This window comes from Dunckerocampus dactyliophorus, chromosome 1 (assembly GCF_027744805.1).
Source record: "Dunckerocampus dactyliophorus isolate RoL2022-P2 chromosome 1, RoL_Ddac_1.1, whole genome shotgun sequence".
Lineage (NCBI taxonomy): Eukaryota > Metazoa > Chordata > Actinopteri > Syngnathiformes > Syngnathidae > Dunckerocampus > Dunckerocampus dactyliophorus.
In genome coordinates, this window is record NC_072819.1 from 24,891,119 (window position 1) to 24,963,207 (window position 72,089).

A 72,089-nucleotide genomic window follows, 5' to 3' on the forward strand; every position below is an offset into this window, starting at 1 on the left:
GTTCAAATATTCAAAAGTGCTAATATAACCAATTTTCTGTCTAAAAAGATGAATTGTGGGGCGGTGTAGCTGAATGACAAAATATATTTTACCTCAGAGAGGAAGTTATTCAACATACAGTAGATCCATTGTAACCTTCATGTTCAAATAAACTAAACCAAACCAAACCAAACCAAACCAAAGTGCCCTTTATAACTAAATAGGGATGAACATTTGCTTTGTAAAATTGCTACATCTCAATACGTCCATTTTCTGAGCCATTTACTTAAGGCCTGTTCTGTTTGTAAAAGAGAGGACACAACATTTAAATGCAATTATGTGAAACGTTCATGAACCGCAGTATTTGTGTCTGTTCTAAAATTAAACTGGTGAAATACACGTACATTGTACAGAAAACAAAACCATGAAAGCAGTCACAGTGTGTATTGTCAAAGCCTGAAACATTAATCTCAGTGTGTGTGTTTGCCTTTAGGGCTTTTTAGTTCCAAATACAAATGACCACACACTGAAGACAACCACATAGGAATGGTTTATATTACAACTCAACACAAGGCTTCCAGCCCTCTTACCTCAATACACACAGCAGGGCCACATTACCACTAACATTCGCTCACTCCTACCACACACACAGTTGTGCGCTCATAACTCATAAAGTAATAATCGCAATCATCTAATGGCCAAATACAAGGTCCAACTGTTTCAGGATGCTGGTGAAGAGTCATCCAGTAGGGAATAATGGAAATGGAAATAATCTGTTCCAGGGTCAAAATGTTGCCACAATAAAGCCTTTATTTATGAACTGTTTGAAGTAAGTAAGATAACCACGGTTAACAATCAACACTGATGACAAGGAAGATTGCTGCTCACTTTGGGTGTACATTCTCTTCTTTGATTCATATTGCCAGTTTCTCATAGCTTTAGCCTTATTGTACTGAGCAGCAAGGACAGAGGTGTACATACCACTTTTTCACGTCACAGTATATTCCATTTGGGATTCTTGTGTAAGTATCGCAATTTACAATTATCACAGCCTTTACCATCCCAGCCATTGGTAATTACCACTGGTAATTCCTTGGGCACAGTGCACTGTAGTTTGACAAGCTATGTTGAGGTCTCACTAGTTTACAGATGTTTCACTGGAGTGGATTTTTCCAGTGAAGACATGCAGAGTTCGACTTTGGAGGCATTTTTACTTTAAAATGTTGGTCCAACTCCTAATGGTTATTCCATTTAGTTGTTGCACTATTGTTGTTTGTCTTATTGTACGTTAAACACAAATTTTAGTTGTTGGTGTCGATCAAGACCTACTGCAACACTAGTGACTTTGTGGATTGTTCTTCTGTTTATTTCTTTTATGCAAGATGCTGGTTATCAAAAATACTTGGCAGGAGAAAAAATGTATTAATTATATGACACGTCGACATTGTGTAGTGCATGTACTCATCCATGAGTGTACAGTTCTGCATGTGTATCAGCTAGGCAAGGGCCGGTATGACATTCTGACGGGATGATAACCTTGGCCAAAAATATCACAGTTTGACAGTTTCACAGTATTATAATGTGTTCACAGCTCTAAAATGTGTTATTCTGAAATATCTTTGTTGAAAAGAAGAGGGAAAAAAACATTTCTGTTGGACAGTCATTGTATTGCACACGAATCCACACCGTTTAGTTCCAAATGTGGAAATTGTAAATAGCTCACGGTGTTATATTTGTAAATATTTTGATGTAAAACAATAATTTTTTTGTGTTGTTTAGATATTTGAGCTGTCACAAAAGCAAAAAAATGTGAAAAAAGTGAAAGTTACGCTTGAGCTGTATCTTTTTTTCTCCCTTTTCTTCTTGGGAACTGATATTTTCTTACCTATGTTCTACTGCTGATTACTAAAGAACGAAATTGCCATCTCATTGAGTGCTGTGTATATGTTCGTTCACTTCACGCCTTTGTTACATTGACACAGGCCCCCAAAATAGCCGTCCTCACCTGACTATGCCTGACTAACTAGCAGCTCGTAACCCAAATTTTAGCTCACAGTTCAAAGCAAAAAATGAGCAGAGAGACAGCTCGCATCTAAAAAAAACACTTGTTAGTTGGGACACTCACATGCCAAGGTAGCATTGTGTAAACGACAATATAAAAATAAATGCAGGGCTCCAGTACGTTCTCTCTTCTCTCTGGCATTTGAGACACGACATACTCCGTGACATTTCAACTCACAGCAACAGTAGATACAAATAACTTTAGTCTTGTTGAGAGAGCCATCTGCCAAGGCTTTGAAGCTCAACAGACGAGTCAAAATATCGTTTTCTTCGTCCATTTCTGCTCAATATTTGTTCCCGCTTGTGGCTCCACATCAACTGCCACAACTCAACTCAACTGTGTTTGGGCTGAGAGTCAAACAGGACGTGAGCATGTTGATTGCGCATTAAAGGGGATTTCCGTTAACGCGTTATTAACGCGTTAACTTTGACAGCCCTAATAATAATATAACTTACATGACATGTCTTTGTTGCATTTGCATGTGCTTGTGTGTGAGCAAGGCATACAGTACTATGTGCTATGACTTTGTGGATTATTTCAAGTGTTTTTTTCAATGATAGCAGGTGGCTAATATCATTGGTAATAGGCGGAAGGAGTGATTGCTTTGATCGTACAAAATGTCGCTCGCGTATGTGGTTGTGCGTGGGCTCAGGCCTAGGTGTGTTAAAGTGAATGGTTTGGTCTGCCTGTGTGTCTGTCCTGCTATTGACAGGAAATCAGTCAAGATTGGATCCTGCCTCTATGTCAGATGGAGTAGAGTCTAGCCTTCCTGATGTATGCATGGTTTCTGCTGACCATGAGTAATGGATTGCTAACCTGCTACTTAATGCCACATACTAATCACATGGCGGGAAATCTGACATTTTATGGCACTATATTCTAATGCCAGGTTTTCTTGCAATGGTTTTCTGGGGTGGGTGGAAGTGAAGGCTATTGCTAATCACACTAACAGATGAGCCTGTGTGCGTGTGCGTGTGTGTGTGTATGAGCATATAAACAATGGCCCTGCTGTTTGTCCAGTGCTGCTGCAGTTGCCTTACACCTGTGCTTGGCTGCCCTCCCAGCACCCGCAGACACACACACACACACGCACACACATAGCCCCCAAACTGAACCCCCCCAGCACTCTACCACGCACCCCACTTCACTGCACTTTAGTTCTCACTTTACATCCTGCATTACCGCTTAGTGGCGCACTACAAAGAACAATACATATTCAACAGGCGTACCAGGTGGGATCATGCACATGTGGACCCCCCCACCCCTCCCAGGCACGTCTTATCATTTCATTTCATTCGAATACAGAAAAGGATATCAAAGACTCATTCAAAGACTCACTCCCCCCCTTTTCCTTGTCCTCTCTCCTTATCCTGTCATTACCAAAAAGCAGAGAAAAGCACACGTAAATGCACAAAAATGGAAATGGGGACTGGTAGTTGGAGAAATGCCAGGTTGCTTTTGAGCGCCACTGTTAAGGTGCCCTTGAGCAAGACACTGGATACCCCTCGTTCTGACATCTCTCCCCTAGTCCATGTATGTAAACTGATTTTTTAAAAGGTATAACATTAAATTTCCAATTTTGACTTTGAAACTGAAATTTTAGCAAGATGAATAAAAATACTTATGTTTGAATAAAAACATATTTTTACTTCTTAGCTTTCAGTTTTTGGAATTAAGGACTCTGATTTTTGTGTGTTATAATGGGACCTCGTCTTAGTGTTTCAAATAGTCTTTTCCCATAGAAAATAATTAAATTACTTGAGAGTAACTTTCTTCTGTCACGCGCTACGGTGACACCTGTCGCCTGCTTTAGTTTTGTGCTGCTTTCCTTCAGGTGTATATTATTGCTGACCTCTCCTGTTTACTTGCTCAGACGGTGACACCTCCTGAGCTGGGCGGAGCTACCGGATCCCTGCAGCTGTGTGCAATCAGCCACCTTTTTAGTCTCCTCACCTGCAGCCTACCAGTACTGGATTATTGTCAATGGTCGTGCTTCCAGACCATGTGCTCTTCTGCTGCTACCACTTACGTTTTCCTCCTGTTGCAGTTTCATCTGGCTACTCCAACCAGCTTCGTCGTCCTGCTGCACCAGACCTCCGTCCAGCTCACGTGGTAGTTCCAGTTCCTTTTTGTTCTGTGCTGTCCTGGTTTTTGTCCACGGTGCCCTCTTAGTTTTTTGCACCGTCGCCTTGAGTTCCTGTTTGTGCCTCCTTTGTTTGCACATTAAATATATTTTGAACTGTTGGACTTGTACCTGTTTCTGCATCCCGGGACCCAAGTTACACGGCTCCCTGAGCCTGACAGAATAATCCAGCCACATTATGGATCCCGCAGAACAGGAGCGTCTCCAGTTTGCCCTGAAGACACAAGGCCAAGTGCTCAGTCGCCATGAGCAGACACTGGAGGACCTCTCAACACTCGTAAGGGACATGCACGCACGCTTGACAGAGCCGTCGTTGGCAGCAGCACCAGACGCTCCCTCCTCGCTGTCCTCAGGCTCACCGGCCCTCCCGTCCTCCAACCAGTCCCCACGGGAGCCCAGTCTGCCACACCCTGCCAGGTATGCAGGAGACTTTGGGGGGTGCAGACTTTTTCTGCATCACTGCCTTCTTGTTTTCAATCAGCAGCCTCAGACTTTTTCCTCAGACCCTGCCAAGGTGGCGTATATCGTGAGCTTGCTGTCAGGACGAGCCGCCAAGTGGGCCATGGTAGTTTGTGAGAGCAAACCAGAACTTCTCACCAGTCTGTCTAATTTTATGGAGGAGATCAGGAGTGTATTCGACCACCCGATGAGGGAGCGGGAGGCTGGCCTACGCCTCCTGTCTTTGCGCCAGGGCTCTGGTTCAGTGGCAGAACACTCCATCTCTTTCCGCATCCTGGCCGTGGAGAGCGGCTGGGATGAGAAAGCCCTGCGCTGTGTGTTCTTGGCCAGCCTCAGCTCCCGTATGCAGGACGAACTGGCCGCACGCGATGAGACCCGCACGCTCGAGGAGCTCATCTCCCTCTCCATAAGACTGGACAGCCGCATGCGAGAGCGCGCCCGACAGCGGGGGGGGCTTCCACCTCCCGTGACGGCGCCATCACCACCACACCGCCAGGAGATGCTTCCGCTTCTGCCACCTTACTCCCCGCCTTCGTCTGGACCCTCGACGGACCTCACGGAGGAGGTGGTGCCTATGCAGCTGGGAGCCAACCGACTGTCGGCCGCAGAGAGGAGGCGTCGCATGCTGTTGCGGCTGTGCCTGTACTGTGGCGCACCGGACCACTCCATCTCCCGCTGTCCCAAGCGTCCTCGTCGATCTTCTCCAGCCAGGAGCACCACTTCAGACGGTCAGACGGCACCCCCCCTCCCGGCCGTCAAGTCTACCGTGGGACGTCTACAAATTGAGGGTATGTTGTCCTGGGGGGAGGGAGGTGGTCATCACATTTGTGCCCTTATAGACTCGGGTGCGGATGAAAACTTTATTGACAGCGAGCTAGTGGAACAATGTAATATCCCTGTTGAACCTGTGGATAAGTGTAAAAATGTTCGTTCTCTTGATGGACGCCTCCTCGCTAATATTACGCATCAGACACGCACTACTTCTCTCTCTCTCTCCGGTAATCACCACGAATCTATTTCCTTTTTTGTTATGCCTTCTCGTTCGGCCCCCGTCGTGTTAGGTCTTCCCTGGCTTCAACGCCACAGCCCAGTTATTAACTGGTCCACACTTAAGATCACTAGTTGGAGCACACTTTGTCATTATCATTGCCTGCGCTCCGCCTCTCCTCCCGTCACTCTCACTAAGCCTTCCACACACGTACCTCCCGACCTCTCTCTGGTTCCCGAGGAATATCACTCCCTTAGTGAGGTGTTCTGCAAAGACCGCGCTATGACACTCCCTCCCCACCGCCCTTATGATTGCGCTATTGATCTTTTACCGGGTGCGCCGCTGCCCTCTGCACGGCTGTACAACATTTCCCAGCCCGAGCAGAGGTCCCTAGAGGAATACATTTCCTCCTCTCTGGCCGCGGGGCACATTAGACCTTCTTCCTCCCCTTTGGCGGCGGGTTTTTTCTTTGTTAAGAAAAAAGATGGCACCTTGCGGCCATGTATTGACTTTCGCGCACTCAATATGATCACCGTTCGAAATAAATATCCCCTCCCGCTCCTCGACGCGGCATTCACTTCTCTGCATGAAGCAGTTATTTTCACCAAATTAGACCTCCGCAGCGCATATCACCTTATTAGAGTGCGTGAAGGAGATGAATGGAAAACTGCTTTTAGTACACCTCTCGGCCATTTCGAGTATTGCGTCATGCCCTTTGGCCTCACCAATGCTCCAGCTATATTTCAGTGCCTCATTAATGACGTCCTGTGGGACATGTTAGGTAGGTTTGTTTTTGTTTACTTGGACGACATACTAATTTTTTCACCTTCGTTACAGCACCACCGTTTGCACGTTCAGCTCGTCCTTCAGAGGTTATTAGAGAATCGTTTATTTATTAAAGCTCAAAAATGTTCCTTCCACGTGTCTTCGGTACCCTTTTTAGGCTTTATTGTGGAGAAGGGGCAGATCAGACCAGACCCTGCTAAGGTCCAAGCAGTGGTCGAATGGCCCACTCCTATATCTAGAAAGCTTTTGCAGAGGTTCCTTGGGTTTGCTAACTTTTACCGGCGCTTTATTCGGAATTTTAGTAAAGTTGCCGAACCTCTGAACAAGCTAACATCTCCTAAAGTACCCTTTTCCTGGACACCCGAGGCCGACCTAGCCTTTCGGCGCCTTAAGAATTCTTTTTCTTCCGCCCCGGTCCTTACCCATCCTAACCCCTCTCTCCCTTTTATTGTCGAGGTTGACGCGTCCGACACAGGAGTCGGGGCCGTACTCTCCCAGTGCTCCAGTTCCGACCAGAAGCTGCACCCCTGCGCCTTTTTCTCCAGGCGTCTGTCGCCCGCTGAGCGTAACTATGATGTTGGCAACAGGGAGTTGTTGGCGGTAGTCCTGGCCCTTCAGGAGTGGAGGCACTGGTTGGAAGGAGCAGCTCATCCATTCACGATCTATACAGACCACAGGAACCTGGCATACATCCGCTCCGCCCAACGCCTCAACCCTCGTCAGGCACGGTGGTCGTTGTTCCTTACCAGGTTCAATTTCACTCTCACCTATCGTCCTGGGTCGCGCAACGGGAAGCCGGACGCGCTGTCCCGGATGTTCGCTCCTACGGTGGAGGACTCCTGCCCAGAGACCATCCTTCCCCAGGCCCAGATCCTCGGTGCTATCCAATGGCAAGTGGAGAGGCGTGTGATGGAGGCCGGAAAAGATACACCCCCACCCACTGGATGCCCCGCTGGGCGACTATTTGTTCCTCGTGCCCTCCGCTCTGAGGTATTAATGTGGGCCCACAGCTCCAAGCTCGCCTGTCACCCTGGGGCTAGGTGAACGGCCTTTCTCATTTCGCAACGTTTCTGGTGGCCTACTCTTCACGCAGATTCCAAGAGCTTTGTGGCAGCCTGTTCCATTTGTGCCAGAAGCAAGTCCTCCCACCGGGCTCCAGCTGGTTTCCTGCGGCCACTTCCCATTCCGTCCCGCCCTTGGTCACACATCTCCCTGGACTTTGTTACTGGACTCCCCGCCTCCAGAGGCTTTACAGTCGTTCTTTCCATCGTTGACAGGTTCTCCAAATTTGCTCACTTCGTTCCTCTCCGCAAACTCCCTTCTGCCCTCCAGACCGCCAAGCTGTTAGTCCAACATGTGGTCCGCCCCCATGGCATTCCCAGTGACGTGGTATCCGACAGGGGCCCGCAATTTTCCTCTGCCACCTGGAAGGCATTCTGTAAGGCTCTGGGGGCCACGGCCAGTCTCTCGTCAGGGTACCACCCCCAATCTAACGGGCAAACGGAACGAGTCAATCAAGACCTGGAGGCCTCCCTTCGTTGTGTTTGTCACCAAGACCCCACCTCGTGGTCCCTCTTCCTCCCGTGGGTGGAATATGCACATAACACGCTGGTGTGTTCCTCCACTGGAATGTCCCCTTTTCACGTGGTCTACGGTTTCCAGCCGCCAGTTTTTCCCTCCCAGGAACCAGAGTGCACGGTTCCTTCAGTCGCCGCCCATCTACGCCGCGTCCACCGCATTTGGCGCAACACTCAGGCCGCCCTGACCCGCACCGCTTGCCGCAATCAGAAGCTGGCCAATCGCCATCGGACTGCCGCCCCGGACTACAAGCCAGGGCAGAAGGTGTGGTTATCCTCCCGGGACCTGCCTCTACCAGTGGAATCAAGGAAACTCATGCCCAGATTCGTTGGCCCTTATGAGGTGGAACGGATGGTGAACCCTGTTTCGGCCCGGCTAAAGATCCCTCCCTCCTTCAAGTCCCACCCGGTTTACCATGTGTCTCGGCTTAAGCCAGTCACATCCTGTGAGCTCTGCCCGCCACCAGCGCCTCCTCCTCCTCCGCGGGTGATCGAGGGTCACCCCGCTTTTACCGCCAAGGCTATCCTGGACGTCAGGAGGCGGGGCAGGGGTGTTCAGTACCTCATTGACTGGGAGGGTTACGGTCCCGAGGACCGCTCATGGGTCTCTCGGGCTCTCATTCTCGACCCATCCCTTATCACTGAGTTTTACCGTAAGTTTCCAGATAAACCAGGTAATCCGCCAGGCGGCGTTCGTTAAATTGGGAGGGGGGAATACTGTCACGCGCTACGGTGACACCTGTCGCCTGCTTTAGTTTTGTGCTGCTTTCCTTCAGGTGTATATTATTGCTGACCTCTCCTGTTTACTTGCTCAGACGGTGACACCTCCTGAGCTGGGCGGAGCTACCGGATCCCTGCAGCTGTGTGCAATCAGCCACCTTTTTAGTCTCCTCACCTGCAGCCTACCAGTGCTGGATTATTGTCAATGGTCGTGCTTCCAGACCATGTGCTCTTCTGCTGCTACCACTTACGTTTTCCTCCTGTTGCAGTTTCATCTGGCTACTCCAACCAGCTTCGTCGTCCTGCTGCACCAGACCTCCGTCCAGCTCACGTGGTAGTTCCAGTTCCTTTTTGTTCTGTGCTGTCCTGGTTTTTGTCCACGGTGCCCTCTTAGTTTTTTGCACCGTCGCCTTGAGTTCCTGTTTGTGCCTCCTTTGTTTGCACATTAAATATATTTTGAACTGTTGGACTTGTACCTGTTTCTGCATCCCGGGACCCAAGTTACACGGCTCCCTGAGCCTGACATCTTCGCTGTAATCATTTACAGTATATAACATTCTTACATGTCATATGAGTTAACAGCTGTTATAGTTACAGTGTGTTTTGTTTATTTAATGATCAAGCTGTTTTTTTTAATTGAGTATTGACTTTCTTACTGATATTCGATATACTGATATTGTCCAGCACTTCATTACCGATACCAATATCAACCGATACCGACATTGGTAGAGGCTCCTTAAATTAATGTCAGGTCACAGCTCATGTAATAAAAACATGATGCTTCTTTTACTGTGGTGCCACTGGATGCATTTCGCAAATAAACACTGTTCGCGGAAAATAAGACAAATACTGTCATATGCAATACAAGTTATAGAAAAAGTGCCATATTTAATTTAAACAATTTGTCTCAACAAAATAGTCGCTCAAAAATCTTGAACAATAGTCACCTATTACAACATGTTTTCCTACTTTCAACAGCAATGATACAATTTGGAAAGCTGCACATTTCTATGTGGCACATCCATATAACAACAAAGTGCAGAGTATGAAACAAACAAACACACTCAGTGAAATTATAAACTGGTTACAGCTGGTTATAGTTTTTTCCAGTATGCTTGGTCACTTCTTATCATTATTTTGCTGCTTTGTGCTGCATGTGACTCTGATTCTTTCTGAGGTGTGATATTAGATTAGAAGTATTGGAGGAATAGGCATAAATACTTCTTTATAGTCAAAAGCAAAACTTGGAAATAATTCCAGACTGTGGACATACTGCGCTAGCAACCTTTGTTTCTCTGTGGAGCAGTTTGATGAGGTCTCATTTCGGTCTCAATATCGGCAGAAAAAACGATACCAATATAAACCGATACAGTGTTCCCTCTCTCTATCGCAGTTCACCTTTGGCAGATTTTTTTTCTAGTGCTTCTTTTTTATCATTTCATCTGATGAACGCTGTTAAAGGCCGAGCATGGCCCTTTAAGAAGAATGGCATTGTGGAAAGTTGAGTGTCGCTCTCTTCTCTCTCTCGTCTGTCTGCACCGCCCATTGTTTTCTCCGTCCTGATTGGCTGTATACCATTGTCAATCAATCTACTTCGTGTCGCCCTGCCGTGTCTCCTGTGTCATGGCTAGCTTATTTGCTTGCTGGTTAGTTGTAATTGAATCTTTGTTTTGAAGGAGAAGGACTGCAACAGGAGGATTACTGCAGCAATATGTTTTAATAAAGATACAAAAACGCTACAGTACAGTGTAACGGCGCGAGGATGAAAAGGCACGGTCACAGGACTGACATACTTGTGAGTGACTTAATCATTTCTTGTAGGTTGATCATTAAAATTCAAACATAGGTTTTAACTTTTTTGAGAGTGTTTAAATAATAGAGAATGTGAGAAAATGTTATTGCCTGTTTGAGAAAAGTGTATCAAGTGTGTGGTGAGGGGTTTTACAGCCTTAAAACATATATAATCATTGTAAAAAAAAAATGAAGTTGGCTATTTTGCGGATTTTACTTATTGCGGGCTTTTTTGGGAACCTATCCCTCTATAAACAAGGGAACACTGTATCTCATTTTTATAAGAATATTGGTGGACCAATATTATCTGGACATCCCTAGTTGTTTGGAAAGTAGAGTCATGTCTCAGATGTGCCTGACGCATCTTTTTTTTTATTGCAAACTTTGTCACACGAGTGTAAAAAGAATATAACCACTGTTAATAGTAAAGTAAAAATGATAAGAGAGCGTAAAACCTGTCTACAATTTTTTTGGACACTGACAATTTTTTGGCATGCAAGTGTTTGTTAAATGAACTGTCACACAAGTGTAAAAAGAAATTAATTTAATTATTGTTTATTCTACAAATAAAAACATTCTTAGATAAGAAGCGATGATGCACGTTACGACACTAGAGGAGTGTGGGTTTTTTTCTCTTTTCACATTATTCTTTTGTAACGAGTGTGTGTGGAGGCATGAGGTGTGGGTGGAAGGCTTATAAGCTCATGGAGACCCATGCATTTGTGAAACTGGGGCTTTGTGAAACTGGAGCCTTACGAGGGCGCAAGAGCAGGAAGAAGGAGGGGGCATTTTGGCGGGGTAACATGGTATATAAAATGCAGCCTCAGCCTGAGGGGGTTCACCTTCTTTCCCGCAGTGTCAGCATCACAGGTGTGTGAACTACTGTGTGTGTGTGTGTGTGTGTGTTTGTGTACGCCTGTGTGTGTGTTTGCGTACGCCTGTGTGTGTGTGTGTGTTAGAGGGGGGCCGTGTCCAATCCATGCCACACTGTATTGTAATGATGGCAGACAGGCTGTTGCTGCAAAGCAAACACAACAGTAGAAGATCAAGTGTTTGCAAGCAGGTAGAGTGTTGCATTCAAAGACTCTCTTATCATCCTCACACTTGTTGCTCAACATTCTGTCCCATAAAGTTGTGTCAGATAATAAAAACCTTTACAATGAACCCTTGCAACAGTTGCTCCCACTCATGCATTCCCTCCTGTGACTGAATGACTAGATTAAGCGTCCACTATCTGTCTACACATTTGGAATTTTTAGGATATTTACCATAAATTATGACAAGCCATTAGTGGACCAGCTGTTGAATTGAAGCCCGCTATTGAGAGCGGCCATTATACTTATATGAATACATTTCTCTGCGCCTGTCAGTCTGATTGCGCCTCTGTATGTGGAGACGGACGCGACAAAGCAAGTAAGAGCAGCTCCGGCTACTTCTTTCCTCCACTAGAGCCTTTCATGGTGGCAAATAATTGTGCATTAATAAGTTGATGCAAATGATTGTGTTGCCCTGCATGCAGGCTGCCACATAGACAGGAAGGCCAGAGTGTAACTATTGTCCATTCCAGCCCTTCTTTGAGATGTAAGAGAGGGCTTAAGGTGAATACAGTAGAAACGCACATGGCGGATAAAAGTGTTAAATCCTGTCTGCAATGTGTGAATATTAAATAATTTCCACATTTCCCGCGCCTCACGGTGTAAGCATTAGATCTGTTCACCCACAGATATTCTTAATGGCAATATTGAATAACATCAATACACACACAAGTAAGGAGTAACATATTCAATATTCCCATGCTCCATCTGTTTAGCTACTTAAAGGGTCCCTGACATCATTTATCAACTTTTCTTAAATATTTTATATCCATCCATCCATTTTTATAGATATGTTATATAATGTTTGTAATTATGTTCTACATTGTTTGATTTTTAAAAGCAAACGGTAAATTGGCAAAATATACATTTATAGTTCACAGCGCCACCCATGACGAGCAAGCTCTCGCAGTTCAGCCTAATTTCAGCCTAAAAAAGTGACATCATCGGAGCACTAGACAAACGTGGCAGTGTACGAGACAGAGGATGTTTGCAGTGATTATAGTGCAGGTTTAAGCAATGTGTCAATATTTTTCGAGGACGAAGAAATATTTGGAGATTAAATAGAGAATTTGCAGAACATGGACTTAAGCCTAAAGACATGTAAATGAAGATTTTTTACCTTCAAAACACAGAATGGTAAGTGTAAATTACTCTGGATTTGCTCATCCTTCAGTTATTATTTTAAATTGGCTTCTTAATGAGCGTAAAGGGTGTTTTATAGCCTGTTTGATTGTCAATGTGGCGGCATGTCAAGGATAAATGTTTGACGCCGGTGCCCCCTGCTCCCCACGGTTAACATGGCTGTCAAAAGATGTCTATATAACATGTATATTACTTTGCAGTCTTGTCGCTATCGTGGAATTGTGTTTAGAAGACATTGTAAAAAGAAGACATGATTTATTCTCTTGTGCACACTTTGACGTAGTGGTCATTCTTCGCTGTCTTGTTTTTTTTCGTGTGTACCAGCAGAATAGCATCCTTTTTCAAAATGCGTTTATACCGTACTTCAAGCCAAATGCTTCTTGTAAAAGTGGTCCTTTGAAGCAGTCATCAGAGAAATAATAAATGCAAAGGACAAAACTTGGGGTGGGCGTCTATCTGTTCATCTCGTTCTCTGCATTTGCTTTGTCCATTCTTGTCTTAAACCTTCCTCTGTTGTGCAAAAAAACCAAAAACTTATAGTATTACTCGGGATACTTTTAACATCCAGCAGCAACACAACATTTTGGCATGACTACTATTTTGATGAAAAATATACTGAACCAAGTTGATGATCTACACCGAGAAGCGTTTGTTTACTCTGCTTTAGCTGAGAGGTGTCACTCCGATGACCTCACTTCCGGAAATTAGGCTGAGCTGAGCTAGCTTGTCATGGGTGGCACCATTAACTATAAATGTAATTTTTGCTAATTTCCCGTTCACTTTCAAAAATCGAATGATGTAGAACATAATTCCAAACAATATATAACATATTTAAGCAAAGTTGATGAATCGTGTCAGGGACCCTTTAAGGTAAGTGAGATGAACGCACTAATCACTACATCACTAACAAATACATGTAATAATAAATATTACATGTGGACAACAAGCATCAATGCACTGCATTATCTCCCAAGAGAAGAGCAGTTTCAGTGGCAGATTACTATCACTGCTTTGCTCCACCGAAAGTGGTTAAATGATTAAGTTCATTAAGATATTTTTGCAGAGCTGCTGGAAAAGTGAATTTCTCTTGGAGATTAATAAAGTATCTATCTATTTAGCTACATATTACATTTGAAAAGCATGCATTTCAATTTAATAAAAAATGTTTGCAGTACATGAAAAATATTTGCATATATATATATATATATATATATATATATATATATATATATATATATATATATATATATATATATTTTTTTTTTTTTTTTTTTGTACAAAATATTCTTATATTAAATATTTTCTAATATTAACTAAATTCAATAACAGTGTTGTTGTTTTGACTTGTTAGTGTGGACATTTGTTTCTAAAGGTATGTGTGTGGGTGTGGATGTGTTTGGTGGATACTGCTGCTGTGTCACCTATTTTATCTGTTGGAATAAATGAAATCTTTTTATTTGCATATCTAGGCCAACAAGATCAGGCAGGTTCCTGTCTGAACTGACTGAGAGTGAACCAAATGTGCACTTTCAGTGGTCAATACATGACTCAACCCTCACATCTGATAAAGCCTCTTTTAAAAGTGGAGTGTTTTGACCCCAAACAAAGTTTTTAAACGCTTTCTTCTTTGACCAACAAAGCACGATACTATCAGCTTATAGCTATTTTCACACTCACTAATACAATTTCACCAATTATTTATGGCATTTGTATTCATGTAGACTTATTATTTTTCTACCACTTCAGCTTTGTTGGTAGGTTCACTTATGTGCTTGTGTGTATTGGCTGTGTTCCCCACTTTGTAGGAAGGGTGAGAAATGTGTCACACAGTAGGTATCTTTGGAATTTTTCATTCCAACTCTGATACTTTCAAAGGTCATTTGTCTCCTTCACTTTTATATCAGCAAGGATACCGTATAACTTATCGGTTAGGTATGCAATGGACCATTATAAGGTTGAACACATTACACACTATTTTCCCATTGGAAATAATGAAAACATAATTCACCCGGTGCAGGGTCAAGCTGTTTCCATCAGAAAAGCTTTATTAACTATACTGACAATGTTATAAGTAACATTTCAACATTTCTAACTGTCATGCAAATGAAAAATAAGTCAACCACTCTTAAGATTAAGTGGTAAAAACAATAAAACACTCATGTGAGAAATGTTGTTATCCTGATTTCTTTTTTTGCATGTTTGTCACACTTAAGTGTTTCAGATCATCAAACAAATTTAAATAACTTAAGTTATTATGAAGGGAGAAAAAAATCCAAACCTACATGGGCCTGTGTGAAAAAGTGATTGCCCCCGAAACCTAACAACTGGTCGGGCCACCCTTAGTAGCAACAACTGCAATCAAGTGTTTGCGATAACTTGCAATGAGTCTTACAGCGCTGTGGAGGAATTTTGGCCCACTCATCATTGTTGTAATTCAGCCACATTGGAGGGTCTTCAAGCATGAAGCGCTGGTGTGTTTTGGATCATTGTCCTGCTGCAGAACCCAAGTTGGTTTCAGTTTGAGGTCACGAACAGAAGGCCGGACATTCTCCTTCAGGATTTTTTGGTAGACAGCAGAATTCATGGTTCCATTTATTACAGCAAGTCATCCAGGTCCTGAAGCAGCAAAAAAAGCCCCAGACCATCACACTACCACCACCATATTTTATAGTTATATGATGTTCTTTTTCTGAAATGCAGCGTTACTTTTACACCAGATGTAATGGGACACAAACCTTCCAAAAAGTTCAACTTTTGTCTCGTCAGACCACAGTTTTTTTTCAGACCAGTATTTTCCCAAAGGTCTTGGGGATCATCAAGATGTTTTCAGACAAAATTCATTTTAAAACAGCATTTTGTGTTCAGTTGTATTGTCATTGACTAATATTTAAATTTGTTTGACGATATGAAACATTTAAGTGTGACAAACATGCAAAAAATAAAAAATCAGGAGGTATCAAACACTTTTTCACTCCACCGTATATTTAAAATATGCCTTTTTTTTTTTTTTACTTAAAACTGGCTAAATAAATGACATGAGAGCAACTTAATGGTGTTCAGGTGACAATGCCAACTGTTCCTGAATGCAGCAGCAAAGATTTCTTTCTCAGGAGGAGTCTTCCTCCTCCTCCTCCTCCCACGCACCCCCCTCCTTACACACACATTCCAGCATGCAGGCGGGTGGTGCTTTGTGAATGAGCAGCAAAGTGAGGAGTGCTCTTCCAGTCAGTCAGGAGCACGGAGAGAGGAAGGAAGCACAGAAAAAATCCCACTAAGTTGACCAAATGGATTTCTTCACAGGAGTTCGGCCTTTGTTATTTTCATATGTACTCATTAACGGCATCCTTATTACGCTGCAAACAAAGGAAGGTGAGTGTCTGTCTTTAATAACACTTTTAATAACTTTTACTGTAGCGGTAGAACGCCCTTGCCATGCGGAGAAACTTTCTACTTTAGACTTTAAAAGCAGGAAATGTCGCTTTTTAGTCTAATGACAACCATAACACACTGTTCAATTAACTACTTTGTCATTTCTTATTTTATGAAAACACTTTAACTGTCCACGATAACATTTTATTTTATTGTTGAAAGATAACTTAACACAAGCAGTTGCAACACTCAGCAGGCAGATGAAACTTTTGGAAGTTTGTTCATTGCTTAGTTTTATAATTCAATTTCCGTCCCCCCCAAAAAGTTTAAAAGAAGCAAAAAATAGAAGAGCCGAATCAATAAGCAAAGAAAGACAGACAGGCAATATATAGACACTATTCATGGGAGAATTACGTTTTTATAAAGATTTTAATCCTCAAGTAAATGACAAGCAAATTTCACCATTGTGGCCCCTTTATAAAGAAGTTACGCTTTTTACCCATAGGTCCAAAAATGGCCCCTCTCATAAAAGTGTGATAAAACTCTAACATACATTTGTTTTCCACTTTCATGCATCATAATATGCCAAACAACCTCGGCATCAACACAAATCTCATATTCTATACGCCTTGCAATAGAGACAAATTTTATTTTAAAACATTCTAAAAAACAAATTGGCCAAGTTTCATACAGTTAGCCTTAAAATTGGCCAATATATTGAACATTTAAACAATCAAATAAGCAGAATGTGCATGTAATTTATTATTATTAATTAGAGGAGGTAGTGTTCCTTGTTGACCTCTCTTGTACGAACAAATGTTCTTGTGTCTCCACACAGAGGTACTTCTGGACATGAAGGCCACAGGAGGTGAGCTGGGCTGGCTGACATGGCCTTTAGACCAGGGAGACAAGCCAGGGGTGAGTATCTCGCTCTGTGCTTTTTTGACTCCACACCAGCGCCTGTGCACGTTTACACTTGGAATTTGCCTTGGGAAAAACTGCTTAGGGGGGAATTTGCACAGGAGTTGTGTGAAATATTTGACCATTTGACTTGTGTAGTGAGCTTGTTAAAGGCCTTGGCTGTGTGCATGGACATCAGCTTTCTGTCAAATGTTGCACTTCAGAGTCAGCCTGATGATCGCTTGTGTATGGATATGAAGAGCGGAGTTGAAGTTCCCAGCGGGAGTTGCCTGCAGAGCATGTCTGGGCTACACCAAAGCGGAGGCAGACAGAATAGCTGCTTGCCCTGAACTGGGAATACTTGTGGCTTTTTGTGGTTTCAAGGCTCCGGCTCCAGAATTGTACGTTAGCAAGCAATTAACTTTTTAAGGTCTGCAGTATGTGCTGAGGGGGCTGGAGGGCATTTTAATGGTCAGAGAAACTCTTTTGAAAGTGTCTATTCTTAACCATGGATCAAAATGAAGGGAGGTGTGTTTGTACATTTCCATAATGTGGTTTCAAAGTAATTGACCAGTCAAATTGAGTGTGAATAGGCTCGTTTAAAGTGCTGATGACTCAAATGTGTGGTCGCCGGCTTCTTCTCAAAGGGAGGTTTATTTGCTTTAAATGCCGCTTTTGTTTCACTGTTCTCTTACAGGGGTGGTCACAGCATACCTATGTTACTCATGATGATTATTATTTTACAGTTTATGCACCCATTTAAAATGTTCGCCAGCTGTTTTAATCGAGGAAGCAAATGTGTACAAAAGCTACCCAGCCAGCCTTCTTAAAAAAGGCCCCGTGGGGGATGTTGCACCTTGAGAGCTATGTTCAAACATGTTGTGGATTTTTTCAGAAATATTTGTGGCAACTATTAGCATACAGTATAAGCACTGATGGCGTGTTGGAAAACTAGCTGGAAATAATGTTGGATCTTCTGATGTTTCCCCATGCTTGACATGAAAGTTAAGCAGTATTGGTTAACTCCATGACCCCACACCGGATTAGTGTTCAAGGAAATTGATTGATGGATGTGTATGCTATCTAGTTTTCGATGTTGCACACTGTCAAGGAAATTAAATACAGGTTCTGATTATATGTGTAGTGAGACATATACCAAAGTACCCTATTTTAGTCGACTTCAAATTAAATGTCCTTACGAGGGAAGGGCATATTAATCTATTAATTTATTGTTCGTAATTATGTCATTTGTTTGCTTGTTGATTGTTTTGAAGCAATTGAAGCAAAATGGAGTCCATTACTTAGCTGCAAGCTGTTGATTAAATATCAACTATTTGACTAAAGAAACCCAACATAACAGTAAAAGTCCAACATCAAAGGTACAAAGCAATATATTTCAGAGTACCACCTCAGTAACCAACTATTATAAACCTATAATGTAGTACCATGATTACCGAGGGATTCCTCAGGGCTTAGCGTTACATCCTCTAATCTTGTTGCCTTGTGTTGCTGTGTTTCAGTGGGAGGTCGTCCAAAGGACCCTGAACGGCTCTCAGTTTTACACCTATTCTGTCTGCAATGTTGGTGAGCGTGAACAAGACAACTGGCTGCGCACCACCTTCATCCAGCGGCGACCGTCAGCATCGCGGGTCTTTGTGGAGCTCCAGTTTATCGTACGCGACTGCAATTCCTTTGATGGTGCCTCAATGACCTGCAAGGAAACCTTCAACCTCTTCACCTCAGAGTCGGACGTCGATGTGGGCACCACCTTCCGCAAGGGTCAGTTCAAGAAAGTGGCCACTATTGCCCCCGATGAGATCACAAGCAAGAACGAGCTGCGCATCAACACCGAGACACGAGTGGTGGAGAACCTCTCACGGAAAGGCTTCTACTTGGCTTTTCAAGACATCGGCGCATGTGTCGCTCTCCTCTCGGTGAGGGTTTACTACAAAACCTGCCCCGCCACAGTGATGAGCCTCGCGTCCTTCCGGGAAACAGTGGCTGGCGGCGAGAACCAGGCTCTGAGGGAAGTGAGCGGGATATGCGTGGATAATGCCGTCAGCGAAGAGCTGCCTCGTATTTACTGCACCGTAGATGGAGAGTGGGTGGTGCCAGTTGGACAGTGCCAGTGCAAAGAGGGTTATGAAGAAGTCAAAGACATGTGTCAAGGTAAGAGATTGCACCTTTGGTATTTCTACCTTGAGGCATTTCACCTTTCCTGGCTTTTTACCCTCCACATAGTTCCCATGTGAGCGTCTCTATGCAGTGACCATTTGACTTCAGTCTCCATTTAGTTGCTGTTTTTCGGTTGCTATACTGCATATGTTTGTCGTGGGCGTTATTATCATTGCTCAGTGGAATTCTCCCCTTGGCTAACGTGCCTCCTCTGCAATGGAAGGAATGCTTAGGTTTAGATCGACATGTCCCAGCATCATCCCTGACCTGGAAGCATATTCTATTAAATGAGGATGCCATTTTTATCCACCTCTATAATTTCGGCTGTAGGTGTGCACTTTTCTCAATTGTGCTCATATAATTGTTACAACTGTTATGCGGGTTTTAACACGAAAACCTTCTTACAGTATATCTCAATTTTATAGTGTTTCTACTAAAAGTCTTACTCAGCTAATTTAATTGCATTGAAACCTGCACAAATGTCATGCATTATTGCAAGTTACAGCTTGTGGCATCAGTTGCTTCCTCCACTGTCAATACTTCACTTATTATGTGTAATGTAGTATCAATTTAATTCCATACAATGATGACATCATCAACAAATCCCCATCATCTATAGTGGTAACTTAACCAAGGTTTTGCTTGGATCTGATCCAGGTGGCCAGCAATTTAGACTAAACATGGGAAATCCCATTTCACACATTGAGACGTTCTCATTAGATCAGGTTGCTATTTGTTGTGCTTTTGTAGGATCCTTATACGTTTGTAGGATTAAATTCCAGTGGATCACTCATTCAAATGTTAAAAAGTTTTGGCCAAGATCTCGTCAGGACATTGTTTTACTCTGTAGTCCCGCTCGTTTGCCTTGCAGTTACATGTTAACATTTGCGAGGAGGCTCTTATTTTTATGCAAAGAAGTGGGGAATAAAAGTGTCACAAGAGAGTGTGAGACTACTTTACTGAAGTGGCATGGATTAGCATCTTTAAGGGTGGCATGAAATAAGGAAAGGGAAGGAAGCTTTTGGAAGTTCAGCTGTCTTTGTTCCCACTTTTCTGTGATTGATGCTTTTCCACTGGCAAAGCAAAACAGGGTACGATCAGATATTAGAAGGTACTACAAGCCTGTCCACACGGGAGCGTTTTCAGGTCGAAATGGTAAAGCATTTCATCGTTCCAGCCTTTCATCCACACGGCAACGGCATTCTGGATGCCCTGAAATGGTATTTTTGCAAAAGGCTTCCATCCATCCATCCATTTTCTATACCGCTTCTTCCTCATTAGGGTCGCAGGGGCATGCTGGAGCCTATCCCAGCTGACTTCGGGCGACAGGCGCGGTACACCCTGGACTGGTCGCCAGCCAATCGCAGGGCACATATAGACAAACAACCATTCACACTCACATTCATACCTATGGACAATTTAGAGTCGCCAATTAACCTCACCTGCATGTTTTTGGAATATGGGAGGAAGCCGGAGTACCCGGAGAAAACCCTCGCGCACACGGGGAGAACATGCAAACTCCACACAGAAATGCCCAGGGGAGAATCAAACCCAGGTCTTCTCGATCTCCAAGCTGTTACTGTGTTGGCCAACGTGCTAACCACTAGACCACCGTGCGGCCGCAAACGGCTTCCAGAGTGGGAAAATCTGACAATGCCGTCTTGTCGTTGTCATATAGACAAGCAAATCGCTACTTTCTAAAAACGTTGCCACCTTCACGTGACCAGAAGTGTATTTAGTGCTGCTGCCATAATATCTAAATATTTCAACTGACATGACATCCTCAGTCTCATCCTGGAAAAAAAATGTCTCCTTAAAGCAGCCAACTGAGTGACTTGTCCACACGGGAATGTGAAAGTCCACATGGCAACGGCATTCTGAAATGGTATTATTTTGAAAACGGCTTCCAGAATGGGAAAATTGTTGTCGTTGCTGTGTCGACAAGAAACCACTACTTGTTGAAAATGATGACGTCACCAGAAGTGAGCGCTGCCGACACGGCTACGTAATATCCAGTAATGTCCTTTCACTGTCAAAACAAGGTACTAGGAGGTACTAGTTTACCTGGTTTGTCGAGTACCACATGAGTGATGTGAATCATCGCTGGTCACTCATTGGTCGAGCAGATGCATCATTGTCACATTTGACGAGACAAAAAAAGACAATATTATGCAGTATTATGCTCCAGAGTCGCCACCTTGCAGCAGCGCCACATTTCTTGCTGCTGTCAGTCTCCTGTCCGATACAATTTGGCTCCATAAAGCGGCCGACGGGTAACTTTTGAAAAGTAAATACACGATACTCCACCTTCCACTCTATTGTTGTTGTTTATTGGCGTGTTAGGTTTCGACTGATGCTGTCGATGTGGCTTGGGCTTTGCAGTTTCTGCCGAGCGGGATTGGCTTTCATTAATAGAGAAGGCCTGAGCTACATGCACAAACAAGCCTGCTCAGATGGGTATCATGACAAAACACCTTATGACTTCCATCTCACACACGCACACAAACACACATGCTGGCTTTTCCACAGGCATGCATACACAGTTAAATGTCCACAGGATTAGTGTTGTAAATCCTGCATGCCTGTAACAGATTTGCACTCCCAATGGCAAGAGCTGAAGTTTACTGTCAGTGCATCATTTGTAGCTGTGGGACATTGTCAGGTGAGATGATGAGGGAGGAAGGTCAGGTAGGAAGGAATGAGAGAGAAATTTTTTTAAGAAGAGGGAAAGAGGTGTGGACTGGAATGTAAAGGTAGGAAGACACTGAAGCGCTGTCTCTCCCTGCTAAGGTCGACAGAGCCCACCTCCACCTCCATTCCCACCCCATTCCTGTGCATTCCTGATCGGTTTACTGAAGAGGAGCCACCTTCCGAGGAGTGGCAATGGTGACGGAAGTGGTTGGTGGGTGGCAGCTCACCGGGGGGGTCAAGACCTCACTTAAAAATGATTAAACAAAGCAAATCCAAGATGAAGTCAAATGAGAGGTCATAGACACATGAAGGGAGCAAATATGAATAGTTAAAAGAGATTTGAGTAGAATCTCTTACAGGCATCCAGTTCATCATCAAACAGACCCCTTTTCCATTTTTCTCCTCATTGGAGTTGCTGTTCTTGCAGAAAACATTCAACTTTGGTTGAAAATCCAACACCATGTGTTGCATTTTAAGGTACCTCACTTTTAAATTTCCAAAATCCTTCTTTTTTGGGGGGTGACAAACCCCAAAAGTGGTCCTCTTAACCCTGCAAATGTAACAGCTTTTATGAACTGGCTCTAAATCATATCTGTCATGTCTGTGTTTTCAATGAAAACACACTGTGTTTAAAGCGGCTTATTTTGGCCGTTACACTACGTGAGTGTCAAGTATACGATAAATTAGACATTCTGTAAACACGGCCAAACGGTCTCCCAGGATTTGTATGTTTATTATTATTATTAGCGCTGTCTTCACCAGATTAATGAAGTCTGGATGAAGAGTGTGTTAACTAAATAGTTTGGACCAATATTTACCCTTGGTAGTGCACACTTATTCCTAGGTGGTACTGTCCAAAAACCCAATCAATTCTGCAGTAACAAAAAGTATCAACATCGTAAAAGGAACAATAATCTAAAGTTGAACACTCCTGAGGGTGTACAATTCAAAATACAACCAAAGTTATTTGGAAAATTAAATTGCACAAAACATGGTCATATTAGACATCAGTTCAGCGAGCATCAAAGCATTAAGTGTATGTTGCTTTTTCTTGAAATTTTTGCTACTTTTTTGCCACACTTATTTTTAGCATACCTCACAAGACCTAAGTTCAGCAAGCATCTAACGATTCACTTTGCTTTTTCTTTGCTTTGTAATTGTTTTTAAAAGTACTACATTTTGTCTTTAACCCAACCAGTTGTTTATTTACTTGATATATCTTCTTTGATGGGAATGCAACGCTGAATAGTATAATATACAGTAACAAGTAATAGTAACATTACTTATAGTAAGTAAGTAGTAATAGTATAGTAGTAGTAAAAGTCATAATAATAATAGCATAAACTTGAAATGATAAATGCATAATATAAACAGGGCCAAGTATACTGCTAAAATAGAAATACAGTTGATGTCATTTATCTAAATAGGCTTGCTCAATAGGAAACTTACATTCATTGTGAACTGGTGCTAGATAAATAAAAATTATATCTTCTTGATCTTATAGTTTAGTGATTTACTTTGTCATATTGTAGTTGTGGAAACTAGTCAGTGTATTCGGTGTGGTTTTCCACATGTGGCTTAGCTCCCTTTTTCTTCATTTCCTATCACACCCTTCCTTACCCATAATCCTTCCTGCTACAATAGAAGCGCTTATCATTTATAAGTGCTGCATAATGGAGCACAGGCTGGACCTTGGCTGGACTTTAGGATAATGTTTAGCTCTCCAGGTTCTCACTTCATCAGCCTCATCAGACCTAATCCCACGTCATAGCTTTCCCACTAGGCGTTTATTTGGGCAAAGCACAATACTATTTGGACAAGATGGCGCCTCCTGTGTAACGACTGTCCACCGACTTCCAGTAAAGTGATTATTCGTCTCACCAGAGGGTTCCTGTAAACTATTTTCTGTCTCTCCTAATTTCCCCTCTGCTGCTGTCTCAACGCTCATCCTCGCATGATGTAACAGTTGGTCACTAAGTTGTAGTTGTGTGGTGTGTGATGTGAATGGGTAGTAATTGACATGGGTGTGTTTGTGCTTTTTATCTTAAGTAACTACTGGTTTTGTCTGCTTTTTCACCCCCACCCCTGGCCTCGTGTGTGCAGCCTCTCCTCACACCCTGACAGTCATTGAAAATAGTTTCATTTTCCCTATTTTACCTTAGATTTTTTTAAAGATTCCCATACTTATTTTACAGTGCAAAGACGTCGTGAGTACCGCCAAACAAACATAAGCGTGTTGTGTTGTTGTCTTCAGTGGAATTGCATCGGGATGTTATTTTTGGTCGGGTTGCAGGAGTCACAAATATGACACCAGCAGAGTTTAAACATGCCCTTTCACACGGCCCCGATGGAACCATTTAGACCAGCGGATGTCCAAAGTCCGGTCCTGAGGCAATTTGTGGACTACTTCTCATTATTTATTGGCCGGCTGCATATTCTAAAAATAAAATATTCTGACAATGTAAAGGGCCACACACACAAGAAAAAGTTGACTCTTCGAAGATATCACATTAAGATGGGGAGAGATAAACATTTTGTAAGAATGAAATACAAACATTCTCCTGAGCTTTTTTTGTTGCTCTAAATGGGTGCGGTTACAGGAATTTTATCATGGAAGGCTGCCTTACACACTTGATAAAAGTTGGTGATTCATGGCCGTTTCTTTCTATGCGTACTTTGTAATCCCTCTTAACCCTTTAAGACCCAAGTCTGACGCAATGTCAGTTTAAACATGGCAGCTCTGCCCAGCCTCTGATTTACATGACCTCTGGTGGATTTCACATCTCTCTTAATTGCTAGAGTGAGAGTTTTTGATCCATATGCTGGATATGAACTCTTTTTTTCCCCATATAGGGATTTTGAGATTCTTCTGATGTGGTGCCAAGGTAGCATCTGCCCGCTGGGCAAGGGAGTCACTTTTAGATAATGGGAGGATGATGAAGAGTGCTTTCAAGTGGTGCCTTGCACTGTCATGTTCCACCATGCGAGAGTTGGAAGACCGCTGCCAGTTATTTCGCTGAAACCAACAGGAAATGCAAGTATAAACTGATTCCTTTTATTTTGTTTGATTGCTGCAAGTCTTACTATTGTGTAATAATTTCAATCCTTGCAGGAGAGAAGGAGGTGTATTCATTTTTGTGTATTAAGTCGTTATCTGAACGACAATATTATCTAAATGATAATAATTATCTGAATGAGCAATAAGAATGTGATGCTGGTTCATTTTTATTCTGAAAGCAAAAATGTGTTTATTTTGGTGCTACGTTAACTCTAACCTGGTTGTCTTGGATTCTGAACGATTTCTCCGATAGGAAATAATGGAAGTGGACCTTTGCATTTGAAAATATGAGACTGTTAAGAATGGAATATTTTCCAGTCTGTTTTAGACAAAGAACGGCATTGTGCTTACCTACCACAGAGACATAACACTGTCAAAAAAACTTTTATTTGGAAAAGATGCACCCTGTTGTTTTTATCTCCACACACGTACATGCATGCACGCGCACACACACACACAAATTGTCTACACAAAATACCCTACTTCCCACTGCCAATGTGCTGCAATTTTTTTTATGACAGCTACAATACGGGAAACGGTTTCAATGAAGGGCAACGGGAAAGAAGTGCAAAATTCCAGGAAAAAAACGGGAGGGTTGATGGCTGTGGTCAAAATGTCACCATCCTAAATTTTTCTTACTAAAAAAAAAAAAAAAATGAAAATGCAAATAAAGGCACTCACTGGCTCAATCAGTGGCTCAAAAAAGTTACGTTATTATTTCATAGCGTGGTGAACGTGCAGATACACAAGTGTTTCGGAATTGTTGGATTGTGTATTTGTTGAGCCCAGTTCCAACTGTATACATAATAATAACACAGGACATGATATCGCGGACTATTTTAAAGGTTTTTCAAACTTTGACTTTTTCATACCATGGTATACGTTGAAACCGGTCACCGGCCCATGCCTGTACCATAGAGCTGTAAAAGGAAGTTAACCATTATCAATATTTTAGACATAATAATAAAAATAACAGTTATATAATTTTATTTATAGGCACCTTTCTGAAACCAGACGTCACGTTACTAAACAAGTAACATACTGTATGCCAGTGAGTAGAAGAATCAGTAAAGTTAAAATAAAAATAAAATGAATCACTGAATAAAGCAGTAAAAAGTACTAAAATAAAAAAAAAAGAAAATGACAAAGGCGCAATGAGTCACAACAACAATGACACCAAGTACAGGTGGTCGGTTCTCAGATTGTTTTGTTCCTAGCGTTTTGTTCCTAGACTGTGATATAAGTCGTGTTTTAGTGTAACTTATACCTAAATTATACCTAAATTAACTCTGAAGTCACTCATATTGTACACAGAACACACGAAGGACATACAAAGTACAGTAATAAAAAATATTAAATGCAGAAATTAAATGAAACTGTAATAAAAAGTGAACTTTTATACTTGTGGTTGTCTTGTAGGCCTTTATACCGTCTTAAAATATTATCCCAGTCTAGTATGGAAAGATAACCTAGCCTTCTCCTCTCAACACTCCTTGTAACAGCACACAGAATCCATGACCCCTTCATGATGGCAGAAGGGCGCCAACATTGGTCTCACTCGGACCTTTTTATCATGTTTATTTTCACTTCCATGGTGATGGCTTTCCTTTTCTTTTGTGCACTGCCAGTTGGAAGACATAATGAAGTGTAAAATTTGCTTGACTTTATTCACTTGTGAAAGTTTTGTGCAACCTGAGAGGCATATTTTACCAAATAATTGTCGTGGAATTTTGATTTGTTGGAGATTCCATTGAATTATAATATGATTATTACCCAATATCCCCTGAAAGAACATGCGGTTCTCTCTCCAGATGTTACAGTTTGAAGAAAAGAGTTGCACATAATTTAATCTTAAATTAATACCAAATGGCTGGTGTGAATTCAGATTTGTATGGTTTAAAATAACTTGTTGATGTTAGTCTGATAAGTGACCTTCATAAACTGTTATTGTTTCTGTGTGTTTTGCTGCTGGAAAGGAAGTTCAAACATATTTCCTCGACGCAACATTCCTCGGCCTGAATGTTCTGTGTATGGATGTGTGTTTATGGAGGGGGGTGTCATTGCAATGTGAAGAGCATTGTGTTGTTCTGCTGGTGTGTGAGGTGAGGTCAGCACTTTCCTCCCCGGCTTGTCATTCATCTCCTCATCCCAACACCCACCGAGCCTTCACTGCTCACAGGACCAGCGGAAACCGGAGGCCACCTAATCCCTGGATGACTCCCCGACCCGTTTGGCTCAGGGCTTTCTATTGTGACCGCACTCAGCCACTTTCCATTTGGTGTTCTGTCTGACAAGTCTTTTCGTTTGTTGGTGCATTTCGTACCAGGAAGTAGACAGCACCCGACAGAGGTTGTGCTGTGTTTGCCACCAGTCTGTGTGATTATATGATTGTTTATTTAATGTTTTTTGTTTTACAATACTTTCATCACTAAAAATAACCTCATGCCAAAACATGAATTTAGTCCACACTATGTCCACATTTCAGTTGCGAGTTGTATTGTCATTCCTTTGTGGTGCTCTTTTTGGTAAGATGCAAAACTAAGATGGCTTCCAGCAAACAACCAACCAGAAAATGGTGAAATTGTCTGCTTGTATACATACACATTTGAGATATTGTCCATGCTTGTGAGTATTGTCATTCATCCAGATCATTGTATTTTCAGGGCATTGAATCGATCGCGACTGGACTGTTCGGGTTTTCTTAGAAGATGTTTTGCCTCTCATCTGAGCAGGCTTCAGTTCATGCTGAATGACTAGGTAGGACAGCTTTAGTCTGAGAAATTGGTGCAAGATCCAATGTATTTATCCTCTGAGGAAGGAGGCATATCCAGACATGTAGAGATATGGTCCAAAAACAAGAGTAACGACACGCCTATCGTTATATCTTCCTGAGAGCCAGCAATGTATTTTTGGGCTTGTGTTTTTAAAATTCAAAATTTAGTGGGGGGGGTTTTAAAGCACAAGTGTTGAATCAATAATTTGAGGTGGTTTTGGTAAAACTGTTTTCCTGTGGTGGACATGAAGACTTACTACTTTTCATGTTAAATGATGAAGATGGCTGACCATTTGGCAGGGTTAGCGATGTTTTGTTTTAGCTACTTTAGCCATAGACATAGTGTTCATAATGTGATATTTATATTTTATACATGTAAACAACCACAATCAGAGTATAAACAAGACATATGACAACGAAAAAGGTCACTTTTGGTGACATCAAATTTTGACATGAATGATTAATTCATCGGTTACTGATATTTAGTGCTAATGCTGGCTATGCTTAGCTAGCCCAGTATACAAGCACACAACAGGAATACAATTACTGGCCAAAGTACAGTTTGTCAGCCTCCACAATCATTAATGGAAATAAGACTTTTTTTATGGGATAACCCAGTAATTCGATTTCACATTCTGTGTCACCATGTACTGATACATTCAGTGCTCCCTTTACAAGAGCTTTACTTCAGTTTGCATGCAGTGCATCCCTCCCCCTGTGGCCCGCAGTGGTCAGAGGAGCCGAGAGGAGAAAGGGGATCTGAGAATTTATTGTGTTTGTTAACAGCCCCAGATGAAAGCCCGAGTGCAATTGTAAAACAGATGTAATGCCCTTACAGCTGTTCCGTTGGTCTGCTAATCCTTTTGGCTAATGACCAACCCCCGCTCCTGCACACGCTTCCATCATCCTCCTTTACCTACACCTTTACCACCCCCCTCCTCCTCTCCTTCAGTGACCCCGGCTCATGTAACCTCCCCCGACAGAGACCCTCATTGTTCCACCACAGCCCGACTCGCCCGAAATGCTAATGACATGTTGTCAGGTTGCAAACAAACACACCGACATGACATATTGCAATTATGGATTCAAGTAGCTCAGGAATGGTGAAGGCTGCAAGGGAGAGAGGTAGGGCTGGAGACATAAAGCCAAAATGTGCCGCAAGATATCTTGGCGGAGTCTGGATAATGATCTACGCATGACATTTATTTTTATTCATCCATTCAACATGTTTTTGTGTTTCTTGGCCATACTTCTGGTTTTAACCTCTCTTGCCACAAGTCACCGGCTGCTGCTTCCACTCCTTCTCCCCCACCTCCTCCTCCTCCTTCCTCCTCACTGCGAACATGTGTTTGTTTTACTTGGCCACCAACTCCCTGTAAGCCATGCACAGTTTAACTCACAACTGCCTTCAGGCATACATGACCTTTCTGCCTTTAAAAAGCCCACTGCCAAATTCAATTGTGCCCCCTCTTCTACCACTTATGCCGGGGGTCCTGGGGGCAATTTCTCTTGTCAAGCCTCCATGTTACCCATTCATCCATCTATCCCCCCATACATTCATCACTGTCGCCATCTCATCCATCTTAACGTCAGCAGACACACCGGGAGGGGTGCATTGTGGCTATAGCTCCTGGTCCAGGGGGGAGCTCGCAGAATGTAGCAGGCCCACATGCACTCAGCCTCAATAAACAAACAGAGCCACTCAAGGATGGCGGGGCCTCTCAAATGACAAACAGCACTTCACTTTGTAGAAGTAAGAAGGGGAAAATAGCTGCCCTAAGTTCATCAGATGTTTGGCCTCTTAAAAGGCTTTTGTTCATGCAGGGGAAATGTTCATATCAGGAGTCTTCCTTTGGGCTTTTTAGGGCTTTGCAGCTTCATCCATCTCCTCACTTGGCTCAGTGCAACTGCTGCTTCTCTTGGTCAGGCTGGCTGTGTTTTCATGCTTTCATGAAATGAGTGCTTTAGGAAGGAAGCGTCGTGTCAGCCTCACACTTCCTGCTTCCTGCCATGTTCCTGAACAATCCACCTTCGCATTGGAATCAGGACGTTTCCTTGCTATGTTGTCGAAGAATCCTCTTGTTAAACCTAAAATCCACTGTGGACCAAAAAAAGAAGAGGAATCAGTTAAACTAAGTTAAGTTAATATTTTATCAACAGATGATTACATCACATTGGTAGTGTAGCCAATAACGGTGTCTGACTTTCAGTGACCCGCCCTGTAATTGACTAGCAACCAGTCCAGGGTATTTAACCAAAGTCTGCTGGAACAGGCTCTCCAGTATAGAAAATACAATGAAACGATTATGTCAAGAAATATGTTGCTGCAAAGTGTTACCAATGTGAGAGGTTCCCAGGCCAGTTGAGAGACATAGTCTCTCCAACGTGTCCTGGGTCTTCCCTGGGGTCTTCTACCGGTCGGATCTGCCCATAACACCTCCCCAAGGAGGCGTCCAGCAGGCATCCTGAGCAGATGCCCAAGCCACCTCATCTGGCTCCTCTCAATGTGGAGGAGCAGCGGTTCTACTCCGAGTTTCTCTGGGATGACAGTGCTTCCCACCTTATCTCTAAGGGAGCGCCCAGCCACCCTACGGGGAAAACAAATTACAGCTGCTTGTACCTGTGAGCTTGTCCTTCTGGTCACTACCCAAAGCTAATGACCATATGTGAGGGTAGGAACGTAGATCGACCGGTGAATTCAGAGTTTTGCCTTTCGGCTCAGCGCTCTCCTCACCACAATGGGCTGATGCAGAGTCTGCATCACTGCAGACGCCGCACCAGTTCGCCTGTCGATATCGCGTTTCATCCTTCCCTCCCTCGTGAACTCGACCTCGAGGGACTTAAACTCCTCCACTTTGTGCAGGATCTCATTCCCGACCCAAAGATGGCACTCCACCTTTTTCCAAGCAAGACCCATGGACTTGTACTTGGAGGTGCCGATTCTCACCCCGGCCGCTTCACACTCGGCTGTGAACCGGTCGAGTGAGAGTTGAAGGTCACGGCTGGATGAAGCCAGCAGGACCACATCATCTGCAAAAAGCAGAGACCCAATCCTGCAGCCACCAAGCCGGAACTCCTCAACGCCCTGGCTGCGCCAAGAAATTCTGTCCATAAAAATAATGAACAGAATCTGTGACAAAGAGCAGCCCTGGCGGAGTCCAACCCTCACAGGAAACAGGTCCGACTTACCTGTATTGCCTGCAATGTGAACCAAACTCTGACATCGGTCATACAGGGAACGAACAGCCTGATTTAGGTGGTCTGATACCCCATACTCCCGGAGTGCTCCTCCAGAATTCCTTGAGGAACACGGTCAAATGCCTTCTCCAAATCCACAAAACACATGTACACTGGTTGGGCAAACTCCCATGCACCCTCAAGAAACCTGCCGAGAGTCTAGAGCTGAATCCGACATTGAACTACCCAGCGGATCCTCCTTTCCAGAACCCCTGAATAGACCTTACCAGGAAGGCTGAGGAGTGTGATTTCACGATAGTTGGAACAAACCCTCTCACCAGAACAAGGGAAACCCCCGAGGGAGCACTCTCCAGTACTCCCTCTAGGGACTCCAAAAAGGGAGGGTATTCTGAACTGCTGTTTGGTGCATAGGCGCAAGCAACAGTCAGGACATCCACCTACCCGAAGGTGGAGGGAAACTACCATCTTGTTCACCGGGTTAAAGTCCAACTTACAGGCCACGAGCCGGGGCTCAACAAGAATTGCCACACCTGCCCATCTCCTCTCACTGATGGCAACTCCAGAGTGGAAAAAAGTCCAGCTCCTCTCGAGAGGACTGGTTCCAGAGCCCTTGCTGTGCGTTGAGGTGAGGATACTATATATTTAGCGGGAACTTCTCCACCTCGCGCACCAGTTCAGGCTCCTACCCCACCAGAGAGGTGACATTCGGCCTTGCCCCATTGGTGGAGGCTCGGCCACCAGAGGCTCACCATCGTGTGCCACCTCCAGGCCTGGCTCCAGAAGGGGGCCGCAGTGACCCACGTCCGGGCGAGAGAAAACTTGGTCCAATGATTTGTTTCTTCATAGGGGTCTATTGATCCACTCATGGGTCATGGGTGCCCCTACCAGGGGCATAAAAGAAGATTTCAGATAAAATACTTTCAATTGTGAAATGCATAGTTGAATAGAAGTGTTTTCAGCTTGGATTTGAACATTGTCAAAGTTGAGGATTGTTGCACATCTTCTGTAAGACTGTTCCAGATTTTGGCAGCATAAAACTAAGCAATTTTATTACTTTATTTACTTTATCAATTCTCACGGGACAATACTGTAGAAATGAAACTTATATACAGTCAAACCTGTCTTAGCGGCCACCTTTATAGAAGGGCCACCTGCCTATAGCAGCCACTGAAAAATCCCCCCCAGCAAATTTACATGTTATAGACCCTGTGTATAGCAGTCACCCGTCCAACGCAGCCAGCAGCCACCCATTTTGTCTCCTTTGGTCAATATCTGACTGCATATATATCGGCCAAATTACCAACTCAAGTAGAAGCTTCATGCACGAAAAAGTTTTGTTTTTCAATCAATGACGCCGTCGTGTGTAGACTTTAATTACTGAGTCCTAGCTCAGTCACAATCATTCACAAGATCCACACAAACTGTCAGTTGTTCCACATAAAAAAGCTGTCTTCTTTTAAGCTTGCTATTTCCTGGTCAAACATGTAACTTTAAGAGCATTTGCACCAAAACATTACCGCAAAGTAGGCTGGGAACAGGACGTGCTCCCAGCGACGCTACAATAAAAAAAAAAAAAACATATGCTAGCATGCATGCGGCAGCGGGAGCAAAACTGAGTTCGGTTGTACTTAACTGAAGTATTTTATCAGTTATCAGTTATTATTAAGCCTCTAGCTTCCTTTTAGTAAGTAAAAACCTTGGCTATGATTGCACTACATTGTCATGTAGACCTACAAAGTACACTTGGAAGAACAAGAGGTGAATAAATGTATTGCAACTGATGTGAAACTGATGAGGGGTAGGATTAAATAAGCTTCGCTTCTTCCTACTCCTTTTTGGACATGCAAAATTGTGAATTGTACTATGTGATGTGCTACTGTTTGACTCATGCATGTTCAGGATTAAAACCATGAACCATGATAATAACAAGCCTAGTAGTGCTGTACAACTTTTATCAGCAGTCCGCAGTGCCCTCTACTGGTCAACATTATTATTATTATTATTTTCCCTTTTTTTTTCTTTTTTTTCCTCTACTGGTCAACATTCAAACTGGACGCTAACCTGTCTATAGAGGCCACCTGTCTATAGCAGCCACTTTTGCAGACTCCCTCTAGTGGCCGCTATAGACAAGTTTGACTGTACTTGTATAACTCACTCAACACACAACCATTATTGTCTAAATAGCCAGCAAAACAAGTCAAAAGCAAGATAATTGTGTCTTGCCTAGAGCATGATGATATTAGCATCACGGTCTGGGGGTTGCATGAGTACTATCGGCACTGGGGAGTTGCAGTTCATTGAGAAAAACAATGACTTCGAACATGTTCTGTGACATTCTGAAGCAGCGCACGATGACTTTCCAACATGACAATGAGCCCAAACACACCTCCAAGATAACAGATGCCTTGCTGAGGAAGCAATACGTGGTGCTACATCATTTGCAATTAAAGGTTTTATGTAGTATACTGTGTCATGCCAATCCACACACAGTGCCAGACTCTACGCCTACACGTAGTAGAGAACCAACTGAATCTTGTCGACAGTGGCTTCTTCTTCTAAAAGTCACATAAAGTCTGTTTGCTTTATTGTTGAGGTTTGGAGCAGTGCGGGTTGTTTTGGCATTAACCTCCTGTTGGGTGACTTTCACTGGAATTCATCTTGATCCTCCATGCGGAGTAGCGGTAAGACCATCATTTCCACGATGCATTGCAGTCAGTGCTGGAGTGCCACGGAGAGGCCAGCCTGCCTCTTTTCACTTGCCATGTGGCATTTGAGCTCCTCCCATCTGCAAGGCTTTGTGTGTGTGTGTGTGTGTGTTTTTTCCTCTACCACTTGAATGGTGTGGCATTCTCTTTGCCGGCTGCTCAGTGGTCAATAGTAATGTTATAATGGGTTAGCTGGGAGACCCCTCTTTTTTTGTAGAGGGGAGGAAGGAATTTGGGGATTACGAGTGAGGAGAGGTAGGGCTATGAATGTGGGTTCAGGGCAGCAGCTGTTTACCCTTCTCAGAGTCGGCTCTGCTCTTTTCTGCTCAGTCCTCAGCAGGATCGAGTCTCCTGAACCTTCTGCCCCTCGCCATGCCACCTCTCTTGTTAATAAGTAGTAATGGCTCCTATAATGAAACAGCTGGCTGAGGTAGAGAGGAGCTCCTGTCCTGATGGAAGGTTTGAGTGACATGCAAGCTCCGGCATATTCTTTTTCATGCAAATGACTTTTCTTTTTGCCATTGTTGATCTGCACTTAAGTTAATGTACACACCGCTTCACAGTGGGTTCCTCTGCTATCCGTCAAGTCAAACAGCAACTCACGGTCAATAGAGTAAATCCCTCTGATAGGGCTTAAATGGAGCAGAAGTAGCGGCACGGCTCTCTTTGCTGTATGTGTGGTGATTTGTGGCTTCCATATGAATTTCACTCAACTGAAGCACACTGAAAAAGCAGCCATAGACAAATTTTCAGTCTATGCGATATTTACTGTGTAACATTGGCTCCATTTTCATTCCACTGATCTCTGGTCAGGCCTTCACGTTGTTCCTGCAGTACACAGTCTTATACCATCTGTCAGAAGCTATTTAAATTCTGCGAGTGGCACAGGACGGAGAGTGTGTTAAATGCATGTATATATAAATACAGCAGAATTGAGTTGAACAGGTGACAGGCAGCAGACATAATCCGCCCTCTGAAGTTAGATTTACCCCATGTGCCCACGGCTGTGCTTTGCCTACATGTATGTACGCGTGTTCGCCTGCATGCACGCAGGCACTAGTGCATACGTGAACATACAAAAGTATGTGTTTGTGTGAATGTGCCATGGTGTGAGGCCATGAGCAGCAGCCGCCGCCTCCACTGTAATGCTCGCAGCACAACGCCAAAGGAGGGCCCTCTCGTTTTCACTCTCTTTTATGGCACACCCTCGGGGAAATTTCACACCGTATTAAGTTCATATTTCAGCATGGCGACGCACAGCGGGGTGGCGCTACCTGCATGTCTGTCCACCCAGCTGGACGTGTGAAATCAAGTGTCACATTATCTAGGCGATACAGTTTCAAAAGCATGCATGTGGTGCAAGACGGGAAAAATGTGCTAGAATGTTGAGTGGCCTTCATTTGCCGCCACATTACTTGTATGTTATACACATATTTTAAATATATTGTTTCTATTTATTTGATTCATTATTTATATTCTTGGGGGTTTTGTGCTTTTTTGGCATAGATAAGTAGGTATTTCAACAATTTGTTGCTAAGACTAAGTTAGCTAAGACTCCATACTATACTGTACTCAATACGATGCCGCTTTACATGCAAGTTGTTTTGGGGTATATTAGGGCTGTCAAATGATTAAAATTTTTAATCAGATTAATCACAGTTTTCAAATTAAGTAATCATGATTAATCACCATTTTCAACTGTGTTTGAAATATGCCAATTTTTTACTGTATTTTATTAAAGAAAGATAAATGACGGGACAGGATTATATACTGTATATGTGTATGTATTAACAGCTCCAAATGGACTAAAAGTTAAATCAAGCTAAAAGATAGCACACATGTTTGAAAATCTATTTACCTAACACAAGTTTCTTTAAAAGTAGCAGAACACTTGAATCACAGTTTAACCTTGTTATTGTGAGCAATGCGGAGTTGAGTTCAAAGACATCATTTCGTTATAATTTAATTCACATGTTTTAAATGTATTTTCTGGGATGTCCGAGCATACGTAAATGCAGCTAATTGGATTTCTGCATTAAGAGTTATGTGCGGCATGTCATTACGTAATCCGTACTGGAAATGCAATCGGTTGTACGCATGTGCAGAACATATCTACATCCAGTCCACCTGTTTTTCGGCAGTCATGTGTTGAGCCAGCCGATTTGTACTACTACGCATGTGAAATCTACGCCTACGATCTATTTTACGGCAGCTACAGTGTCAAGGCACCAAGATTTCTACTACGCATATGCAATGTATGTCCCCCCCAAAACATGATTCAGATTTGAGAAATTACAACATAATCAACCTTTTTTTATTCATATATCATATCCATGGTGCAAGAGGATAAATTATATTATGTTATTTTCTTGATTCAATCAATTATTTTACGTTTTTTTGAAAAAAATACTGACAAAAACTCTAGCTGAATCCTCTAGATTAATCCATCATTGCACTGTGCATATTGTTGTTTATATCCAAATATCACTGCATTTTATGTGTTTTTTTAAATTGTATTTTTCATTATACGTAACCGGATATGACGTTTACGTCTGCGCTGCGTGCATTGTGTCAGTTTTTGCATAGTTCAGTCTTGGTCAATGAAGACCATAGAAACATCTGCATGCTAACAAAGTCTTTTAATAAGAGTCACTAATAAAATAACCCCCCCCAACATATTACAGATATGAAGTATGGTTATTTTTTTTAAATGTTGAGGCATTTAAAAAATAATAACTACCACAGCACATGACGTGTCAGAAGCGCTGTCGGAAAAATTTGCAAAAGGAGGAAGTGACGTAGGTCTTGCGCATGCGCAGAACTGATCGCGTTTCCGGTACGGATTGCGTAATGACACGCCACACACAGGAGGCGACGTTGCCTTTAGTCCATTCATTTTCAAAGGAACCTGTGCGACAGGGCGATTATCGCGAGTCACTGTCCATGGCCATTTAGATGGCGGATATGACAGCCCATGACAGTCCACACACAGCATACTTGAGCTGATGTTTTGCCAAACTGTGTTCGGAGTGGCAATGGATGGATGGATGGATGGATGGATGGATGGATGGATGGATAGATGTATAATGCTGTATAATGACAATGATGATGATGGCTCGGTTTGCTTGAGAGATGAGGAAGACTATCACAAGTGGATCAGACATTTGGATGTGCTTGTTGATGAGCGGGTATCGTGGAGACAGGGATTTGACAAATTATGAGCCTGGTAATGTCATGATATGCAAATTAGATGAGTAAATTTACTCCAGTCACAAACTTTGGGTCATAATGATAATTTTTCAAATTTATAGTTTGCTTTTATCGCTAACCATTTTCAGCTACAGCCTTTTGAAATAGCCATGTCAAAACTGAAAAAAAAAACCTAAAGGGTAAACATGGATAATTTTGATCATTATGCTTTTATTCTCGAATTTTAAAGTAATTTTGCATGCATGCTTTGCTAGAATCTGTGAAAGCTGACCAAGTTGCATGGGACTCAGATTCAGTATTTTAGTTTAGCATTAATGAAACTTTCTTGTAGCTCTTAGGATCGTCAGACTGTAGCTGTGCCTTTTGTTTGTGTTAATTCTCCTTTAAAGCAGTGAAGGCTGCCTTAGAGCCTGGAATGTGGGATGACTGGTTGTGTTTGTTATGAGAGAGACGACAGCAGCAGCAGCAGGAGCGTTTTGGTGTGTGAAAAAAGCAAAGAGACAGAGCGTCGGCTCGTCGGGGAGTCTGCATTTTTTTTTCTCAGGGTTGGCTTCATGTGAGCAGTGTTGCAGCGATGGATAGGAGTTTTAATGACTTGTGTCAACACTGTGCAGAGCCTCTGTTTTCCCTCTCATATCGCTGTCACTTGTCTAAATGTGACCTTGCGGCCTTTGCTTAATAACATGCCCACTCAACCTTGCTGGCTTGCACATACAAGGTAAAAAGTTCAAGGCACGAGCAATCTCTTTAAAGAGGATTCAGTGATGTGGAGGAACTGGCTGGGTTCCGTGTCACATGTGACGTTTGCCTCAAGTCACACACGTCCTCATTCATCTGCTCATGTAATTTTTTTCTTTTTCTTCTACAGAATGCCAGCCCGGCTTCTTCAAAGCAGAAGCATCCGGTGATAAGTGTCAACCGTGTCCTGACAACACCCAGAGGCTGGGTTCGGGGGCTTTGTTCTGTCCATGTAAGAATGGCTTCTATCGGGCCCCTAGTGACCCCTCCACCGGACCTTGCTCAGGTGATGACACACCTTCATCTCTAAAATTTAGGAGTGTAGAGCAGGAATGTCCAAAGTTTTTCCAGAAAAATTGATGGGAGGGGGAGGGGGGGGGGGGGGGGGGGCACTTTGATACATTTTGTGTATTAAGGCAGCTAAAACCAATCCACTGTAGGTCAGTATATGGTAAAACTATCTGACCAAAACATCCACACCTAGCCTTGTGTTGTGGATGACAAACAAATGACTGTAATATATAATAATACATCTCATAAAAAATTAATTCATTTTATTTTTGCAACATGCTGAGGGCCAATAAAAATGAGCTGCCGGCCGAAAAAGGCCCCGGCCCACACTTTAGACACCCCTGGTGTAGAGTGTAGTCATTTTTACATGAACTTTGAGCTCTGCATTGTAGTAATAGTAATGGTATATGCCTGTGAATATTCTCATTCATCTAGGTCATATTTTCAGGGCATTCAATCAATCGCATTCCTCACTGCACTGGACCGCATACACCAGATTGTTCTTCTGGGTATGGAGTGTCCAGTCTTTGGGGTGTACCAACCTGTCTCAAAAGTGTTAGCAGGTTTGAAGTGTACTGGTATGTTGTGTTTGTTAAAAATGTTTTCTCAGTTTCTCAGATAGGCCTGAGACAGACGGAATGACAATGTTGTTGCGTCTACTACTCTTTTCTTCCTTATCCACCTGGTTTTGTTCTTTCTGTAACGAGATGCACTTTTCACAAACGGCCAGCAGGGGTAACCTCAGGTTTTGAGGGCATCCTTCAGGTGCTTATGCTCTTTCTCTTTGGCCTGTGGACTGGTGGGAACATTATCAGCTCTGTGTTGTACAGTTCTGATAACGCCCAGCTTGTGTTCCAGTGGGTGGTGTGAATCAGTCTGTGTGTGGGGGTTTTCTGTAAACACCAACAATCTAACGGTATAGTTTATTAGCGACAAAGTCACACTGAGGAAAATCATATGGTAGCACAGTTCAACATGTCCAAAAATCAGTGGGAAGAAGTAGCGCTTATTTAATTCTCCCCCTTCTCCAAGTCACAGCAATTACTGATAGTCTGTTCACTTCCTGTGCTTTAACATATTCACATATTACACTTTTATAATAGGAAATTAAAAATAAAGAATTGCTTTTTCAGTAATAAAATATTACAGGAGTAAACAATGACACAAGCATTGTTTGATGTCTAAATAAATGCACAATACATAACAAATAATCACTTATTAAATAATAATAAATGAATGAGTTCTATGAATTATTATATGGGCAAACCTATTGGAACACATGGCCATTTAAGTAAAAATGAAAGAAAATAAGGAGTTGGTTCATGTTTTTTGTCTTTTTTTCATGTTGGAGTGTGTCTATGGGAATTAGGGAGGTCAGGGGTCATTGATTTGAACCTGAGACCACCTCTGTTTTAGCTGATCCAATAGGTGTCGGAGTTAAAGGTCAGGGCTTTCAGGGTTTTTCCACACCAAACACCAAACTCATCCAAGTATGCTTTTATGGACTTTGCTTTGTGCTGCAACAGAAAAGGGCCTTCTTCAAACTACTTCCACAAGGTTGGACACATACTACTGCTAAGATGAAAAAGATTCAGGGGTCAAGTCCAATGCCCGATTGATTAATTCATTAATTAAGAGGTGTGTCCCAACACTTTTGTCTATAATTGTGCTACTCTACTATAATACCTTGTTTTGTGGAATGATTTTATGGAATTTTATGTAATGATTTTAGAGTGATTTTATGTTTTCTGGAATTACTTTATGAAGTGATTACCCTTCCTTTGTGTAAAGCACTTTGAATTACCTAGTGTACAAATTGTGCTCTATAAATGCTTGCCTACTTTCAACAGTAACGTACAGTATTAGCTTGGGAACTCCTCCATACCTTCCGTGACAGGTTTTCAAAGTGTGAGGTGCCAGAGGACTTCAGTGTAGGCACAGCAGCTTGAGAAAAGTGAAGAAAAATAGTTTTTTAAACCTGCTAAGCTAACTTTAGTTAAATTAAAAAGGACTGATTTTTAGTTCTTAGTTCTTTAGTTCAAATCTGTAACTAAATTAGTGATTTGTTCCTCCTCCTTTTTGGACATGGTGAGCAGTGAATTGTGAACATGTGATGTATTCCAATGTAACATTGTATGTATGTTTGAAATAAACCAAACAAAACTAAAACTAAACTAGTTTGTTAAGTAGAATACGGGGTGAGCAGAAAAGTCTACAAAATATGTTCCAGAAAATCTGTTTTTCTGATTTGTAGGAGAGGTCCCAGCAGTAATATATCCTCTGAGGGGAGGCTCACTTTGCCACACTTTGAAAACCACTGCCCTAGATAACTTCTAATATCATGTCATGCACCCTACAGAAGTCATATCCCAGAAGAAAATAACTTTCATACAATGCTGTCAGTGAAAGTCCGTCTCCTGTGGCTTTTTCCCCTCTCCCAAGTTTGCGTCTAATATTTTCCACATTTTCACCCATCAGGTCTCCCCTCAGCTCCCAGAGACCTGGCGGCAACCACCACTCAACTATCCGCTGGAAGAATCCTCCTCTCGTGGAGCCCCCCAGAGGACACGGGAGGTCGTACGGACATCACCTACAGCGTGGAATGCCAGCGCTGCGAGGGTTCTGCGTGTCAGCCCTGTGGCGACAAGATCCATTACGAGCCATCGAGTGCGGGCCTGACAGACACTAAGGTGTCGGTGAGCGAACTGGATGCTCATCTGAACTACACCTTCACCGTGGAGACTCACAGCGGCGTGTCTGTGTTTGCCAGTCAGGCATCACCACGGGTGAACAGGCCGCCGTCCACTAGTGCTCTGACTACATCTTTGCACTACACAGGTGACTCATCTGTAGAGCATCTCTAATCAAAATATTGACTAGAATATTGAATATAAAAAGCATTGAATAAATATTGACTCTGTATTCTTAGATCCTCCAAAGATTACCTCCATGCGACTTGTTGAGAAAACCGCCACCAGACTGTCCATTTCTTGGGATGTGTCACGCCGACCACGCTTTCAACCTCGGCCAGTCCGCTATGAACTTACCTATCGCAAAAAGGTGCTTTTATTTTCACATTAGAATAGCAGGGCTGCAATGCATTTGGTCATAATTTACATGAATTGAAGGTAATGATGGATACAATAGATAAGGGTAATCAATATGTTGAGTAAAAAAACATTTGTTTTATTGCACAGAAGTAGTACCTTTTACTGCTCTCAATAGTAGGCCATTTTAATTTGTGCAGTGACTCTTGAAGAAATACCTTTATTAGGAAGTAACTAAGTCACATAGGACATTTTAAAGTAGCATGAAAAGGTGTCAACCCCTTTAAAAATGCCATAAGTCAAACATCAGTTCAGGGCTTAATAAAGGTGTTTCTTTAAGTAAACCTGTACATTTTTGAGTGACTTTTCATTGTTCTCAAATTTCAAAGAGACAGAACAAATCTGGGAATCTTCCATAGCTTTCTATGGGAAATTTAGCTGAAATTGAATGAATTAACTGTCCATCTATACAAACTGCACATCATATACAAACATAAAAATGAAGGAATGACAATTGTTTATTGCCATAAGCAGACAAGTATGTAAACTATCGCAATACGTGTTACGTTTTTGATTGAATTCGTATGAAAATAGGAATAAATAAATATTTTTAGGAATAACATTGGGTTTTTTCATTAAACAACAAAGTGCTGCACAAATGTACTTCTTATTGCAAAGCACATATTTTGCAAGACATTTTTCAACATTTTAAACTACAATGCCTTCAAGAAATAAAAGCTTTACTGAATAATCTTCCAATTAATTCCTGATAATTCATGTCATCGTGGAAACTGTCAAATATTTTCAACGATAACACAACTTGTCCGCTATTTATTGCTAGAATGGACTTTTGTATTACTATATACAGTATATATAAATTTATAATACATACTATTTTGTAAATATCTATTACTATTGTATATAGCTCACAAATACAGATTTTCAACACATTGGAGAGAAATAGGACTTTTGTTAGCATTCAATTTACTTGGGGAAAAAAAATACTTTTATATCTTTGTTGCATGTGTTTAAAGCTTCTTCTAAAAACACAAATATTGTAATAAAGCATGCTTCCAATGCTCTCTTCTCTGCTAGGATGACAATCTGGATGTGACTACCTACACCGTGCTGATCCTGGAGAAGAGCTCAGTGGAGATCAATGATCTGGCCCCTGGCACTGCCTACCTGTTCCGGGTCCAGGCCCTCAGCAGTGACGGCACCCCTGGAGGCTCCAGTGTGGAGGAAGAGTTTGAAACGTCGTCTGCAGGTATACTGAGCAGAGGAGAACCACTGAGGCCACTTAAATATTTCAGAGCTGTGCAGCTTTAAAATTGCTTCTTTACTTTTCCAGAACCTCTGACTCAGACCAATCCTGCACTGGTTTTCGGCGTGCCAGTCTTAGGCGCAGCTGTGTTGTTCATACTGGTTCTAGTCCTTTTCCTCCGCAGACGGTCAGTAAGCACACCACCTTCCTGCCCTGGCTTCCTCTCTAATTCTTCCTCTCTTCCTTTGCTGGGCCTCCACATCACCTTTTACATTCCGTCTGTCTCACCTCTTCCTTTCTGTTTTCCTTTTGACAGCTTTCTCTTTCATTTATCTGGATCTCAATGTGTCCCAAACTCCAAGGGAAGAATTTGCGTTCAGTAGCCATTGTTCATTTTCTTGTTTTCTGGGGAGGCCTTTAAAAGGAAATTGGTACAGAGTGGCACATTGTTGGTGACAAGAGGGGTAGGCCTCTAGCTACTAAATGCTTCACAGTGTTTCAGGCTTTAGTATAAAGTTGACCTGCTCCTTTAGCGTAGCAACCTCAAGCCTGTCTTGCCACTTCCCTCCTGCCTGCTTGTCATTCTTGTAGTTTTAAAAATGCCTTAACAAACATAGCCCATCTTCAGCATTTATCAAAAGGACGCTTCTCTCTGAATAGTGTTGGGATCCTTTTGAGAGCTTCTTGTACATTCACCACAAAGGTTGCTACTTGCTATTGATATTAAAGCGGGCCCTAGGAAGTAGAATGGCACTCTGGACCTCCACCAAGGCCAATCCTCATTTGGATTTGCATCCATTTGTACACATTCATACATTCCCTGAAAAATGATGGAAATTGTAAAAAAAAAAAAAAAATTAATAATAATTATTAATTATTATGCAGTAAATAGAAGCACAAACACTGTAGCACTGTAGTCCGTCATTACTGTTGGGACTGTGATGTACAGTACTCATGCATGCCAAAACTGAACACTTAAGATGCATTTGCACATCCTCTTTGAAACCCAGTTGGAAAAGTTTGGATTTTCAATGGCTATAAACGAGCAGCCAAAATACATGTTCACCTTAAACCCCAACAACCCGATGTCTTGCAGAAATCACTGTTTTTGTGTAATCCTACTAATTGGATGCCTGTGGATACTTCTGCCAAGGCTGGATGTGCACCATATTGCACATTCATCAATACCTGCCATTCGCTTTGTTTGGTATTGCGTAGTCCTGCTAACAAGTACAAACGTGATGGAAACATAGTTGTATACAGTTAAGCCAAAAGGTATTCTTATTTATCAATTGTTCATTAATTTGGAGTTAGAGTGCATTTTATTTGTTGAACGTGTAACCGTAAGCTGGAAATGACACACGAAAGTGGCAAAAATATTCACCATTTCCTTTTTTTATTAATTTTTTTAACATTTGGAAGAATATCTTTGAACATACTGGCCAAATTTGAGGCAAACTTTTGCAACATTCCAGCATACCGGTAACCTGTAGAACAGGGGTTGCCAACTCGTCGATCGCCTCATACACTGACTCGCCCCCAACGTTAGCAAAAAGGTCGAGCGAGAGAGGGAGGGAGTGACAGAGCGCATACAGTGATGTTCCTGCACATACAACAGTTATTGCACGTTAACAGGGCTCAAAATCTGCCTTTGCTACCTCAAAGTTAATGCACAAATACTGTATAACTCCACAGACCTCCAAAAAAATCTTTTAAGGGCTGACTGTTGAGCGCTTTGACCACCCCATCTCTCCTCAATCTGCATCGCTCACCCACTACACAGAGCCAACAAGCCAACTAAGAGTTGTAGTTTGCTCATGAAGCCGACACCACAAGCCCAACCATGACAAAGAGCCACAAAAGTAGGATTGTAGGGGGGCCCAAAGTGCGGCTCGGGGCCATCTGCGGCCCATGGCTCATTTGTCTTTGCATCACTGCAGAAACAAAATAACATTTAAAAAACAGCAAAAATGCTAAAAATACAGCAAAAAGCACAATGAGAAAAAGCTGAAATGTTGAAATATATATATATATATATATATATATAATACTATATATGCTTTGTGTTATTATTGGTCGTTCAACATTATACTGTATATACTGTATATAATTTTCTCGTCATATATATATATATATATATATATATATATATATAACATTTACATAGAACATTTTGATAGAGAACATTTTTTTAACTAAAAATTCTAAACATTCGATACGCATGTATAGAGAAATAATGTGATTAATTTTGGACATTAACCTTTCTGTCAAAATGTAAATAATTTTGATAATAATGCATCTTTTTAAATGAATATTTATGGGGGGGTTTTCCAGCTAAAAGATTACCGATGTACAAATTAAGTTTTGTTCAATAATTTTGACCTCTTTGCTGGTAAATAAAAACAGTTCTTTGAAAGTTTTTTTTTTTTTTTTTATTCAGGAAAAGAAACTCTCACACCAGACAAGGACCAGAGGACACGTACTTCTCCAGCCCAGGTAAACAAAACAAAAGCCTCTCATCTCTCTTTTTTCTTTTTTCCTCATGTCATTCATGATTAACGAATGAGTGTCTAACAATTTTTTCATTTCTTAGAGCAACTGAAGCCCCTGAAGACCTACGTGGACCCCCACACATACGAGGACCCCAACACAGCTGTTCTTAAGTTTGCCACCGAAATCCACCCCAACCACGTAACCAAGCAGAAAGTCATTGGAGCTGGTGAGTGACGTGCCTCCTGAGATGAGCATCTTTTGGAGCATGCTGAGAGATGCCTCAATCCCTGATTGGGCTGTTTATATTGCACATTTTCCGCAGCTTAATCTGTTGAGTGACAGTGGCTTAGTTCACCGAGATTAACATCTACCTGGCTGAAGTCCTTGCTCAACAAGTCAGGACATTTTGTTATGTTGCAACTGATACATCAGCCCTTCCCAAATCATCAAAACATGAGATGTTGATTCAAGTGGGTCCTCCTTTTACCCTTTGAACCCATTGTTTTTTTGTCCCAACATACACCCCCACGACCTCAGTTCCCACTTCCATACCCCCTCCCCACTCTTTCTCCTCATGTGACAGCTGATTCCCATACTCCCACACCACACGCCATTCTCCACTTAAACGAGTGCTTTCTCAACACACAACCTTGAATACACCTCTTCGGGAGAGCCTCCAGCGAAACAGCCATACACTTTTACATATACTTTTTTTCCCGTCCCCCACAGGCTGGAACTCAATAGTCCTTAAGACACATTTGTCTTATCACAATTTCTTTTCTAAAGTGTCCAATGTGTGTCTTTCAGGAGAGTTTGGTGAGGTGTACCGTGGTATTCTGAAGGTGCCTGGCAGGAAGGAGGTAGCAGTTGCTATCAAGACACTAAAGCCAGGCTACTCTGAGAAACAGAGGCAGGACTTTCTGAGCGAGGCCTCTATCATGGGGCAGTTCTCCCATCAGAACATCATTCACTTGGAGGGAGTGGTCACCAAATGTAAGGACATCTTAGGCATATTCTTTTTACCGACCTATTTTGAGACATAGTTTTGATCTTTTTATCTGTTTCTATGCAGTCAAACATGCCATGATTGTGACAGAATACATGGAGAATGGCGCACTGGACAGGTACCTCAGGGTAAGTCCACCACTTCACATTTATTCTAATGGAATTCTTTGTATAAATATTTGATTTTGGACCAGCAAAAGCTGTCTTATTTGAATATTTTTCTCTTTTAGCGAGTTATTACTATTGATTACTACTGATGATAGCTTCACTATACATTTGCTCATGCATAAGAACATTCACACCCACAATGTAGGTGTGTCATATAATGACGTAAATTATTAATGACAACCACCACCTTACACAGGAGAAATTAACAGAACGATTTGCTATAATCCACAAAATCAGAAAAGGTGCAGCAATGCATTGTTGTGTTATGAACTGATGGTACATCACACACAGGCCAAATCCCAAATGTTATACAGCAGTGTGAGTGTGGGTCAGAGGAGACGGGAGGGGATGGGAACTGCTTAATATATGTGTCCCAGTGCGAGTATGCCTTGAAACAATAGCCTTTCACACATAAATCCTACTAAATTGTTGCAATAGAGCCACAAGTGTAGATCTGGCAATTTTTAATCTTTGCTTTTATACATAATCCAGTAAAGATGGACATCGCCCTAACTGTGTCCATTTTCACACAGCAACAGGGCATCAAATAATTAGATGTGTGACAGTCTGGTATGACATATGGACATAGACAATAGTTTCCAACACAACAGTCTCCCAAAAAGTGTGTCTCAGGTTGACACCCCGTCCCGATTTACACACAAAGAAGCTGTCCCGCCTCTGTTACGACTCGGCTTTTCTCCGGGTACGCCGGTTTCCTTCCACATTCCAAAAACATGCATGCTAGGTTAATTGGCGAATCTAAATTGTCCATAAGAATGAATGTGAGAGTTAATGATTGTTTGTCTATATGTGCCCTGTGATTGGCTGGGGATCAGTCCAGGGTGCACCGCGCCTCTCGCCCAAAGTCAGCTGGTATAGGCCTCTTGAGGATGAGAGAGAAGCAGCCATGATGCGGTGGCAGATCTTGGTCAGTCAAGCATCCATGTAAATGTAAATGGACAGACATAATGGTGACAATGGTGCCTTGTTCCAACTCTACTACTACTGACTTACTTCTGCTGAAGATACACTTAAAGTACGGTTGCCCTAAGGGGTCAAAAAGGCAAAATACTGAACTGTTGCAAATATCAATGATTTCAGACAGATATACAGTATTACGGTAAGGTTTTACTGAACAATTAGATCATTAGTGGATTAGATCGTTAGTGGATTTTGTAAAACTTTTGTAAAAGTTGTGTGTTTTCCTGCTACCAGGACCGCGATGGTGAGATTTCCTCCTTCCAGTTGGTGGGCATGCTGCGTGGCATTGCTGCAGGCATGAAGTACCTCTCTGATATGAGCTACGTCCACCGTGACTTGGCCGCTCGTAACATCCTGGTCAACACCAATCTGGAGTGTAAAGTGTCAGACTTTGGCTTGTCGAGAGTGCTGGAGGATGATCCTGAGGGGACCTATACCACAAGTGTGAGTAGATGTGTCTTACCTAATCAATTAAGTTAGGCTTGATTCGTTAGCCTCCATCTAATCTTAATTATTTCTCTTACCAAGATACTTTGGTCAAGGGCATGCTTTCCACTGTGTGGAAAGAATTTGGGGAAGAACTTGAGAGCCCTGACATCATTTTTGTTCAACAGGGGGGAAAGATCCCCATTCGTTGGACAGCTCCAGAGGCAATTGCATACAGGAAGTTCACCTCAGCCAGCGACGTGTGGAGTTTTGGCATTGTCATGTGGGAGGTCATGGCTTTTGGCGAAAGGCCTTACTGGGACATGAGTAATCACGAGGTGAGATTTAGTTGAAGTGCATGGTTTTAGGTTGCTGGCTCATTTTTTACAACCGTCATCAGCAAAGCTCCGTTCTAAATTGTTTGCAGGTGATGAAGGCTATCAACGAGGCTTTCAGGCTGCCGGCGCCTATGGACTGTCCCTCGGCTGTTTACCAGCTAATGCTTCAGTGCTGGCTGCAGGACCGCTCCAAAAGACCACGTTTTGGGGACATTGTCAGCCTGCTGGACAAACTGCTGCGTAGTCCAGAGTCCCTGAAAGCCATTGCAGACTTTGACCCACGGTAACGGTTATTTAAATATTCATGCAAGGGCTGAGAATAAACACTGTATTTTTCCAGTAGTTTTTATAGAGGTGTCAGTAAACACAATAATTAAAACTTATTAACAGAACTAGAGTACAGTAAATTCCAGACTATTGAGCGCACCTGAAAATTTATTTAAAGAGAAAAAAAATGTTGTACATATATAGGCCGCACTTGTGTATAAACTGCAGGAGACCACGCTGCAACATGGGATAGTTACACAGAAAGAACACTATACACCTTGCAATCCTACCTACACACAGTGTTCCCAGCGTCACTCGTTAGCTCGGATAAGTGAGACATAAAACAGCAGCTGCCGCGGTCCCAGCAGGCCAAGCAGAAGCTGTAGTAATTCTACACTTGATCAAACTTACTAAAGATTTGTCAGATCAAAACACAATCACTGCATAAAAATCCAAAACGTATTATTAGCGTCCACTTCAATACTTCCTGAATCTGCACTGTGAGCATCATGGGAACTGTAGTTCTTTTTTTGGTGAAGCTGCAGGGTTCAAAGCGTGTGAAAAGCCGGAGGTTATGGTAAATATCTACAATTAGAAAATCTAAAAAATAAATTACAATATATTGTAATCTACTCATATAATTTCTACTACGTTACACTCGTCTGCACTCTGTGTGTGCTACCGGTCCCACCTCCACCAACCAAGACAAAGAGACTGTATGACTGACAAAAGGGCTCACTCCATTCATGCCGTTGTTCTATGGAACAAATGCGCCAGGGTGCTGAAAACAATACACAGTGTGAACTCTCTTCCTGTCTTCGCTCACACGTCTCTTCAATATTGCGTGGAAGTCGGGAACAGTACCTCTGGATTGGCAGACGGGGATAGTGGTCCCCCTTTTCAAGAAGGGTGACCGGAGGGCGTGTTCCAATTATAGGGGAATCACACTCCTCAGCCTCCCTGGGAAAGTCTATTCCAGGGTTCTGGATAGAAGGGTACATGGGAGTTTTCCCAACCAGTCTACATGTGCTTTGTGGACTTTGAAAAGGCATTCGACTGTGTCCCTCGTGGTGTCCTGTGGGGGGTGCTGGTTTCCATTGCCAGCAGTAAGTCAAGCCTGTTTCCGGTGAACGTTGGCCTCCGCCACGGCTGCCCTTTGTTACTAAATTTGTTCATAATTTTCATGGACAGAATTTCTAGGTGCAGCCAAGCCGAGGGAGTCCAGTCCAGGCATTAGGATCTCGTCTCTGCTATTTGCAGATGATATGGTCCTGATGGCTTCATGGAGCTGTGACCTTCGTTTACTGGGGAAGTTTGCATCTGAGTGTGAAGCTTCTGGGATGAGACTCAGCACCTCCAAATCCGAGGCCATGGTCGACAAAGGCTGGCTTGCACCCTCCGGGTTGGGAATGAGGTCCTGCCCCAGGTGGAGGAGTTCAAGTATCTTGGGGTCTTGCTCACTACTGAGGGAAGGTTGGAGCGTGAGGTCGATAGGCAGATCGGCACAGCGTCTGCAGTAATGCGGTCGCTGTACTGGACTGTCGTGGTGAAGAGCGAGCTGAGCCAGAAGGCCGTCTAGTCTAGTCTAGTCTGGCTCCCGGACGCCTCCCTGGTTAGGTGTTCCGGGCATGCCCAGCCAGGGAAGACCAAGGACACACGGCGGAATTATGTCCCACAGCTAGTCTGGGAACGCCTTGGTGTCGTCCCGGTGGAGCTGGAAGAGGTGGCAGGGGACCGGGAATTCTGGGCTTCCCTACTGAGACAGCTGCCCCCGCGACCCGGACCCATATAAGCGGCGGAAAATGGATGGATGGTTTAATGGAAAATCATCATCTCGTGAGATCTTGCGACACTCCGACTAAACACTATTTTTGCATTGGCCCTAGAAAAGGACATAGCTCTTACCCTTAAGGCAACAACAATTTCACTGAAGTCTTTCTAAAGCAACACCAAAGCTCTTAAATCTCTTTTTATGTGTGAACGTGTGCAAGAAGGCATGTCTTCTTTTGTGAGAGAGCAGCAAAGCAGGCAAGGGTGGAAAGGGACAAGAGGGCTACCATTGTCATATCTTAATCGTGTCTTTTTTCCTGACTGCTCCAACTGGTTTTTTAACACAAACCGGCTTCCTGCACTGTAATTAAAGCCGCCAGTCATCTTGCCTTTGTTGTGGCCGAGCCTGTCCATTGCAATAACTGGGGTTTTTCTTGTTCTCTTTCTGCAGCGTAGCCATCCGCCTGCCCAGCGTCAGCGGCTCAGACGGTTCCCCCTTCAGGTCGGTGTCCGAGTGGCTGGAGTCCATAAAGATGAGCCAGTACAGTGAGAACTTCAGCTGCGCTGGCATTGTCAGCATGGACCAAGTCCTGCAGATGAAGAACGAGTAAGTGGGACGCAGAGTTGCTGACGCCACATATTTCATTTCATTTTATTATTATTCTTCAAGTCATCACATTGCTCAAGAGTGTTTTTACTCCCAGCGGGACATCTGTTCTTGACTTTCTCCTAGTAGTTTCTTTATTTTCATTTGACCAGGCTGCGGAATGGTTGGCATCATTGTGATCTCCAAGCCTCAGTCATAACTTGTCGAATATTTGTGATGGAAAAAGTAAGAGAAGGAAGAAGAAAGATGTGGCTTTTTGTATTTGCAGCAATAGAATGATGACGGCCGATTGAGGTCACAGCAGTTCTTCTTCTTCTTTCCCTCATCCCTCCTTTTTACCCACACACTTTGCCATGAGTGGCACTTTTGCAAACCCTCAAAAAGTCACTTTTGGCACTTGTGGCTTCTGTAGAAGTGAAGAGAAAGAACATTCTTTGAAGAAGGAGGATATGAAGAAATTGAAGTCCTGCATGCACGCTTGAACTTATCACAAGGTCTTATCTTCTCAGATGTGTAGTAGCTCTTAAAAGGAATGAAATTGCCTAAACATTTAGAGAAAAGGCTTAGTCAAGCACATAATATCTGCTTGTTTGGGACAATAATGAGGGCCAGAGCTTTTTCCAACCGCACAAGCAGCCCAAAGGAACCCACAGGAGCCGTCTTCCCCCGCCTGTATGCCTAACATATCTTAGCTGGCTGTGATTTGGGAGATGTGCCGGATTGTGAAACAGATGACAAACCCTTTTGAAGTGTTTGTCATATGAATGGTGTGATTTTGTGGCCCCACGTCGTCGCCATCTGGTAGCACTCTTGAGGAAACCAGCAGTTATTTACTAGCAGCCGAGTGATTCATGGTCACACGGGGAGAATCCTTGTTAAATAATTAAAGCTGTAATGATGGCTGCTGTGTTTTTAAGTTGCGTGTTGTCCTTTAATGTGAACCTTGCCCCGCCTTCTGTTATCATCAAGTTGGACATAAATGGAGAGGAAGCGGGTGTTTAATGGCCTGGGATGAGTCAGTGATTATTTCAAGGCACAGGAGCGTGAATAGTGGTGCCAGAGTGTAAATCCGGCCTGTTCAAGAAGAACTCTGGCTAGTCCATCCTGTTCACAAAACTTGGAGTAAGATCATTGTCTTATGTAGAAGATCTATGACTCAACTTTTTTGCAGCAGATCCTTAAACAAAGCTGGATGCTCCTGTTAAATACAAGATATATGATTGTGTGCATTTTAGATGGTGGATACCGCTGCTGTGGAATGACTGTATAAAAAAAGCTAACAGGTTAACTTACCTTTATTTCTACTTAAAATTGTGAAATTATTCACTGAGGGCCGCAGGGTAGATTAGTGGTTAGCATGTTGGCCACACAGTCAGGAGATCGGGAAGATCTGGGTTCGAATCTCCGTTGGGCATCTCTCTGTGGAGTTTGCATGTTCTTCCCGAACCTAAAAATTTGGTTAATTGGCGACTCTAAATTGTCCATAGGTGTGAATGTGAGAGTGAATGGTTGTTTGTCTATATGTGCCCTGCCATTGGCTGGCGACCAGTCCAGGGTGTATCCAAAGTCAGCTGGGATAGGCTCCAGCATACACGCGACCCTAATGAGGATAAGCGGCATAGAAGATGGATGGAAATTATGAAATTATTCACTGAAGATGAAGTAGGCATAAAGCTAGAGACTTTATATCAATGGATGCTATTGTCACAAAATGTTTTATTAGACAGCTTGAAAAGCTGTGTCAGAATGAGGATGTTTATATGACAAAGAAATGTTGAAAATAATTTGTTTTATTTATAATGTATTGCTTTATTTGTGTGACCACTTGGACCAGGGCCTCATACACAAGCACGTACAATGTAGTTTTATCATATGATTAATGCAGCCACTTCTCCCAACAGTTATTAATGATAACCACCACGTTGCATAACAGAAGTAAACAGAATGACTCAAAATAATCTGAAAAGTCAAAACCTACAGTCCACTTGCTTGCTCACTCTTGTGCGCAATCTTTGTGTCTTATAATTATTAACGTTGTTCCTCTTTCCAGTTATTAACAATAACTGTCACCTTGTACAGTGTACAATTTGAAATGTTCCACAAAGTCAAACCCAACTGTACGCTTCTTCATGTTTCATGCACATGCATGAAACACATTGGTCATCAAAATGAATGCAATCTGCCAGTTATTAATGATGACAAGCGCCATACCTAATGGAAATAAATGCTTATGTTCTTTCATGTCTCTTTCTAACAGGGATATTAAGAACATTGGTGTCAGGCTTCCTGGCCATTTGAAAAGAATCGCCTACAGCATTTTGGGTCTAAAGGACCAGACGAGCACCCTGAGCGTGTTTGCAGTGTGATCAGCATCGTAAATGGACTTCATATCAAGCACTGAAGCAGAAAGCCCCTTGTGGACTCTTAATTGAGCTGGAGTGATGCTGCACAGGAGGCTGTGGATGGACGCAACCTAAAGAGTTGTGACATCTCTTTGGGGCCGACTGAAAGAAACAAACAAAGGAACTTACTGTACAGTTTTTCTATTCGCAGCAGACTCAACATCAACATTAACAAATAGATGAAGCAATGTACAACTAGGATTTTCTTTCTCTGCATAGATGCAATTCATTTTCCAGGCCTTTCTCGACTTTGCATTCCAGTTTCAAAGAAAAAAAAACTTGTGGGAATGGCTTTGCAAATGTGCACCCAGTATTGAGCAAACACAGAAGGTGTGGCAGCGTGGGAGGAGAGCGCTATAGAGGAGTCTAGCTCTGGCTTCGTTCCACTTCCTGTTCAATCAGTGAGGACACGCGAGGTCACAAGGGGCGCTTGAAAGGAGCTGGAGCTGGCCAAACAGCATCGCTCATTTCAGAAACTAAGCTATAATTTTGTCAGGCTTATATGTATAAGGTACTCTGTAAATAATTGACTTCTGTATATATTCAGGAGTTTACCAAAACCACTGGGATTAAAGAATTTCTAATGTAGCACTTCCTTTGAAAATATTGTGGTTTTGGACATAAGGAATAGAAAAATGTCTTGTTATGCGAAAAAGAAGTGGCGCAAATGAAAAGGCACTCTATCTGATGCTGTTTTTAGCTTGCCGGTAATGAAGATGGAGCGAGTAAGGTTTGCCAGAATGCAAAATACCCATGAAAAAAACGATGTAATGAGGAGATGATTTCATACTAAATAATAGTTTGGGTTGCAATGTCAATGTCTGGTCTATTTTAGTAAACGACACGCACACAAATGGTCATGTTCTTGATTTGAGCAACATGGATGCAAAGGTATGCTTTGACAATGAAGTGCCACTTTTTCCAGACGTTCAAAGTCATTCTTACAAGTGCCTGTTTGTTTGCTTATGCGGTGCTCTTAATTGATGACTGCAAATTGTTGTTACTCATGTTCAACTTCCTTTACTTGAATTTTACAGCATTTTTTTTCCAAGTGTATCTATGATTCTTTTGGAGCTCTAGCTTTGGAAAAGGGATTTTTTTGTATTGTCATTAGATTTACATTTTATATGAGTATTAGTCAGCAGATTTGTAAATTTTCCACTTCTGTTCTATCCAAAGCAAGTTTTTAGTTGCCTCTCCAAAAACAAACCATTTTCAAAAAGCAAAAACCTTCATTTTTGCCTTATATTTTTTTAAAAACTGTATTTAATAGTCTATTTATTTGTTACTTTTTATTTATTCATCCTGATAAACACTGAGCTGGATTATGATTGAAGGTCGCTCTGTCATTCTACATAGAAAAGAAAAAGCTCTAATGTGTCCCTTTTATTGCGGAATATTTTGCTTTCTTTACATACTGTATGTGGAGCAATAAAGTCTTAAACTGAATTTTGGCAAATCTTGATTGATGTAAATTACTGACTTATTTATTTTTGTTTATTTGCTTTTTCTAATGATTATACTGTATGTGATTTCCCTGCTGAAAAAAACAGCATGGAAATTATGCTGGTCTGTGCTGGTTTGGTGCTGGTTTAGCTGGTGGACCATGTTGGTCAGTGCTGGTCTATGGTGGTCTATGCTGGTGGACCATGCTGCATGGACCACCAGCATAGACCAGCATAATTTCCATGCTGGTTTAGGCTGGTGGACCAGCATCAGCAAGGCCTTAATAATGACCCTGGTCCACCAGCATGGTCTTCCTGGTGCAGCTGGTTCACCAGCAATTTTTCTTTAATGATGCAGCACTGGAAAAACTCCAAAGTATATTTTTTTCTAATTTCTAGTCAAAATATCTCATCACACTTAATATAAGACAAATCATCATCTAAAGAGTATGTTGTTACGTCTTGTTAAGTCAAATGGACTTGAAAACATCATGTTTTGAGTCATGTGTCAGCTGAAACAAGTTTTTGTGACATGTTATCTAGTTTTTAAGCTGCTGTGTTATTTGTAAAAGATGACTTGTCTTGTTTTAAGAAATATACTCAAATCAAAACAACTTCTGAAATCTGCTTTATTGAAAACTGCAGAATGCAGGGTTTTTTTTCTTACATTTCTATTCAACCATGTCCATGTGATACAGAAGAAAAACAGAAGGAAGCGCTGGAATTTTTCCCCCCTTTTCTCTGTTCTTTTACACTCTGGATAAATCACACCACATTATACCACAACATTGTCACTGAAAATAAATAAAATACTGACATCATTTACAGTGTCTGCCATATTCAGCCTAAATGGCCCTTCTCACTACAGATGCAAAAATGATGTTTGGTGATGTCTGTGAGACAATGACATGCGGTGAGGTTTATGGTTGGTGAGGTTATTACAATTAGCACAGAAAACCTTCTAGAACGACATCAGAAAACTGGAGTGGATATCAGAATGTTTTCAACCAAACTAAGTTTTTATCAATGCTGCTCGTAACAGTGAGTTAGCACCCAACAGCTAACAGCAGAAAGTCCCATGTCATCAATGACTAAAACCTGGCTTGCAGTCCTTGCACACGCCTTACTAGCATTGTCACTAAAAGGTTATTCCAGCAGCTCTAAAAGAACGTTGATACTTATCTACCTAGTTAGTCTCCTGAAAAGCTCGTCGGTCTTGCTAGGTAGGGAATTCACATTTCCGATGATAATAAAAGGTATCGAAGGCTTGAATCTCCATTTCCTTGCTAGCCGCTTAACTTTCAATTTAGCCGGGGCTCTGTCGTCTCGGTATCAATGGGTAGACAGGGAATAACACCGATGCGGGACGTCGCTCTTATCATACGTAAAAATGTGCTTCAATAAACAAACAGCTGCTTGAAAGGCTGTCACTGGTGGCGGTGGTGTTAATTCCACGACAGAAGGTAATTGAGAGTTGGCCAATATCGTAAAAAAGATAGATAGATAGATAGATAGATAGATAGATAGATAGATAGATAGATAGATAGATAGATAGATAGACAGATAGATAGATAGATAGATAGATAGACAGATAGACAGACAGACAGACAGACAGACAGACAGACAGACAGACAGACAGACAGATAGATAGATAGATAGATAGATAGATAGATAGATAGATAGATAGATAGATAGATAATGCATAATAAGGTAGTAAGACCAGTCCTGTCCAGTCAAATCCTTTGGAATCGGAAATTGAGATATTGAGTTGGACAATATCGGCATATCGGTTATCGGTTATATACATATATATATATATATATATATATGTGTATATATGTATATATGTATACACACACACACACACACACAACTAAGTTTCTCATCGCCGAAATCCGACCAGAACTGGATTTAGGAGACCAAGTGGGGGGATAAGTCGCTGTTGCTGGACTACACCGCTGATGGGCATGTCATACAAATTCATGTCAAAAAATCCTAACGATCCCTTTTAAAAAAGTAAGTTAGCATGAACATGATAGCCACTTGTAGCTCGCCCATGGGACAAAAAGGAGGTAGCTAGCTGTGTAAACAAAGATGCCACAAAGTCGAATGAGATTGAAACGTGAGCGATCACACACGCTGGCTTAGCTTGTGAAGAGCTGTCGTCAATTGACTACACGCTTTAGGGGCTATTTTTCATTTCACAATAAGGAACAAAGTGAACATTGAAACAAGACGTGTACTTTTATCTGGTCACACATAATACATACGCAAGTGCCAACAAGGCAGAGAGGCGGTTCCAGTGCATGTTTATCAAAATAAAGTGCAGTGAAACATTTTTATGATATTTTAAATTGTTTTCAAACTAATTGTGGTCAATATGTGTGTAATAACAATATATAATAATAATAATAATAACAATAATGTGTGTAAATAATAATTTATATATGTATATATATATATAGCATATACAGTACAGTATATCCATTCATACAATAATGCAGCGTCGCCACTGACGGTAGTTGAGTTGCATGCTTTTCATTGCAAACAATAATGGCTACTGTCAGCCGCAACCATGCCACTAAAAGCTCACCAGCAACCAGAACAAGCTCAGTATTGTGAGCAATGTATCGCATATCATATCAAACTGTGGTGTACCCTGAGAATCCCAGCCCTAATGGTTACTACAATTCATACTAATACTTTTGGAGTTTTAGAGTAATGGTGGCTTGATAATTGGGCTGGTGAGTACCGCCAATGTTGTCATCCACCAATTAAAAATGATGTATGTTTTCCATGTACAGTATAAAGGACAGATCGATGAATTTATTGTCTTTGCGGAAGCTCTAATGCGCTTTGGGTGGGCTTCCACGTAACTGAAACACTGCCTAATCGAAAACACATAACGCTCCTCCATCAAAGCGTACATTTACTGAACTGCTACTTGCATCACTTACATACTGTATGTCAAATTTGACACACACACACCAGCAAAGGGTAGTTATTTGTGTTTGTTTGCAAAGTGACATTGACAACTACTTGCCTGGCATGCATTTTACAGCATTGTCTTTTGGTTAGTAGATCATGCTGTCAAGTAGGTCTGCACAAGCGCAAAAAATGTCAATCATGATTTTGCTGCTTAGAATTGAGATTGCGATTCTCTGGGACAATATTTTCACACGTGCGCACACATACGCCAACACACACACCATGTTCAGGGCCATGTGCTTTTATTCCAAATAAATCACACTGTTTTTTAATTATTATTGGCGACTCCTTATTGTCTTATTCTGCTTTAAAGAAACTTCCTTTCAGTGACAGTTGACGGAGGACTTTAATACAGTGGTTCCCAAACTTTTCACAGTCGCATACCCCTTCAGATATGACTGGAAGTCATGTACCCCCGATTACTGCACTCTTAAAAAACATAAACCACACAATGAAACATTTTTTAAATATTATTAAATTTATATTATGACATTATATTTAAAAAATAGGCACACATACGCTACTAATTTAAAACGGAGAGGGTTTTAGAGTGGTAAGATATCTCCTGGCAGTTTTGTCTTCTGTTTGGTGAATTTATTTGCATTAGTGTGTATTGAGTATTTAAGTGGTGGCAAGCTGTGGTAAGATGTGGTGAACTGTGATCTTTATGCTCTTTTGCTGTGCTTTGTTCTGCAACAACTTGGAAATAATCAGTACAATGCAAATAATGTTACACGTAAATGTAATAGTTATAAATAATTATGAAAACAAAGGCACAATAAGGAAATTAATACAGTGCAAGTTTTATTACTGAGCCAAATGGACATATGAGCACATATAGCGTGTGAAATAATGAAAGGGTTAATAGGTGACAGACACATAGTTGGATAATGAGTTAGCACAGAGTACAATGTACTCACAAAAATATATATATATTTATATATTTGATTCCACATACAGAAATGCTGAAGGTTTTAGCGTTGTTCTCGCGTATGAGTGTTTTAAGTTTAATTTTTCCCTAAGGTCATATTTATCTTCTCTTGCTGAGAAGAATTGAATAACATTTTTGCGTAGCAAGTTATTGTTTGCTTTATGCAATTTTAGCTGTTGGAAAATCTACTAGATAGTCAGTGCATCCAGTCAACAAACAAATGACAGCTGAGAAAACACACTAAATAGTCACAGCACCATGTAAGAAGATGAGCTCTCATTTATATCAGTGATCTACAGTATAATATACTGCTTTAAGTCCACCACCATAGTGCCCGTACCCAAGAAGAGCAACGTGACCTGCTTAAATGACCCTATAGCATATGATCGCCCTATAGCACTCACTCCTATTGTTATGAAGTGCTTTGAAAGGATAGTCATGACCCACATCAAAAAGAGCATCCACTGTGGACCCTCTACAGTTTGATGATGCACTGATGATGCAGTCAACACTGCCATCCACACAGCCCCTTCTCACCTACAGGGCCAGGACACATATGTTAAAATGTTATTTATTAATTACAGCTCTGCATTTAACACAGTCAGCCCCCACAAACTCACAAATAAGCTCCTCACACTTGGCCTGTCACCCTCCCTCTGTAACTGGGTGTTTAACTTTCTAACAGGCAGGCCCCAGTCAGTCAGAGTCCACAATCGCACATCCAGCTCAAGAATTGTGAGCACTGGGACCCCACAGGGGTGTGTGCTGAGTCCGCTCCTCTACACGCTCTTCACTTATGATTGCGTGTCCTCCCAGAACAACACCAGCATCATTAAATTTGCGGATGACACTACAGTCATCGGCCTGATCACTGGTGGTGTTGAAACATCATACAGAAGAGAGGTGGCGGACCTCATAGCTTGGTGTCATGAAAACAATCTCCTTCTCAATACAGAGAAGACCAAAGAGATGATCATCGACCCAAGAACAAGGGAAAAGGAGCCGCATAGACCCCTGTTTATTGATGAGACTGAGGTGGAGAGGGTGAAAACCTTCAAGTTCCTTGGCACACACATCAGCGAGGACCTCACCTGGTCTCACAACACCCACCAAATTATGAAGAAGTCCCAAAGGAGACTGTACTTCCTGAGAAGAATGAGGAAATTTGGCATGTCCACCAAAATCCTTAGTTGCTTCTACAGATGCACTATCAAAAGTGTCCTTACCGCCTCCATCACTGTTTGGTACGGTAACTGTAACACGTGACACGTGACGGTAACACGTGACAGGATGGCACTCCAGCGGGTGATCAAGACCTCACAGAACATTGTTGGGGCAGCCCTCCCCTCACTTCAAGACATTTATAAAACTAGAGTCCTACGAAGAACACACAACCCCATCAAGGACAGCACACATCCACAACACTCATTATTCACACTCCTACCGTCAGGCAGACGCTACAGGAGTTTGAAGTCCAGGACCACAAGACTAGCGAACAGCTTTTACCCACAGGCCATCAGGCTTCTCAACGAAGCACTCACACACACCGCACGCAACACACGCACACACTCATAGCACTTTATTTATTAATTTGTATTAATGTCTCTTATGTTGTTGTTGCTTAATTTATTGGTATTTATGTTTCTTCTGTTCTTATTCATTTTCTTGTGTTTTTCTTTCTTTCTATTTTTGGGAGAATGAACAGAACAAGAATTTCATTGCATAGCAGAACTACCTGTTTTACTGTGCATATGACAATAAACTCTTGAATCTTGAATCTATATGAACAATGAACAGCTTCATTCTTTCACCCGTCTTCTGCACTGTATTATTTACCTGCTGTGGCTGTTCACATGAGGCATTTGAGCGCATTACGTAAATCTCAATGTTATGCATTAATGTAGTCAAGCTGTTTTACATTTTTATTCACATATCCCCTACACCAATCTACGTACCCCAAGGGGTACGCGTACCACACTTTGGGAACATAGGCTTTAATAGAAATTAATAGAAAGACTGACAAGAATCCATCAAGTCAAAAACATGGCATGCTTGCTCACTCCACAATACATTTATAAAAACAAATCAAAATAAATTAGCCACCACCCAGGGCAGGGTAGCCAACTCGCCCTGCCCGGCGAGGCTTGCTGGGGGTATCAGCTGTCGCATGAGCCCTTGTGTAAAATGGGTAGCATTGGTTTCGATCGGCCAACACGGTAACAGTCTGGAGATCGGGAAGACCTGGCTTCGATTCTCCCTTGGGCATTTCTGTGTGGAGTTTGCATGTTCTCCCCGTGTGTGGTACTCCGGTTTCCTCCCACATTCCAAAAACATGCATGTTAGGTTAACTGGTGACTCTAAATTGTCCATAGGTATGAATGTGAGTGTGAATGGTTGTTTGTCTATATGTGCCCCGCGATTGGCTAGCGACCAGTCCAGGGTGTACCCCGCCTGTCGCCCAAAGTCAGCTGGGATAGGCTCCAGCATGCCCCCGCGACCCTAAAGAGGAGAAGCTGTATAGAAAATGGATGGATGGATGGATGGATGGTTTGGGATGCATCTCGTTAAGTAAAATATTTTTTAAATGATTGATGTTTAGAAATTAGATCTCATATTAGTGTGAATCAAGATCCGACATTATGTTTAGTTTTTTTTTGTCATATCGTAAAGTTTAAAAAGTAGTAAAAACCCAAAGGAAAAATGTTTCTAGGTTATTGTAGCATAAAGATTAGCCTGATGGCAATTTCTGTCACTTTTAAAGTGATCAGCTTGCCTTGATTGATGCAAGCGACAAAGCCTTTAAATGCATTCGTCACATAAGAGTATCCCACAAGAAAGAGGAATGTCAATGTTGAACTATGGAATTAATGTGTGTCAACAGAGAGGCCGTAAGAAAGAAACCACTTGCAAAGGAGCCTGGGAACTGGGATTTGTCACTAAGTCTCTGGCAAGTCTTTGTCCTTGACTTCCAGCTGGCTGTGTGTTCTGGCCCCCCCTCCGACCAATAGAACGCCTCAAAAATAGTTGCGGCTTTGTGCGACAGTTCTAAACTGAGAAAGACATTTTCCATCGCTACCCATCCATCCATCCATTCTCTCACAGCTTTTCGCCGCGTGGTGCATTTTTTTCCCCTTTTTTTTCCCAATGCAAAATGGAAAAAGAGGGGCAGAGTTACGGCGTTCAGCTGCTGATTGTACTCTTTGGTTTTATGCAAATCCACTTGTGAGTGTGTCCAAAACCGAGCGCTGCTGGAGGGGTTTTGGTTTATGTCCCTGTCGTCAGCTGTAACGAGATTATCCTCGCTCTGTCGGGGCTGAATGTGTGGAAGTTTGTATCTTGTCATTAAGAACTGTAAATAACAGGGGTGCACGGGGAGCCCAGGAGACAGGATGGAAGGCGAAGAGGGAGGCCTCGTGGTGGGTGGAGAGTTGAGCCATGCTAAAGGTTTACAGTAGGCCACATTTGCATGTTGGGCATTGTGTGGAAGGCTTGGCGTCCAGGACACAGACCCCGCCTCCCCCTGGGGGACTCTTTTTTTTTTTGTCTTGAGAACCACAGGTTTCACTCTTCCTCCTTGTGGCTTCTTAGATGTCTCAGGTAAATTTAGAAGAAGGAAGCTATCACTGTTCATATATGACCGCTCCTTATGTTTGTTTTATTTTTTGTCCTCCTGTCATGCACACATTCTGGGGAAAAAAAGCCAGCAGCATTGTGGAATTTACGTCCTGACTAACTTTAGCTTTGGGTTTCTGACCAGAAAACACATCCTCCAATTTCTGTCTATATTGGTCTTCATGCGTCTTTCCGCTGCTCCTTTCTCTCTGTAGCATCTCATATGGGGATTTTTTAGCACATAATTCCCCGCCTAAGTCTCTTCCAAGCTCTGCAGCGGCTCGACTTGAACATTTTATGCACTGAACCAAGATTACACACATCGCAAAAGCTCCTTTACAAGTCGAATCCAATTTTAAATTAAGTCGCTGGATTTAAACTCTAATAAACTGATGTAATGTGGTGTCAAGAAGAAGCAAATAATTCTTGACTGAAATGGAGCGTTTCCCAAGCGTAAATGCTGATTGATGGCTGTAGAAGGCTGCATGTGATAGCAACATTGGAGCACATCGACATTTACATTACACGTGGAAATGTACGATGAAATATTTGTAATTAAGGTCGAAAGCGCTTAATTTTGACCAAAGAAAGTTATCAGGTGCTTGGTAACTTAGACCAATTTGCTTATCATAAGTAAAATGTATACTAAAATCAGAGTTATTGCTAAAAAAAAAAAAAAGCTAAATAAATGCTCTTTGTAAAATTATGTTGGTCATTTTAAGGAATATGCTGTATCTCAGGTTTTGTTATAACTATTAAGATAAGCAAACATACTGTCGAAAGTGCCTGGTAAAATGTACACTTAACCAGATATTTAATGTTGTCAGGGAGGGGTTTGGGTTTAAATGTAGTTTAAATTTCCACTTTTTGTAGTGTAGACGTTAGCTCAGGGGTCTTAAAACTTTACCTTCAAAAGAGCCATTTTGCCTCCTCTTCCAGTAAAGAAAAATAGTCTGGAGCCATAAAACATTACACAGCTTATAAACCTAAAAGTTGTCATCTTTTTAAAATTATACCCATTACCAATTCCAGTTCCCTCAATCGATCACTGCTCCAGTGTTCTCAGTGCGCAGCAAATCTATGCAGTGCACAAAATCAAATTCAACCTGAACCGCAAATAAAATGAGCATGTAACAATTTATTCTGTACCATTTTGCAATGGTGAGTGATAGGCGACAACAAGCGGTAACAACATATAACACAATGACGAACACTGTAAAGCCAAAAGTGGCAAGCGAAGTTTTGGAGTGAAAAGTATGGCCTGAATGTGTAGCTTAACCGTGATTGTAGTACAAGCCTGCCTTATTTCGATGGCCGGACTTATCGGCTACAAGAAGTGTTACGCCGAGTTTGCTCGAGTGTTGCAGAAGGGACCAGAAGATTTTTTTAGGTTGGGATTTTTTTTTTTTTTTTTTTTTTTTTTTTTAGACAAAAGTATAAACATATACAGCAAATATGGCATCAATTTCAAGTAATTTTCCAGGATGAAATAGTGCCACAACAGGCTGCTGCAAAACAGAAAAGAAATAAGGAAATTAAAGTATACAGTACATAAGAAATCATAAACAAGAGGTTTCCTACAGACTCAGATCATTAATTGGATGAGATAGTTCCATGGCTTGTTTTGGCTGAGGTTGACAATAAAGAAAGCTGCATTGTGAAATACGCCTCGCTGTCCTTTTGAACCCACTCATATACACAATACGACAGAATGGAAGTTGGACTACCTCGGGTTCTCAGGTTTTGGACAGGTGTGATATTACAGTGTGCACGTCTGTTGGCGCTCAGACACTTGAAAAATTACACTTATCTGTTACAACAAGAGAATTCAACTAACAGTGCAGTGTGCATGTGTAGGCCTACTTTGAAATAATTTAAACACTGAACTATGTAGGCCTTTTTGAGTCATTCACGTATTTATGTGAAATTGAAACAAAATGTAAGTTCATAAATACACAGGGCTTGATGGCAAATGTCCTTTGTGCCAATAGATGGTAATCACATGAGGCGTGGATGTTGAGAGTGGCGTGGGAACTTTATCTCAGCCATGGGAAGGATGTACATTTTGGGACACATCATCAGTAGTGTACCTTTGAATCAGTGGGTGTTTCGGCCTTCCAACACTAGACACCCTCATCAACTACAGGGTGATCAAGCTTGAGCCTGTGTCCCATGCCCAATCATAAGTAGTGAGAGTAAAATAGTGCATGGAAAGTGGAGGGAGATGAGCTAGGCAGTAAGGTCCCGACCTGGGATAAAAAAAAAAAAACACCCTGCCCACCGGGTCATTGCTCAGTCTCCCCCCTTCCCCCCATGCCCCACCCTTGAGTAAAGCAGGAGGGAAGGGGGTAGGTTTATAACGTCTTTAGGGTCGTCAGGTGGGTACGCTCCTTCATTGGTGTTTCAATGATATTCCCACTGATAGGCCCATGACACCTCCAGAGAGTTCATCAGCAACACCTGGTGTCTGCAAGTGTCCTTGCGCTTGATCCATAGCCACTGGCTGCTTCTTTCAGAGACTTATTGTCTGTCGCAGAGCCTGTCCATGAATGCCAAGTTCTTTTATTAGTGATGGTAGAAGAAGCCACAAAACCTCTGCATTCTACTTCAGCTGGATAGACCTTGGCCTTCCGTTCTCGTTGTCCTGCATCTGCTGCCAGATCCTGTGCCACTGCTCGCTGTCCAGTGTCTGGTTTGGTAGCTGGGTGGTTAGGCTGTTTCTGTCCCTCTCGAACGAATGTTGGCACAGAGATGGAATTGGCAGCTCTCAAGGGCAAGAAGTTGATGGTGTCCCTCTTGCTCTCAAGGGCAGCTGCCAGACTATTGAGGACCTGATTGTGCCTCCAGGTGTAGCGGGCTTGTGTGAGGCTGGTCCTACAACTGGTCAAGATGTGTTTGAGAGTCGCACAATTTGGGCAGAGGGCGCAGGTTGGGTCCTCGCCATACAACTGGTGAAGTTTTTTGGGGGATCAGACACATCATATGTAGCTCTTTTGATGAGCTGATGTTTCTTGCTTCCATTTCTCAGAGCTGCCTCCAAATCCTCCTCTTCCCAGCTGGACATGTCCCACAATGTCGTTGTGCATCAGGGCTGACGTAGCATGCTGTACTGCATGGGAGGGTGTTCATTTCCTTCCCGTTGACAGAGGTGGTGCAGCATGTCTGACGTCAGTGGAGTCCGTCAGTGTCATCTATAGACTCACTTTAGAGCACTTGTATTCTTCAGTGAGGCTCGTGATCGGTAGTTCAAGGATGCTGATGTTGGTCAGACAGTGTTGAACGCCAAGCCACTTCTTCACATACAAAGTTATGTTTTGCTCCATCTTCTCCACCATTGTTATTGGGACCTCGTAGATCGTGAGTGGCCACATTACCCTATGGAGAAGTCCAAACCAGAGTTTGAGCTTCCTAGGCAGCATTGTCTTGTTGATGGTGTCCAGACTGGTGGTGATGTCCTGCCTTAATACCTGCACTTGGTCTTTGTCCCTGAGGCTTGCATTGTACCATCTGCCCAGGCTTTTGACGGGTTGCTCTGACACCATCGGAATTAGGTCGTCACCAATGCAGAACCCCACGTTCTTAAGCTCTACTTTGACTATTGAGATGCTTTGTGACTTATTCGGCTTGATTTTCATCAGGGCCCATCTGATGTTCTCCTGCAGCTTTCCAAGTAGTCGCCTGGTGCATGCTGCAGTAGTGTTCAGCGTGGTCACGTCATCCATGAATGCTCGGATTGCTTTCAACGTTACAGTTTCTGCTGTTTGCTAATTTCTTGCCACATATCAAGCACTCGGGTAAGCCAACATCAATGGCAGTGAAGGCAAAGGAATATGTCCATTCAGAATTACGTTTTAGGGACGTGTTCATGGTTATGGATAGCTTACCACGGGGGTAGCACACTCAACAAGACGTCTTCTTCGTGTCTCAGTGCACAAATTGGCTCCCCTCTCCCTTCCCTTGTGAGTCAAATATTTCAAACTTTTGGAAAATGCAGATTTCCTCAACTTCAGTGTAAAAAAATTAACTGAGCTCTGCGAAAGGAGCCGCAACAAGGAGGCTGAAGAGCTGTATGCGGCTCCGGAGCTGCGGGATGCTGACCCCTGCGTTAACTGCTCATCATGCTGATCAATTCTAGCTTCTACCATTATTTTTGCATAAGGAAGGACAAAAAACTGTATAAAATAAATAGTATAATAGTAATAGCATTAGTAATAGTAATCGTAATAGTAATAGAATGGACTGGTCGCCAGCCAATCGCAGCGCACGTATAGACAAACAGACATTCACACTCACATTCATACCTATGGACAATAGAGTCTCCAACTAACATAGCATGCCTATCTTTCGAATGTGGGAGGAAGCCGGAGTACCTGGAGAGAATCCACACACGCACGGGGAGAACATGCAAAGTCCACACTGAGATGTTCCAACGATGATTCAAACATAATAAATATTATAAAAAAATTAATTTAAAAAGTATTAATACATCTTAGATAACTAGTAGAACAGTATTGCAGAAATGTAGGAAATATATATATAAACATTCTCAATCTTGCAGTGTAAACCAAGGTGCATAAATATACATACAGTATATATCGCTCCTCCTGCTGTGGAATAAAAAGTGATACTGTTTCATTGTCTTCCATCATTCATGGGAACCAGGAAGTGATCTGCTGACATACAAACAATCACAAATGACTTTTCATACTTTTGACAATGGTTCCAACCTTGGCAGAGGCCTGCACCCTTTTCAGTGCCATTCTAGTTATACATGTTTAACATGCAGTGAAATATGCCGCCCTACATCTCCAAAGAATGTGTACAAGTTAAAGAAATACAACTACACAAAAGCAAATACCAAAATCACACAATTAAGACATATCATTGTTTCTTCCTTGGCACATGTTCCATGTCTTCAATAAATGTTCGCTTCAATAAGTAGTTTTCCCACAATCCTTAAAATTTAACAATCTTCATTCATCCATCCATCCATTTTCTATACCGCTTCTCCTCCAGCATGCTGGAGCGTATCCAAGCTGACTTCGGGTGACAGGCGGGGTACACCCTGGACTGGTCGCCAGCCAATCGCAGGGCACATATAGACAAACAATCATTCACACTCACATTCATACCTATGGACAGTTTAGAGTCTCCAATTAACCTAACATGCATGTTTCGATGTGGGAGGAAACCGGAGTACCCGGAGAAAACCCACGTACGCACGGGGAGAACATGCAAACTCCACACAGAAATGCCCAAGGGAGAATCGAACCCAGATCTTCCCGATCTCCAGACTTGTTGGCCAACATGCTACTCACTCATCCACTGTGCGGCCCTAATTTAACAATCTTATGAAATAAAAAAAAAAACTCCTATAGGTGAAATATTACAGGTGAATATATTATCCCACAACAGCAACCATTTTATTATATCTTCTCAAAAGACAATACTAAAGAAATGAAACTTGGATATACCTTAGTAGTCAGTAGTAGTCAGTGTACAGCTTGTGTAGCAGTATAGATTTTTTCCAAAGTGTGAATATGTACTGTGAGCACCATTGTTATCTTGTGCAGCCTTAACCTTCTTGGGCATGGAATTCACCAGTTACACAAGTTGTTACTGGAATCCACTCTTTCACTGCTCCATGATGACATCACTGGTGGAGCTGGTGAATGTTAAACACCTTGCGGTTGTCAATTTTCCTTCCTTCCGCTTGAGGATGACTCACAAGTGCTCAATTCAGGTCAGGTCTGGAGGAGACATGTCTGTCCACTCCATCACCTTCACCTTCAGCTTCCTGAGGAAGGCACTTGTCATCTTGAAGGTGTTCGGGCTGCTTATCGTGTCGAAAAACTGCCGCTGGTACTGCCAGCTCTATGCTCGACCGTAAGCAAGAAACAGTTATCTTTTTACTCACTTGTGTTGCCAGCTATTTAGACAATAATGGCTGTGTGTCGAGTCATTTTCAGTGGATAATAAATCTATACCGCTGTACAAGTTGTACATGGACTACACCAAAGTATAACCAAGTTTTGTGTATAGTATCATCCTTTGAGTTGACATACTGTAAGAAAAGTGGTTGCTAAAATGTGGGGACTGTATTCACTTTAATGAGATACTGTATAGTGTGAACTGAAGAAAAATGATGGAACCCCCCACAAAGCTCACGTCAAAAGTGCAACCCAAGTAGGCTGCATTGGGTGGGTTAACTTTGTAACCTCATAACTTGGTGGGTGGTACATCCTGTGCACATCTGTGTGCCAAGTGCCATGAGCCGAAAGTTAATATAACGCAGGGAAATAAATGTTTCCGTAAAGAATTAAAGAAACAAACAAAGAGACTAGAAGTGCTTTGTCACGTTCTATTCAGCCAGCAGGATGTGCGCCTCCTTTCTACAACACTATTTGTCTCAGTGCCCCCCTTTCTTAATTTCCGCCTGTCTGCATAGGTTGTGGAGGTCATTAATCGTGCCTTGCACAACATGCATCCCAGTAGATAATTATGGTCATTAAACCAATTAGGGCGCACATGGAGGGGAGGTTTTATTTAGAGCCTGAGGCCTCCCTTGCCTCTATCATGGCGGCTGAGGCTGTCCACCAGAAACTCAAAGCAGGAGTGAATTACTTAAGACCATCTTTGAATTCAGGCACATCCTGTTGGTGTGGCCTTCTGACTGAGATCTCGCCAACTTCATTTTGGGGCTAAGTGACCAGAACCATTAGCCAGCAAAAGTCCTTCCTGTTCTCCCATCCTCCATGTGGGCAGCAGCAACCATGAAGCCTGGTGTCATCAAAATATGTTGCCCACCAAGCCTACAGGACTATTTTGGTGCTTCAGCAAATGAGAGGCCGAGATCACCAGAAGCAGCAGAGGGAGGGAAAGCGTGGTCAATGTGCAGACGGTGGTTTTTTCAACATATACTGTATATACCACGTCTGTCATGTGAGCCTTAGCCTAATATTATGGTCTCATTGTGTCTGCCGCTGTGGGAGTCCTCAGAGATACAAGTCATACTGCAAGCCAAACAAGCTTCCAGTCACCTTACACATGTGCACGCGAGCCGCAGAAAGTCCCTTGCGTTTTTCCCTGGTCATGTTGGACTGCAAATTGTCCCAGCGCTATTTTGCTGGGGCTTTTCCCACCATTTCCCCCTGTTGTCCTTGGCGGACTTATGCCTTTCTCTACTCGGCAAAGAAAACAGAAAGGAAAGCCAGCGAGGAACAAGGAGCTGCTGTTGCAGGTTGTCTTTGATGATGACGATGTCAAATATGGACAAAGGAACATTCAGTTTGAAGATGAGATCATGTTCACTCTCAGGTCCAAAACAAAGGTCCACTCATTTGTATTTAGTCACATATTAATAGTGTAATCTTTATTGCCGGGCCATGGAATGTCAGTCAATGTCAAACGATAAAAAGTGAAGAACAGAAGAAGCAACATTGTGTTTTCTGCAATGTTACTGTCTAATGAGATCCAATTTGTATTTACAAAAATAATAATGCTCAGTGTTCCCAACAATTTTAACTGTATGTTTGTTGTTGTGGTTGTAGTTTACAGGAGTGTAAAGCTGAGTTGGGCCATACTGGAAGCTGTTTCAAACATTTTGACTCTCATGCAAATGAGGTCACCAAAAATTAGAAACAGTTGTACAGTAGTGTGAAAATGTGTTTGCCCCCTTCCTGATTTCTTAGTTTTTTTTTACACTTAAATATTTCAGATCATCAAACTAATTTAAATATTTGTCAAAGACAACAAAACTGATCATAAAACTGAGTTTTAAATGAAAATTTGTATTATTAAGGGAGAAAAAATATCCAAACCTACATGGCCCTGTGTGAAAAAGTGATTGCCCCCCTGTTAAAAAATAACTTAACACCTGAGTTCAAGTGGAAAAGGTTCTAAAGCCATTTTGAAGCTTTGGGACTCCAGCGAACCACAGTGAGCGCCATTATCCACAAATGGCGAAAACATTGGTGAACAGTGGTGAACTTTCCCAGGAGTGGCCAGCCAACTAAAATTACCCCAAGAGCGCAGCGACGACTCATCCAAGAGGTCACAAAAGTCCCCACAACAACGTCCAAAGAACCGCAGGCCTTACTTGCCTCAGTTAAGGTCAGTATTCATGACTCCACCATAAGAAAGACACTGGGCAAAAACGGCCTGCATGGCAGAGTTCCAAAGATGAGTAGACCAAAATTCCTCCACAGGGTTGTGTTGTCGTTGACTAATATTTAAATTAGTTTGATGATCTGAAACATTTAAGTGTGACAAACATGCAAAAAAAAAAAAGAAATCAGGAAGGAGGCAAACACACCACACACCACTGTATATGTAGTGTAGTAGTCTATACTGTCTTGTTGTTTTATAGCATTGTACTTACAGGAATACATTGTGCATGGTATTGCTTTTGGAAATTTAAATGGGTTTGTAAATTAAGTTCAGTAAATTGCAAACTTCAATTCCCTGCACTTATAGTATATTTACAATTTAACTTGTGAATTTACCTGCTTTACATGGAATCATTACAGACTTTATATTTGGTCAATTGTAAGAACATATATGAAGACAAATCTGTGTTACTAACATTTGTGTGATCATAATTTAGTACCTGAAAATCTTCAACTCTTTAGTATTTTTATTACGTCTTTTATTCGAAAAAAAACAACAAAAATAAAATAGTATATACAGTACATAACTCTCAATATGCTCTTTTCAAGCAGTGGTGCTTCCCCCTGCTGGACATGCTCCATAATGCACATTTGATGTTATTATAATATACAGTAACATATATTATGTTATTACATGTTATATGATTTAATAATATATATGTTATATATTACTAAATATTAGACACAGAAAATGTCCACTTCTTAAGGCATTTATGAACACATAAAATAGTATTGTCGTACAACATTGGCTTTGTAGTATGGTTTGATTCTTCTGGCCTGTGAGTGTCAATAACAGCTATACATCCAACAAATTAGAACTTTTAGCTTTTGCCTTGGTAGAGGCATAAGACTGATTTAAAAATGATTGGTTCGGGTTAATGTGATTGTTTTTGTGGTTTTTGACAGTTGTTTTTTGTTTCAGTTGCTGCTGGAAAATGAAAATTGCGGTTCGAAAAGGAAAATAAACAGCCTGTTGCAAAGTTTTTCAATGACAGTCTTGACACTCAGCTGGAGACAAGGATCAAACAGTGACTTACCGCTACTTAGTGCAGTTTGTTGACCCAGCCATCCACACTCACAGGCCATAGAAATCATCTCGGCTGCCTAACTTACATTTAAAACAAAATATATAATATTTTTTTTCCAGAAACTGAATTTTTTATAGGCTATATTTCTAAAGTTAGTTAGAAACAAACTGCACATCTTGACACTCCAAAAGGACCACAAGCACCAACAACGGCCTGGCTTTAGTTGTGCCCCTTTTAAAGCTTTTCATTAGTGATCCTGTGTAGAATCCAACAAGCAACAAGAGCTTCAGTCAAATGATGTTGTTTAAGCTCTCAGTAGTAACTGACACCAGAGCACTCTGTGAGGCAGCCAAAATATGAAGCAGGGTGGTTCGCCAGAAAGAGAGGTTAAGAAAAAATGCTGTCATCATTTTCGTGCACCACATTGTAGATTTCCCACAGTGACAAAACGTGTTCCGGGATTCTGTTCAAATTCCCATTTGAAATTGGCAGATTTTTTTTTAAATAAAAAAATATGTTTTGGGCTGGGAAAATGCACCTCTGTGTGTACTTTTCCCCCCCAAATTCGGCCAGGGTGTCCAAAGTGCAGCCCGGAGCCAATTTTCAGCCCACACCTTGTGTTTTTATTGGTACATTGTAAAAATACAATTGATTAGTGATGAGATATATTAATATTACACTGCTTTTCTTTGTCGCCTATAAAATAAAAATGTTGATGTTTTATTGATGTATAGCGTATATAAACCTATGCATTGGGTTGGTTTTAGCATCTTTAAAGTGCAAAATGTATCGAGGTTGGTCCCCCGACCATTTTATTTGTCTGTATGCAGCCCTCTGTGGAAAAGCTTTGGACACTCCTGCCCTAAAGCAACTACCAAACGTGGAAAAAACTCATCATCTCCCTCACTTATTTGCTCCACTTTCGAGAGAAGAGGTTAGTTTTGAAGTTCCAGGTTTTTATGATACCAGGAAGGAAAAACTGTCTTCCTCATGGACATGAAACCGCCACTGACTCATACCTAGGTAGACGAGGCCACCCCGTGTATACACCCACCACTTCACAGGTAGGGCTGGGTATCGAGTCTCGAGCGCCGATGGGAAGTAGGATTACCATTACGATTCCCCGGGATCGTTCAAATGTTTTTATTTAGATTCTTAGTTTCGATGCCCAATTCGCCGACCGGAAGAAATAGCTACAAACAGCAACAAAGAAGAAGCCGGTGAGCACTAGCGAAGAAGAAGCGACTGAAACGTTTGGCTGAACTTCAGAAAGAAGAGCAGTTGGCTCAGTGCAACATT

At 42.2% G+C, this 72,089-nt stretch overlaps 1 protein-coding gene across 1 annotated transcript; it reads left to right on the plus strand.

Annotated features, from left to right (window-relative positions):
• The first annotated feature begins 15,947 nt into the window (after positions 1–15,947).
• On the plus strand, positions 15,948–54,677 carry epha2b (eph receptor A2 b). The gene is made up of 17 exons (XM_054777919.1): positions 15,948–16,111; positions 16,950–17,029; positions 18,532–19,180; positions 37,690–37,845; positions 40,329–40,688; positions 40,780–40,910; positions 41,993–42,164; positions 42,249–42,348; positions 44,602–44,657; positions 44,755–44,880; positions 45,462–45,647; positions 45,727–45,788; positions 47,043–47,252; positions 47,423–47,572; positions 47,662–47,855; positions 50,061–50,216; positions 52,474–54,677. The coding sequence occupies exons 1-17, from the start codon at positions 16,027–16,029 to the stop codon at positions 52,580–52,582; spliced, it is 2,982 nt and encodes a 993-aa protein (XP_054633894.1). The 5' UTR covers positions 15,948–16,026; the 3' UTR covers positions 52,583–54,677.
• The last annotated feature ends 17,412 nt before the right edge of the window (positions 54,678–72,089 follow it).

What these genes read in the sequence shown, in the direction of transcription:
- epha2b (XM_054777919.1), top strand. Translation starts at nt 16,027, where the DNA reads ATGGATTTCTTCACAGGAGTTCGGCCTTTGTTATTTTCATATGTACTC. An exon ending in AGGGGACCTATACCACAAGT is followed by an intron (nt 47,253 to 47,422) that starts GTGAGTAGATGT and finishes TTTGTTCAACAG; the next exon opens with GGGGGAAAGATCCCCATTCG. An exon ending in GTCCTGCAGATGAAGAACGA is followed by an intron (nt 50,217 to 52,473) that starts GTAAGTGGGACG and finishes TCTTTCTAACAG; the next exon opens with GGATATTAAGAACATTGGTG.